Raw genomic sequence first — 63,485 nt, forward strand, 5'->3', positions numbered from 1 at the left:
GAGATAGGGAAGTAGAGCGAGGGAGGAAAGAAGTAAAAACCAACACTGCCCTCTTCTGGTCTTTTGGACTGATTGTTTAAAAAAAAAAAAGAGAGACCAAATTCCACCAGCGTCAACAAATATTTAAAGAGAGAAAAAATATAAAATAATCTCCCTATTTGTAAAGTCTTTGAATAAAAATGTGAGCCTGATTTAGTTATTTATGCAATAGTTTAGATCAATGTGTTTCCTTCAGTATTTTTATTTGATTGCATTGCTGTATTTATTCACCAGTCAGATAGTATTTCCTTTGAGTATCATTGTATTACACTAGAAGTTCTCTTTCACCAGCAGAGGGCGCTATATGGATAAAAACAAGCATCATCACCCTCCAGAGTGTGATGCAAGTATATTCTCAGCTACTTTCCAGTTGAGTGACAATCTTGTCCTCATTATCTTTTCCACAAGAGTTTGATAACTTCATTTGAGGCATCAACACAATAAATGTGTATATCTATCTCTAAAGTTCCAAGATAGATCTAAGAAAGGTATGCCGATTTTTCGTTGTTTTTTTTTCTCTTCCTAATAACAATAACGGTCAGGCTCTAATAACAAGCTTAAAGACATGTCAGATTAGAACTTCACACAAAAAATACAATAGATCAATACATCATGTATGCTGACAGCAGCAGCAGAGCATGACAACCATCAGGTTGATGCTTCCACTTTATTACCAAAATTGTATGGCATGACATTGATCATTCATAATCCAAACACAAATCATTATGACAGGCCTAACTTCACAAAACCTCTGCCATGAAACAGCGTCCCAACAGTCAGTATGTGTCATTTACTCTGTTATCACTGAGCAGTTTAACAAGAGTTAAATCTCCTCTCAACCAACTACAACATCAAATCACTGTTAATGCATCAACAATATTAACGCAACACAGGCAACAACATACTCAAAATAACGAGCAGTCCAGTAAAGTCAAACTAAAGCACATTTAGAAACAGCAGCAGCTGACCAAAGTGCTTTTCGATGCATGATGGAATCAATACATGAGAAACCACAGAAAACCCAGAATACAGGAGGCAAGCCGCCTATGAAGGACCAGAGGACTCAAACACCTACATGTAAGAGTATAATAAGGAGGGACTTGAACTTCACTGAGCAAGAGGGGGTGAGGGGCTGTTCCACATATAAGGGGCTTTAACCTCCAAGTTGAAGTCTTGAGTGAGGGATCAGACATCTCAGGTTCAGGTTACTTTATTTGTGCCAGTAGGTAGATTTATTTTGCAGCCAAAAGGTCTAAGGGATGGTCCATTTTTAGAGGGTGGGCAAGTCCATCAAGGCTTTGAAAACAAACAATGCAACCTTCAAGTGAACCCTGAAACGCCTTTTACGAGCCAGTGAATGGATGCTAGGAGGACCAGACTGATATTAATCCCCTTCCTGGAACCAGTCTGAAGCTTTTTGGACCAGTTTGCAAGCAAGGACAGGAACAGAAACACCATCGTGAGATCAGCGACAGGTTAGGCAGGGTGGGTTTTATTGTTAACAGCTATGGTTGCGTTATGAAAGCCATGAACTAATGTAATGTTTCTCATAAAACTGGAGTTAATGATCTTAAAAGGTAAGCCAGGGACATGAGGAACAAGAATCCATTGAAAGTTTCTTGTCACCTGTCGACGATTTTTCAAAATAAATGATAAGTATAAGTGTAACTTAAATATCAGTGTCTCTAGGCAATTTGAGAAGAATTAAACTAAGATTTTCTCAAAAACTTTTCATTAAAACCATCTTAAAACTTAGAGGACTATTACAATTTTTGTAATGCATTTTTTATTGTTTTTTACATTTCATAACAAGTTATCAAAATATGCTGCTTTTTGGGCGCTTCAGGCACCCGTACCGTGTAGACACGCATTATTTTTCAAGCAGCGGCTGGCTTGACCGCAGTGTCAAGGTAAAGGTTGTGCGTCTACCACTTAACCAGCTGCTGTGTTAGTAAAAAAAAAAAAAAATGTAATTCATAACACCCCTTGTTTATACTCACCTGGTTTTGAAAAGCACATTTTAATCACAATTGAAACTCAATATCTAAAGCTTATCATTTGGCACAAGATGCACTTACAACACCAGCACAAAATACTGAATGGCAAACTTTCCCAGCAGAATTTAATATTGTACAAGAGACAGTGTGGTACAGCGACCGATTGTGAGGAAGAAGAACACAATCAAACTACACAATTCAGCCTGTAGATTGGGGCTTTTAAAAATCCATCCATCCATGTTTCCTCACACGTGTTACAGCACAAAGCTCGCCCATAAAGACCTCCAGGTTACTTTGGTTTTCAGCGTTGTCCGACTTTGTACATGTGATGATGACTTTGGGTTGCAGGATTCAGCTTTCCTCCTCGTAATGGCTCGTGAACTGAACACCTGCAGGAGTCGGCTATGCTACCTGTCGCTGACTGTTAGCATAGCCAAACAAATAGCATAGCCTCTCTTCTCTTCTACCAGTCCGTTTGAAAACTGTGCAGAGACTTTTCGGTCTCTTGTAGTTTGGTTAACTCTGGGGTAGTCCGCCCTCTTGATGTGTTCCCCCTCTTCCTCTGAAAATCCAACTTTTCTTGATAGGTTTTAAGTGAGTGTCTGCAGCCGTCGCCATGGTATTGATAACTACAATGAAACAGGCTAGCTAATGTTAATGTAGCCTAGTGCCAACCAGTGCCATTCAAATCCAATTGCTTATGCTGTCATGACATGTTGGTAGAAAGGTAGAAAGGAATAAAAGATCCCTGATTTACGACGGTAATGTTGTAGAAGAGAATGCAGAATGGGGAGTGCGCAAAACATTCCGCTTGCATTCACATCGAACGGGAAGTCAGGCTCATTTTCCCGATTACTGAATTCATGCCTCATGATGACTGTTTCATGTGTCATCCTAAAGCCTAGTCTGTTTTCATTATACACCCATGAAAGATAATCAAATGAATATATGAATTATATAAATAACTGTTTCATTTTTAGGAGATATAGGCTATTAGAAGGTTTAAAGTTTTATGAACAGCCCCTGGGATTCAGCCTAAGGGCTCCTCACTGCAAATCCAAGGCCAGTTTTAGCCCTTCTAATAAGGGTGGGCTGATAAAATTGGCAACTTGGGGGGTATAGCTAGCCCAGAGGTTATTTTGAGTGTTGTTGGGTATTATCCCCCTTGTTCAGCCATAGAGCAAAACCCATTGAAAGTTTGTGTGATTGTCATATTTCCTTTTAGTTTTACATGGGACTTGGTTTAACAAAAGCATTTTCAACCCTCTAAACTTGGGCTTGAATGTCATCATCTTGTTCTTGCCTAAAACTCTACACAGGTTGAATGGAGTCATCTCTTACCTTGGTTTGTCTGTGTTGACAGTAAGCAGAATGAAAAATCAGACAGAATAAACTCTGTCTCAATCCACTTCATCATTAAAGCACTGCATATGTATTAAAACATCAATAACATATATCCAACGCAGACAGGGACTAATCTCCTGTCTGCTGTGCATTAAGCTCATTCAGATGCTAATGTTTGTGTACGTTTTAGGGATTTAATGACTTTCTCTTGTAATGGAGCTTGTGAGCGCAGCACTTTTATATCAGTATTATATAAGCTAAATACATGTATGTATTTTCTCCTTCACTATGCTGCCAATCAGTGAGACTGCTCTCATAACTAGGATATCATTTTAAAAATGTTAATTCGTTTGAATTATTTAATCTAATTTCTTATAGTAACAGTTCCAATTAGCTTATTGTACAATTAGCTTGTATAGCGCTTTTCTAGTCTTCTGACTACTCCAAGTTCTATTACACTGCAGGTCACACCTACAAAATCACACCCATTTGGAAGAGGTTGCTATGTAAAGGGATGTAACTAATCCCATTCATACACGCCGACGATGCATTGGGAGCAACCTGGGGTTAAGTGTCTTGCCCAAGGACACATCAGACATGTTGCTGCAGGAGCTGGGGATTGAAGCCCACACTTTTCCGTTGTGAGACAACCAACTCTACCAACTTAGCCAAAGCTGCCCCAAAAGTTTATCATTGTAACTCAATGCTTCCACCATTGCTGTCTTTGTGTGTCACCCTCCTAAAACACTGGTGTATATTTCATGATTAAGCCTCCAACCCTTAGGTTTTATTTTTGTTATTTATTAATTGTAAAAACCTTGAAACTAATTGTGATGGCATCAAACTGTAAAAGTGAAACTAAAAGATCACAAATTATGAGTTAAAATTAGAATTGAAGGATATATTCAAAAGTATTAACACTAAAAAGCGAAGTGCATCATGTTTGTTACAAATGTTTTTCTGACCTCTACATCCTAGTGAGAGCTTTTTATCCCCCTTGATCAAATGTAGGCTATACAGCCAGAGACGTGCAGTACACAGATAGTCCACTAGGGGGCAGATGGCATGCACACGAGAACATGTGTATGACGCATCAAAAATGGTGGATGCTGTGGTCAATCAGTGACACAATGTGGTTTACCATAAAAATGTACGACAATTTTGAAGAGACAAGGCAAGAAAACATTTAGATTATTACTTATACTTCAAAATGTCTATTAACTGGATTAAAGGAAAATATAATCACCCTTTAGTTCATGGATTATTGTTTTACAGTTGATGTTGAAAATAAATTTAAACAGTCAAAAAAAAGAAAAAAAGACATATATATTTGATAGGGGGAAATGTGAACTCTAAGTGGCAAAATAATAATAAACCTGGTGTTTTGTATTAAACATATTTAATCAAAAATAATTCTGGATGTCTCTTAGGGATTCATAGTCTAAGTTAGGTAAACAGGTTGCTGTTTATACCTGCAGAGCAGTTCGGCTTGTTGCCCCCCCGCCGGTGCCTATGGGTGAAAAATATATGACGATTTAGGGCTTACAGGGTTGACATTGTCAGAGTAGCCGCTATATTTTAAATAACCCACTGGTTGATAGAGAGAGCTGGAAATTTGTCAGAGGGATACAGCCATGATGTTTGAACTTATCTTTTAGTAATATTTCTCACAAAAATGTTACTATGATAAAGTTAAGAGTCTGTTTGACATTGTTCATTTAGTCAATGTCTGTTGCCAATAAAAGTTGATGATTACACTGTTTGCCTCTGGAGTTAATCACATCTGTCTTATATATATATATATATATATATATATATATATATATTTTTTTTTTTTTTTTTTTTTTTTTTTTTTTTTTTTTAAATGCCACCGCTTACACCAAAATAATAAAATCTGTCTGCACCAATCAAGCCCCAAAAAGTGAAGTGATTCATCTTTTTAGAAGGCTTTTATCAAACTACCAACAGAGGGAGACAAAGACTGCAGCTTCGTATTCTGGTTCACAGATTGTGAACATGTGCGACGTGTACAACCACAAGACAACAAAAGGCCTCAACTCTCTTAATATGTTGGATTTGATGGTTCTTAGAAACAGCATCATCATCAAATAGTGATTTATTATCTCCCATGATGGGCATCTACTTCAAATGACTTTGTAGGTTTGAATCGAAATGAGAAAAACAATTAGTCTTTCCTAATTTTCTCCAGCAGGGGGCAACATAAACAATCCTTCACATTACATAATCCACTAGAGCTGTATGAAGGTTCAACAACAAACTAGTGTCATTATTCCAGAAATTAGTATCGAAAACATTTGAGTTGAAGCACCCATGTTCTCACCTCACTTTTAGAAGTATGTGTCATGTACTTTTTATTTGGAGTCTGTGATGTTGCATAACTGGACATGTGTTCTGGTGCAACATTTGAAAGCCATAAAGGACAAACCTTCAAATGTTTTACAGAAATATTGTGTTCCCTACTGTACACATAATAACACATTTGCCGTTTTAGCTGCTTTTCTCTACTTGGTGCTACCTGCTGCTGGAATCTGAAGTTACCAGAGGGAACCTTCCCAAGGGATTAATAAAGTTGATTTCTATCCTTCCATCACAACAGAACTATACAAATCAAAATGTAAAGGAGACATTCTCAATAGAGTGTGTTTACAGGTTTTTTTATTTGTTTTAGTACAACAGTTCAAGTCAACTAGCCACTGTATCTATTGAGATGCCAAAGTGTATTGCTCGTTTGCATTCCATGTGTAGACCCCTGTTCACTGATTTTCCAGATGGCAACCATTTACATGTCCAACATGTTTTTAATTCACAGCTATACAGCAAGATGTCATGTGCTTTAAAGACAACTCCATATTTTTACAAAAGCCCAAAAAAAAAAAAGAGAAAAAAAAAAAAAAAGCAGCGGCACAAAACATGTGCAGGAGCAAAACAGCAGAATCTGGGTAGCAAAGCCGCACTTCACACCTGCATGTATAACAGCCGACGCCTTGATCGAATCTTGTGCTACTTTCCTTGTTTTTCTAATAAACAGTAAGTGCCAGGAACAGTTGCGGTTCACAGGAACACGATTCAAAAACGCACTATGAAATAGGCAAGGATAAAAGACCTATGCATAGAAACATGCTTCCTCAAAAAAAGATGAGTACACGGCTAATTTCCAAAAAGGGCAGAAGCTGCACTGACAAGCTACATGGATTAGACTCAACAAGTGGGGGGGGGGGGGAAACTATGCACATGTAAAACCAGCGCAAGTACACTTATAGCAGGAGAATTGAAACATTCACAAAGTGGAACTTGTATTTATTTTAAAAAGGTGGGTAGTGAACACAACAAAAATACTTGCCAAAACAAAAAATAAATCAATCTTTGGATACGTAAAAAACCCTGTACAATCCCCCGCTTGAAACTTTCAGTCTTCCGAAGTGCCCTCTTTGGTTTCCTTGTTCTTTCGTACCTCTTCCAACTTCTTGTCCTATAAAAAAGAACAGGAAAATAAAATTTTAGGTTTAAACATTGTGGTGAAAAAAAACAAAAAACATTTAAGCTCATAATTTTAGCCCCATCTTCCCAACTGACCTTCTCCTTGAACTTCTCGTTCATGGCTGCCATTAGTGCTGTGCGGTTCTCTTTGTTGGCCTCCAACTTCTGATTGAGCTTCTCCTCAGCCATCTTGCTGAAGTTGTTGTTCTCCTCCATTGCTTTCTTCAGCACTTCCTTTTCATGCTCACGCTTCTCAGCTAAGTGCTTCAGAACCTCAGCTTCATGGTTCTGTAAAAAGGATGGTTAAAATAATAATAATAATGTTAGCGCCAGATTGTTGCAAAATTTGGAATCTGTACAAATCAGTCTTTAAGTCATCATTTTACTATACACATTTCTACCTTGCGCCTCTCCTCTGCGGCATCCAGTTTCCTCTGGATTTCCTCCAGTGATACATCCTTCGCCTTTGGAGGAGACAGGGGGAAGTTGGCATCTGGGGCAGGAGAGGCCAGGATGACCTCAAAGGCCTGGCCTGAGGCCCGCTTGTCAAGCTCCTTGACCTGGATATCTAAAACACACAAAAAAGAGGTATTTAGACACACTGAACCATCAAGCAGAAAGTCACATTTGAATAACTTAAGGGTGTACTCACCTTCAGCGGATGCCATTGCAAGAGTGAGCTGCAGGTCAAATAACCTGCAGGGAAAATACAAGGCAAGGTCAGATTTCTCTCACTATGATCAATACAGCAGATGGCTCTAAAAATCAGTGACCTCTAGTGGATGTTTTATCCTGTTTTAATCTAAATAAGCACACTGCTAACACCTTGTGGCCATTTTTGGTACTGCAAGCAACCACCGCCCATCAAGCCAAACAAAAAAGGCTCTGGTTTCAATGGCATGCCATTGTTTATCATTCAACTTGTGGCTCTAATGATATTCACCTCAATCATAGCACCTGGACTGCTTCATTAAGAAACAGGGGAGAGAGAGAGAGAGGGGAGGGGGGGAGGCTTTTCAAATGCCCACCAACGGCCTCGTTCATTGTTATTCAACGATACAAAGCCACATTCGGTTGAGACAAAAGGCTGTGATCAGGGTGGGTACGACTGGCAGTGCCAGGTGCAGGGATAAGTCTACAACTCTGCGCCTTTAATACAATAAAATAAAAAAACTGAAAAGCAACGTTTCAGATGAGATTAGTAAGATAATAAACATGTCCATGGGAAAATTCACACCAAGGAGCACCTGTTCCTTGCAGCAAGTGTTTGAGCCGCAGGAATTAGAGGGGGGGGGGGGGGGGGGTGAAGAGGAGGGGGACACAACTGTAACACAACAGCAGACTTGAGACGCAAAGCGAGCTCGATTAATTGGAATCCTTTGCTCAATTTCTGATGCAAAAATGGTAAAATGTTGAATACAACATAAGAATCGATGGAGCAATTCACATCAGTTGTCATGTCATTTTGGTCAAGAGGTTAATGTGAGTCGCCAAAAACCAGACGGTTGGCACGTGAAAAGACCCCTCCCCGATTATTTAATGAAGGCTACCAACTTCAAAAAAAAAAAAAGAAAAAAAAAGTGACATCATTCGTCGGGTGTTTGCTCTCAACATAAAGCCTAATTTTGGAAAAAAAAAAAAAAAAAGAAGAAAGGGTTTGGCATGTGCCCACGCCTTGCCCTGCCAAATTCACACCCAGGATTGGCATATAGTGAGCAGCCTTCGCCTTGACAATGTCCTCGTTGACAAAAGCAACACATCGCCTTCATTGAAATTCAAGGTTTTCAAAGAGCGTTTTCTTGTGTCGTTAGCCCAAGCCGCGTCAAACAAAGGCGCTTTTGACAGCAACGTGTCGGGCAGCTGCAAACAAAGACGAGCTCCCTGCAACGTTCCCCCCCCCCCTTCCCAGTGAATGTCGAGTAGAAAAGCTTCTCTTTGCCACTTTTGGGGTCGTTAAGGGATCAATATGAAAATGTGTCTAGCACGCACAAATTTGCAGACATGCAAGAATCCTCGTCTGTCTGTCGGTGCCAACTGTGCCAATGTCTCCCACAATACAATGGACTAACGGCGCGCCAGCCTACATGCACAAACCGTCGTTTTCAACCTACTTTCACCGGAAAAATAAGAAACAACCTGTCCGCAAACAGAAGCAACTAAAAACATTCACTTTTTTTTTTTTTGGAATTAACAGTCCAAAAAAAATACAAGTTCAATTAAATGTTAAACTTCCACTCGCCTATATCTCTTTTAACGTTGTTAGTTTAGCAGTTTTAGCAATCGGAATCTAAAAGTGAACCATTCCTGGTGACTTTCTTTTCGCCTTCAAAAGATGATGTCTGTCACACCCACCTTAAACAAGCTGTGGATGCTGCGCTCCTCTCACAGAATCAGCCGCGAGCCCTCTGTGCACGAGCGCTCCAATCGCACATATAAATGGACCAGAAAGAGCAACGTCACTCCAATTTGCTGCCAATCATTGGCTGGTATGTCGCGCCCAGCTGCATCTGGGAATTGTAGTTTTTTTCTCTCTCTTCCTGTAATGTAACGTTTAAACAATGATTTGTAAGGCGTTCCACCCGTTAAGACATTTTTAAATAATGTTGATTATTACAACATCGAATACAATGCTGTTAATGGACAATCTTCATGTTGAGTGGATCGGCCCAGTAGGTTGGTTTTGAAATGCCAATTGTCACATAGGCCTACAAAAATACTTATGCATTTAAGTTTTTCAGGGATCACAAACATCCCACATTTTTTTGTGAAATCTCGAGGCTATAGGTTCATCTTGCTCATGGATGGAGTGAAGTATGGAGACAGATTTGAACTATAGGCGATGTGTCTGTAGGCTATAGTCCAATGCAAAAGTTGTGGATGCTCCTTTAAATAATCCGTTATTTGTGAGGCTATAGTTCACCTGGAACTTGAACTCTCAGAAATGCATCTACTTTTCGTGTAACTAATTCATGTCATCAGGTCATTGACTGTATTTCCACTGCAGATGTTACAGATGTTACAGATGTTACAGATGTTACAAAAGAGATTTCTGATGAATGATTTTTGCTGGTTTAATAATTTGTATTTGTGACTACTCAACAATTCAATTATTCTCATGCGCCATAGCTAATATTCCCTAATGTTGGAAAATACCAATCCTTACCAGGGACTTTTTTTGGGAGGGAATTTATGTCTCATAAACTTAATTTAGACTCTAATCTCAGTGATGGAAACAAAGATTTGTCTTGTCTTTTTGGGAAAGCACCTGAAGTGGATATATATTTCGGTGTGTTTTAGACCTTTTACCCAGTTATTAATGGAATTGAATTTGGATGTTAGCAGGCATTTAAATGAGATTGCAAGACTGGGAAAGACTACACAAGAGTAGACCATGCATGTTCAAGCCCCCATATTAACAAGCATCCAAGGTGGTAGGGGTCTTTGACCTCAGAAACCTTTGAGGAGGATAGGGACAAGTATAAAGATAGTAAACCATTTCCACACACTAGATCAATATTATCTTAAACAATTTTTATATTTGACCATGTGACTAAAACTAATGATGACACACTGCTGTGTACTCACTGCTGAAGTCTCCACTCCTGAGACAATATGTGACTGAGACATGCAGACAGCAAGCAGGCCTGCGAGCAAACAGTCTTACAGGAATCAATTTGAAACAGTCTGCTGCAGCCCACAGTGGACTTTCTGCTGATACATGTTGTATCAGCACACAGCCTTTAATGTTTACAGTAACAAAGCTGAGCAATAACAAATGGTGTAGTCTTAGCCTTACTGCTGCTTTTGGAGACACAATGTGCTGAAGCAAGACAAGAACAGTGTTAGAAAGTACAACCCAGTCCATCATGGGCATAGTGGTGAAATGGTCAGAACAAAATCACGTCAAGGGGCTTAAAGACCAAATAAGTAAAACATTGTATCTTTTCTTTGATTCTACCTTTCTGAAAAGCCTCGGAAATTTGGCTTAAAATGGTAAAATGACCATTTAAAATCCATGTTCAGAGTCCTATTATGAATGCACTGAAGTTATAATGAACAATATAAAGCTATTTGAAACCATAGATCAAAAGCAGTTAATTTGACTGTTTGGATCATTTCTCAACATGTGTTTGTTTTGTGCCGATCATGTTGGTTTGATGTATTCCTCCCTGCACATAGAGTCTGCACATAGAGTCAGTAGCTTTCTCCTAAAAATAAATAAATATGGACTCATACATAATGCTGCTCAATCATCACTTATGAGCCTCAATACATTGACTGTGTCTGCAGAGACCCTGTCCTCTGCCTGGATTTCGATGTTTTGCTTGGATGTTTCTGGGTGGGGGAGTGGTTGTTTTTTTCTTCCAGTCAATGACAGCGCTCAGGTGAGTTTTGGGAGTGGATGAAATTCAGCGACGGGATGCGATTCCACATTCGGTTTACTTTCACCCGCTTCCAGGTTAATTAAATAATGGCATCAGATTGGTATTCACTGATACCAACCCCCAATAAAAGGCGTCGTTGCAGGTGTTACGGATTCTGGCATCAGTATTGCACTTCTGCATAACCACACCCAATTATTATATAAGGCAAGTTTGCAGAAACTGAAATGACACCATTCTATAAATAGAGCAAAACTAGATGTTTTAGATTTGTATTCATATAACAGAAGACCCTAAATTACATTAGCTTGCTTTTCAGCGGCTGACAGTACAGACTGATGGGGTGAGGCTTTTGATAGGTCTGTAAGGGACTTTTTTTTCCCCAAGTTTCTTTTTCAAGTACTGTACTTTGTTTACAGGATATGAGAATCTTTACCATATGAACAGTCTTACAACTAATGTGAGCATAAATGGTCTGAATAAAAAGCACGTTTTGAAACCGGCAATGCTCATTTAAATGTATATTTTTGATTTTTAAATAACTATTTACGATGTGTTGTTTCTTCACACAGAAAGAGCAAGAACATCTAGATCAGCTGTTTTTTCCAGCCAAAGAATCTAAATATAAACGTCTCAGATATTCCAGATGACAGCTCACAGAAACAGTCAAAAAAAAAAAAAAAAAGCAGCAAACACAATTCCTTGATTAAAGTAGGGCTTGGCTCTCTTTAGTTTAGTCCTTCTGTTGTTCATATTTGGACATTTATTATTATTTATTTGGTCATTAAAGTAGATTTGATAGACTGTTCCATCCCTTTAAATCAGATTAATTGCCCAAAGATGTTCATCCTTGTTTCTCCAAGGTTAAAGAACCTCATGTGCTGCTCCAGCACTCTTCCTAATTTATTGATGTGAAGATCCAATTGCGCGTTAAAGTGCAGATTTGAAGTGATATCTTTTGCTCTAAAAACTCGTGCAGCTCTCCACTTAAACTGCCAGGCGTTATGTAAATGCCAATGCTTGGACTGAATTCAGCTTCAATCGACCTAACTCAGACTCTTTGATTCCAGACTATTTTTAGCCTGACGTTATCCTGGCGACAGGAGGAGCAGATCAGAGTTTGTTCACTCACAATGATGCTGTGCTGAAAATATTTGTAACCACGGGGCCTTTCACTTAGATCTATTTTTATTGTTGCCGTGTGGATCTCATTTCATCTCGTGATTTAGGCCACTGAGTTATTATTTTGTTGAAGGGGCTTTCAGCGGGGGTGTTTCGGTGCAAAGAAAGAGAGAACAGAAGCTTCTGCTAGCATCCTCTCCTCTGTCAGGTCACTGAGTTGAGCTCTGGCTGGACTGATCAGATGGTTTCAGACGGCCTGATTCAGCCTCACACTTTGCAGCAGCAGAGTAGATAACAGGGCTGTGCATGGTTTCACAGTCTGAGTGGAAACATAGTTACTCACATCAACACTCAGAGATGATTTTTCATCCACAAAAGGTCACTGGTGTAAATCTCCGAGGGTCAGGGTGGGAGAAGGGAAAGAAAAACGTGCTCATATAGATAAGGGGGAACAGCACAGAAGTAAATCAACAGCAGAATGGCTTCAACAGAAGAAAATACGCCTTCTGGAGTGGCCCAGTCAGAGTCCTGACCTCAACCCAATAGAGATGCTACAGGCATGACCTCAAGAGAGCGATTCACACCAGACATCCCAAGAATATTGCTGAACTGAAAAAGTTTTGTAAAGAGGAATGGTCCAAAATTCCTCCTGACCGTTGTGCAGGTCTGATCTGCAACTACAGGAAACGTTTGGTTGAGGTTATTGCCGCCAAAGGAGGGTCAACCAGTTATTAAATCCAAGGGTTCACATACTTTTTCCACCCTGCACTGTGATTGTTTACATGTTGTGTTCAATAAAAACATGAAAACATATCATTGTTTGTGTGGTATTAGTTTAAGCAGACTGTGTTTGTCTATTGTTGAGACTTACATGAAGATCAGAACACATTTTATGAGCAATTTAATCAGAAAACTAAGAAATTCCGAAGGGTTCACATACTTTTTCCTGCAACTGTACATATATTTAAGGCATGGTCTTAAATCTATCTGATGTTTTTGTTGTGCTTATTTATGAACAATTCATAGAACTCTTTCATAGTAGCAGAAACTGTTGCAACTGTTGATTCTGCACCGGAGGAACTATGATTTTTTTTTAGTTCCTAGAACTCCATTAAGAGAAACCTTTTGAGCTCCTGCTTCAGTACTCTCCCAGCAAAAAACGGGACTTTGAGTGACGTAAGTGCTACGTGATTGGTCCATACGTCAGTGTACGTTAATTAGTCGAACAAAAGAGCCAATCCAGTACCACCAACGGCCATTTTGAAATCCCACTGTACACAAACATTAGCAAATAACATTAAACAAACACAAGTACAAGTACAACAACAGACAAATTGTATCCACCACACAGCAAAGCAGTACCCTGAGAAGATGAAGAAACGGAATAAGACTAAAACAAAATGAATCACTGTCAGCAATGGTGTGAAGTTCTCAGGGAAGTTCCTCCTCAAAAAGTCCCCAGAACTGTTTGGACCAAAACCACCTTATGTTGCTTGCTAGCATCTTCTGTTTAACCTAACATACCTAGATCTTAGTGTCAGACAAATGTAAATACAATCTTCCGCCCTCCATGTACTGATCTGTAATACTTTTGATCCGCAGACACTGATTATGGTGTTTTCACACATGCACACAAACATGGAGAATAAACATCTTAAAGTTTCCGGGGTAAGTTGAATGTGTACATGCAAACAGCTGAATTTTTAACTCTTTTTTTTTTTGCCCCTTTCCCCAAATGTTCCCTGTCTATCCACAAGTGAAATCTCTGCATGAAGTCGAGGTGAATAGGGGAAAGAAACATTCTTGAAGAGAGTGGGCAACAGTGACGATGTTTAGAATTACATGACGGCTGCGCCAATGTGAGCCACCAGAGCGATCTTGTTGCGTGAAATGAAGCCGTCTCATATTCTTCACTGCTCACCAGAATGTTTTTTTTTCCACTTGTTTGTTGAAACTGTGAATACGTCCAATTAAAGTATTGGTATAAAGGCAAACAACTGTCATGACAGGTGGTGCAGTCTGTTGCTTTGTCCGCCATCTTCGATGATTCTGCAGAATCTTACTTATGTCATGTGTCTCACCTCCTGAGAGCCCCTTCCTCTCTCGTCTGACAGGGAAAACTTCACTCTATGAGGGACAAATGGGAATATCAGTGGCAGGTTGTCCTTAAAACAATTTTAACACAGCTAGTGTCTCTTTTTCAACTAAATACCGCTTTACATTTTTTTTAAGCATCAGCTGAATTCAGCGCTGTCTCTGACCACATTTGTTCTCTGCAGATATAAATCTGAAAACCTTACCTTTATACAATATGTATTACTTTGCATTCCCATACACTAGATTTAATAATTTTCCCTTTTGCTCCTTCGTGTTTGTTTTAAGCCATGAACCTGCATGTCTACACCTGATTCAGGGGCTCTCTATCTGGAAATTATTCTGATTATTTCTATAGTGATCAAAGCAGCTGAACTTTGCACTATAGCAGATGAAGTTGTTTACTTCTGCTTTAAAGCTTGAAATGTCTGTGGGGATTGACTCACTTATTGAGCCAGTTTCAAGTGGCCATCTGAGGAAGTGCAGTCTTACAGTTGGCCTAATTTTTTAGTTCAGGAGGGTACCGCTTCCTGTTAATCCAATTTTTTATTTGATCATTATCACTAACATGTGATAGTGTCGTGTAGAGTTTTCCTTGGACATCATGGTATTTCTATCACTGGGAACCAGCAATGTGCTGTGTGTTCAGTCACTGTTGAGTGTGACCACGCTGCTCCGTCTTAGTTAAGAGGAGCAGATGGTGTTCTCGGCCTGCCAGCATCAGTCTTTCTTACTCACTGGATCTGTGGGGCTTCACAGGACAAAGACGGGCATATTAGAGAAAGATTCACAGAGATTGGGGAGGGGGTGGGGCCACAGGCCGGCTGTCTGTCCGCATAGCCCTGTGGCAAACCCCAGCCAAGATCTGCAGATGTGTGTGTGGGCGAGGATTAGGCTCTTGGGGGCATATCGTCTGCGTCTCGGGGATCGAGGTTTTAGAGTTTGTTTGTGTGTGTGTGTGTGTGTGTGTGTGTGTGTGTGTGTGTGTGTGTGTGTGTGTGTGTGTGTGTGTGTGTGTGTTTGAGTTGCAGATTATCTTATCATACATTCAGCCTTGTGGCCAAGATAAAAGAAAAAAAGTAAGTTTCAGTATTCAGGTCATTTCTCTGATTTCGGAGATTTGGATTCTGGGTATTTTTCAAAGAGTTTTCCCACAAAGAAAGCAAAGCACTTCAGCAAAATCAGCCTGGCAGAGATGATTCACCCTCTAATTTGACCGTCAGGGGCAGAAATCTGCTTGCTCGTTGATTTTTTTTTCACAATGAAACGGGGTTTTCAAAAAGTTCAGCATTGATTATTTTAGTCTGCTGGGCTGTACATTTTTGAAAAATCATGCCGTTGGATGTTGTCCGACAGACTGCGTGCGGGGGTTAACTGCAGGCAGGTTTCAAAGCTTTGTGATGTGGGGGACTAAGTGATGGCATGATGGGAAACACGGGGGGGGGGGGGGGGGTTATTATTCCTCTCTGCACCTCCAACAGGGCTGCCACTGAGTCGCACACACGTCAGCAGCTGATCCACTGGAAGCATTCCTCCTTACACGGGCGGAGGAGCGGGACCCTCCTTTCAGAAGCACTCAGCCATGCTGCTGTGTGCTGTGGCTGGAGCTGACCCATTTTCAGTCCACACAAACATGGAGCGGGCCACCTCCCCGCTTCCCCCATCACCAACATGGAGGCAGTGGGAAACAGTGATCAGATCAGGGACTGTGTGTGTGTGTGTGTGTGTGTGTGTGTGTGTGTGTGGGTACCCCTCCATAATTTGTCATTTTGTGCAATATTTGTGCGGAAAGGAAGCCTGGCAGTGGTGATATTTGTCCCAAGGGCATCTTACATGTGTGTGCAGGCGGCCAGAACACAGTAATTACACAGATCAAAATGAGATTCAGGTATCAGAAGCGTCGATTAAGAAAAACATTGACATTTGCAGCTGCTAACGAACACTGATATGGTACAGCTGAGAATTAAGCCCTTAGAGTAATGGAACAATGATTCACATTGCTGCAATACTGCACGCAGGGTGATCTAGTAACTGTCCTCGGTTAGCATAATGCTAAATCCATAGGGCAGTCACGTTCAAGTGTGGCGATAACTTTTATGTAACTCTGCGTTACATAATCACCAACTCAGCTGCGGGCTGTCTAGAAGTGGCATCAGCATCCCTACCCCCATTTGTTCTGCATGTGCGTGCCTAAGTGATGAGTGTGTCTTTGTGGCGTAGCCGCAGAGCATACAGGAGACATATGTTCAGCAATACTGAAGATATGATATGAGAAACATTTGTTTACCTTTCAATCATATTCTACTTCCACATAACCATGAGTTGGTAATTAGGCAACCTACATTTCCGACCGACCTGAGGCATCCTGTTATATTTATGCCCGAAAGCATGCAACAACTGAAGTGTTCTATTCAGCGTCCTACAACCCACCAAGAAAGCAGTTCTAAACTACATTAATGTCACACACATTTAAACCAGACAGAATCAGAATAGATAACAGCATTAAGCCTACCAGTTATTGTTGTACTCTCACCATCCCATGCCTCACTCCACCTGCCTGAGAAAGCATCCACACCTGACTTCCCCCTGTGGGGAGCACGTATCTGTAAACACCTCTAATTGTTGAACCTCCTCTTTTGTAACTGGACCACCTGCCTCTGAGCCACTCCATGATAAACACCACGGCTCTTTAGCTGCTAAATGATCCACTTTAGTTTTTCTACAACTGAATGCCGGGCTGGTTGGATAGGATGGGTTTTTTTTTATCAAAGACTTTTTTTTACCACCTCTGTCTGCAGCTGGAAGCTTTCTTTAGATGGCAAAGCTTGTGGGGAGGATGACAACAATGAATGTACACAATTTGGAGGGGAACGGTGGAGTTGAGGGATAATATTCTGTGTATGACATTATTTTATATTACACATTTCATTTTGACATTTGAAACATTGTGTTTATTTGCTCAGTGCTTCTACGGAGTCCCATAGGCTGTAGCGCAAATTAAAGGAAAAGTATTAAGGGCTATTCTGGTGCTTTTGTCCTGGGGGTGGGGGGGGGACATTTTTGGTTCTGAAAGATTGATAAAAACAAAAAGGTTTAGATTGATCTAGCCTGCAGCCAGTAGACAGACTGTTATGGCTTCTATGATATCAATGAGTTCACATGATGCGCTCGTCAAAATACACCCACAAAATATACTTCCACCAACAGACTCACAAACAGAGCATTAGCTCTCAGTCACAAACACAGGCACTTCAGGTGCTTCACTTTTGGTTAATTTACACCAAAGGATGACAGTGCAGACGTAACAGTCCCTCTCAAATGTAAATTCAAAGCAATCTACTAAAATGAACGCCACCTTTCAAACTATTATTCATGTTAAATCCACTAAATACATGAAACAAGTCCCAGGTTTTAAAATGCTGAAGTTCTCCTTCAATGCAAGTTGACCTAATAAAGCAGAATGTGAGACCTTAAAGGGAGGCTTCACCTGCAGATATAAAAGGTCAAAGCGGTTACCCTTCCTTCAGTGGCTTGCATAAAGCGGCCCCATTAGCTAGTCCTTCGGTTTCTCTATTGCAACTTTTGCATCACCCCTCCAGCGCCCCCCCCCCGACCTTCTTCTCCACCTCCCTCCGTCCTGTCAGCTCAGCCTGCACACAGCGGTCCTGTCCGGCTGTTTCTCCTTAATGTGGACAGACAGTCGGAGCTCATGCGGACAGGGACAGAGATGAGGGTGATAAACCTTTCTAACGCACAGTCCCTCAGAGAACAGCGTTTGGTGCCCCTGTACTGTAGCTTGCACAGCAACATAAGAGAAACATCAACCAGGGACAAAGCAACCGGCAAGGGTGATATGATCATCAAATGACTGGATAAATAATGCATAACAGAAATGTGGAGCATAATGGCTCTGTGTTGGCTCTGCCTCATCAGCAATTTTTGAAAGTAGACATGCAGGACTCTTAATAAGAACTTAAAGACAGCTATTGATTGTTTACCCTCCAATCTGACCAAAATGGGAAGTCAAATGTTTCACTGTTTGACAGTAAAGTCAGGAAGCAAGGGTTTTCACACATAGGATGATATACACACACACATATGCACAAACCAGATCCTATTCGGTCATGAAATGATGTGGAGATGTCAGAGTGTGGGGGGCTGCACACAAAAAAGCGCCCAAAAAACTTTGGGTTCAGTGTCCTCAATCCCCAAGGTCCTGTCAGCAGTGCTCAGAGAAGTGAACTGGTACCTCTTCAGCAACCAGACCAAATACCAGACATGGTCCTCACTGGTTGCCATCCCAAGTTCCTATGAGCTGAGTTACTGCCGACACCAGAGATGTACTCATCTGCCTAAAGGTCGGGCTAAAAAGTCATAAGTGGAGGAGCTTAAAGGCGCTATACTGTCGCTTGTACAAACTTGAATTAAGGATGATTGATTGTTGAATCGCCCGTTGCAATACAAATTTCACAAGCCATTTCCACACTATTCTGTCAGAGTCTAAAGAATTGATAATTTAGCAGGAAGTGTAAAACATTGTAAAAGGAAATGGTTAACATCTTGGGCTTCCCTTAACTTCATTTTTGGTTTTGGTATTTTGCATCACATGGTGTTTTAAAGGACTCAACTTGATATTTGCTATGTTAAAGCCTTTTTTTGCCATTTCCATTTTATTTCCATTTAAGCTCTGCACTGTTTTAAAAGAATTCCAGTCAAGCCACCAGCCCTCTTAGTTTCCAGTTTTTCCCTTTGGTTGACATGTCTCTGCTGCAAGAGAGACACGAATACTTGAAAATGGGAAGCAATGTAGCAATGTAGCAATCTACATACTTCGAAATGTAGAAGGTAATACTTTGATGTCCTCTTCCATATTTATGCTTTGTATAAATATTTAATTTCGGCGTTGCCCTGATGTTTCCCTGTAGAGTACAGTATCTGTCCCAGACACAGCCTCTAGTGAAAAAAGAAAAAGAAAAAGCGTGCCCCTTTGGGAGAGCTTGTTTTCAACTCAGTGAAAGCAGTCTCAACCTGCCTCAGGCCGGAGGGGGCCCGGGTGGTTGTAGGGAGGAGGGTAAGGAGGATGAAAAGAAATATGAAGACAGGGATGCAGTAAAGATGAGGAGTGATGCAGGGTGGAGACTTAGATGGGACTACTTGGTGCTGATTCAGGGTTTGTTACCATCACATGGCTCCTCTGGGACGGTGATGTCAGCCCCGGGACAGAAAGGAGGAGTGGACGAAAACAAAGAGATGAGAGGGACAGTGAGAAGGCAGATTAGAGGAGGGAAAATCACTGGGGAATTGAAAAAAAAGAAAGACAGAGATGATCCACAGATGGCAGCAGAAGGCAACGATGTTAAAGAAAAGCTATAACCGTGACTCTTCCCCTTGATGAAATTAACTTTATGTTAAGTATGCTACTCCTTATTGATTTCTTGTCATTAACACAATTAGCTTTGTGGTGTATTGCTAAGACATTGATTTACACGAGTGTGTGGCTCTAACTTGGACCGCCTCATTCGTGGAACATATGTTTATTCAAACTGACATTTACTCTGTTTGTGCGCTGGTGAGAGATAATCATAATCCCAATCTGAGCGCTTAGTGTTATCATAATATTATCGTACCAACATCCTCTCATTTGAGCCAGATGTCTGCATGTGCAGCTCAGCTCAGTTTTTTTTTTTTTTTTTTTGCATTATCGTCTCACTCTGAGTGTTGTAGTTGCTGATAGCTTTAAGTTTTAAGACGTGGCACATATTCTTAAAATGTTAATTTCAATAAGTGGACGAGTTGTCTGAAAGTGATGTAACTCTCAACATAAAGGTCTGTCAGGATGAACTATGGTTGCTTTTGTTTTCAAAATCTCAAAAGCAAACGTTGCTGCTCAACAGCTGCTTTTAGGAAAAAGCATTTGCAGTTAATTCAACAAGAAGAGTTTCAGACATCAGAATCAGAATCAGAAATACTTTATTAATCCCAGGGGGAAATTCAGGGGGAAAATTCGGAGGAATAAACAAAATTTCAAAATAATGAAATCAACCAACATGAAATAGGGTGTTTGTCCTTCAGAGGTTCATGATCACATCTTTGCCCAATTTGCCATGAAATAAAATCCAAGTGTTTGGTTTCGGTTTAGCAGAGACATGTGCAGGTTGGTATGTATATAAAAAAAACAGTTTATTGAACAAAAATAAACAGAAGAGCAGGCATTGGAGGCAGGAAGCTGGCTCGTAGGATCATCACCGGTGAGGAGGTACAGATTCCCCGGACATGACATGAGTCTGAGAACATAGCGACATCAGTGCTTCCACTTTTCTGTCTGTGATGGACTGAGGTGACGTCTTTTACAAGCACACCTCTTCTCGTGCTCTCACAATTGTGAATTCTCTCACTCATCACTGTTTGTTGTACGCGCATGTTTGATTTGTCTTCTTAGTCCATTCACAAATGTAAACACTGCTGTATTCGTATCTACAAGGCCATCAACAATGTTGTCTTTCAGCAGTGTACAGTATCTAAGTTATGCAAGTTCATCACAACTTTATGTTACTCAAGTTATGTATGTATTATTTAAAAGGATCACTTCGATGACTCGTGCACAGAAGATGCACATGGGAACCCTGGATGGAGAGCGTTGGGTCGTCCACTTCTTCCCTCGTCTTGTTATGTACCTGGGTAAAAACATTGAAACACTGAATCACTCATGATACCAACTGTAAGACTCTGTGATAATGTGACGGATGATTTACTGCAAAACAGCAAAAAGAAGGCCCACACTTGAACAAATTATAAAATTGCAGGTGCACAACCGCAGAAAGGACGATAAAGAAAACAGAGAAGTAAATGTCCTTTAAAACAATGGTTCTCAACTGGTGGATCAGGACCCAAATTGGGTCACGGAGTTGGGTTTTCAGTGGGTCATAAAATTGTACCTGGAAAAAAAGTGTCAAAGTAAATCAAGCTCTTTTAAACCATGTTTGGTTTTGTTCCATCTGAGGTCCAAACTGTACAATTTTTTAATTAAATAAATCTCACCGGTTGAAAAAATATCAGAAGTTTGAGTCGCAGTTTCTCGTTAAGGAGTTTGTGGTGGGTCGTGAGGCTAGACCAGTTGAGACCCACTGCTTTAATATCCGGGTATGAGCAGCAGCGTACAGATGAACAACGAACGCGCTTTCAGCACAAGGCCTTCATCAGCACTGTCTGATCATGACTAAACAGCTATGTGTGTTAAATAGCATACATGACATCCACTGTCTGTATTTCAAAGACTATAGAGATAACCTGTCAGTATCTCTCCCTGCTCCTCCAAAAGGAGAGACCGAGGTCTGAAGTTTAGGGAGTTGGCTCCTTTTCCTCTTCTCTGAGGCCTTCCTCAGAACTCCTCCTGAGCCTCCTCTTCGTCTGCCTCATCTTCCTGGAGGTGATGAGGCCAGACATGGGTGGAGCTGGATCTTCAAGGATGACGTCTCATAACTGGAATCCCCAGGACTCCTGTAAGGTCTCTTCAGCATCATCTTCATCAGCCTCTCCACTGCCATCCCCGTCATCGTCCTCTTCCTCTGGAGATGACAGGGTGCCGTTACCAGACTCCTCACATACTCCAGTCGAGCTACACGTCAGACCAGACATCTGCCTCCTCCTCTTCATCCTCCTCGTCAACCTCCTCCTCTTCTCCCTCCACTCCGCTCTTCCTCCTCATCTGAGGGTTGCAGACAGGACAGTCCTCACCAGTACCAACTTGTCCCTCCAAGGGACTAATTCTCCATCGGGGGGCCCTGGGTGGTCAGTCCCCATTTCCCCCCACTACGACGCCCATGCTTTCAAGATGGCCACCTTTTGTTTTTAGATCTTAAAATCTGTGTCTGCTTTGATTTCTGGTCCTGTTTTCTTAACGGCCTTGTAAGCCTGTTTTAGGCTTGGAATATTGTTTATTAATGACACAAAAATTAAATAAAATCAATTACACAGTAAATTCTCAAAGCTGGCGGTGCTCTGTCCACTGATACAGCTAACAGTGAACACTCTGACTTGTGAGTGTGCAAAGAGAATATTGATGAGATGGAGCATAGATGGGGAGGCCGTCCTCCCACAGATACTGCCTCAAAAGATAAGACCGATTGGGAGCAGACGGAGGAGAGAGTTCTGGATTTGGGGGTGGGGAATGTCTGTTCTTTTCTTCTCAGTTTTTTCTTCATCACAAACATTCTTGAAGAAGAGGAGGTGAGGATGAGCTTTTTTTTTTAGAAAAGGCCAGACATGTCAGACCGCACAGAAAGCACCACACACTGTTTGTGCGGAGTGACTTGGTCTCCGTGTGAACGAGGTCAGGCTAATGCTCATCTCGTCGTGTTGGGAGAAAGTGATGCCAGGCTGAGCTGTCTGACAGAGAGCTTATGGAGGAAGAGGAGCTGCGCTACCCCGCTGTGTTTGTGTGTGATGCCAGGCTTACGCTGCCAGTCTCCGCCCCGCCACTGATGGGTGATGTCATATGTCTGTGTTAGTGTGTGTGTGTGTGTGTGTGTAGGCCTACGTGTGTTTGTGTGCGTGTGAGCATGAGTGTGTTAACAGCCTTGTGATACATCACCGGACAAAGAATGAAGCCGCTGCCAAGCTTTGATGCAGCAGAAGAGAGGAAGAGAAAAAGAAAAATGGAGAGAGAAAGGTCTAATGGGCAAATTATGAAATTGGCCTAATTTTTTTTTTTTTGCCCAATAGATTTGCTCAGTTTCAACAACCCCTCATTTCCTGACACGTTTGGTATGCTCCATAAATTGAGGACAGATTAGAGCCATGTTTTGGTTTCGCTCACTTAACTCGGTTGATGCTTGGCTTCTGCTCAGCAGCCTGTTCATAAATAACACAACAAGAAAGGTCAAATCATTGTCACTCTGGTAAAAGGCTTTAAGTTCAATATGTTACACCTGACAGTCAGTTTTGTTCCTGAAAATATAAGTCTCAAATGTTTTATGTTTGGCTTACTGTTGTGAAATCCATCGCTGCGATCAAAGCAGATCAGACCCTGAGACCACTGGTACACACTTTCAGATTCAAATACACACTGCGAGAAGGACTATAGCCTTTGTACATGGGGCGAGCAACATAACCACTAGGCTGGTACACACTAAAGACTTAAATCTTGAAACACTAGACATCAATATAACGTTCCTTAGCTGAAAAAAAGTCTGCTAGACTTTGAAACATCTTGGCACTGCAGTTTTTTAATGACTTCTCTGTGGATCGATACACACTTGGTGCTTGAGTATTTGGGGCAGCGAGATGATATATGGGGGTTTAAGGGAAATGTACTGCAATGTGTGTGTGCATTGATAATGCAAACACAGGCTCATTTGATTGGTTTTTAGAAATCAATAGAGCCTGATGGCACGGGGGAATTAAATATATTATGGTTTTCGCCTCATGGACAACTTGATTATAAGACACTTTCAGTTTGCTAATGCTCAGACATTCACATTCTCACAGCGGCAGTTCTTTCCCTACAGCTAAGGATGGGAAGCTGACATAATAATATCCATTAACAAGTAAATATTCAGAATGTTACATGTTATAACTTTCAATGTTGTCAGGATTTGAAGAGTTAAAGAAAAGAGGAGGACCCTCATGCAGAACAATTAAATATGATACAGAGTTCGAAATGCAACTTCAAACAAAAGTCTTCACAAAATCCACAATGGGCAAAAATCGAAAGAAGCCACAGAGAATCGCTTTAGGAATAAGACATATGACTGACAAGGGAGGGAGAGCACAAAGACACTAAATATACTCGGGGTGACTGGACACAGGTGTGACAAACAGGACACAGGTGACACAGTTGAGGGCAATCAAAGTGGAGGGAAACACACGGGCAGGAAGCAATACTCGACATGAAACACCAGGGACAAGAACTACAAAAACAAATTAATTGGGAATGTTACAATAGCGATTCTCACAAGGGATAAAGGAACACGGGGAGAGTGAAACAACAAAATAAAAACTGGAAATCAAGTCTGAACATGAACAAAGAATTGATACAAAGCATAGCAAGAACAACTCGTAAAAATTATGATTATTCAATCACCTTTAACATTTCCTAACTTTCATTTCCATTTGATAGTGTTACACAAGACACAAATTAAAAGGCTTATCTAGGTCACATACTGTTAGCTTACAGTAGGCTACTATAAGATGAGAAGTGGCAAACATTTGCTGCTGCCTAACAGGTTACCAAAAGTTTGCCTCAATGTCCCTTTGATTTTTCCTGTCAAGGTTTTGTTGTATCTTAACCAAAGCATTTAAAAAGGCAGTAAATATTTAATAGATTCCCTACATTTTTACGACATACTGTACAACCTGAAACCGGGGATGAACGGATGAAACTCAGAATTGGCGGATTATCTGCCCTGTTGACAACATCGGCCCATCAGTTAATAATGTGGCATGAAGAGAAAGTCAACTGTGGGACAAACATAGGGTGCGTCCGAATTGTCTTTTTTGCTTAGGGAGGTTCTTAACTGAGTGAAATGACCCAGAAGCATTTAAGTGGCGGCCATGATAAGAGCCGTTGGAATTCTCTTAAAGCTAAAGAAAGGTGCGTCAATACTGCCTTTATAACCTCCTTTAACATTGGATACACTGGACCATCCTTTACCACAGGAGATGAGATTTTGCCGCCCCACAATTCCTTGCGACCGCAACATTTAAAGCGACTTGGGCAACCGACTGTTCACGAAAATGAACGATGATCGTGAAGGGGCTCAGATCATGTAAGGGATGAAGGGATAAGAGACATTTTTAGCGGCATGATGTTTTATTTAACATGTTTCATTCACTTCAGAAATCTTTGTGCAGTTGTACATTTGTATGCCTAAAAAAATATGTATATCTTGCATATAATGTAACAATTAATTTCATACAATCATACTTATTTTGTATTAATGTTGATTTCTGAGTGGACAGGAAGGTGAGCGCCAGCAACCATTCTCAATGTGACAACCATTTGGTTTCACTTTTCTTGCTCGTAGCCTGGTAGTCTATATGTCTTTTATTTCAGTTCCTCGTGGTAATTAGGATTATTTCACCGATAACAAGGCACAGGGGAAAGTTTTTTAAATGCGCTTTTAGTAGTCCATGTTCGAATCATTCTAGTTTCACCACGGCAGATCCACGTCATTCACCTCCGCCGTCACATTTAATTACGTGGCCTAGTGGAAATGTGGTCGGATTGTCAGAGCAACGCGATCGTCCTTTATGAATTCTCCTAACATCTTTCCTTGACCTCATGACGTTTTCCCTGGGGGTTAAGGTTAAGTGGATCGTGAAAGGGGATAGGAGCGGCAACTCGGATGTATCCATGGTCAAGCATGAAAGACAATGTTCAAAGTGTGGGAATCTCACATCGGCCATACCCTATCTCTACAGTCATTGGCTGTGGTCTCTTTATGCCCTCTAAACACAGCAGACAGTGGGATAAATAAATGCATTAAAAATATATATATATGACATGACATCGGTAGTCTAATGGTAAATGCGCATGCCCCATCTGCAGTGGATGTGGTCGTCCAAAGCAGACGGCCCTGGTTTGAATCCAACCTGTGGTTCTTTTCCTGCATGTCATTCCTCTCTCTCTCTCTCCCTGATTTCTGACTCTATCCACTCGCCTATCTATAAATAAAGGCCCCAAAATAAATCGTAAAAAAAAAGACAGTTGAGTCTGAGACAGATCCTGATTTGTCGGTCTGAAAATGTAACTTAAGTATTTCAATGTTCAGAAAATATGTGTTTCTTTATAAAACTGGTCCAATATGTACAACGGAGGGCAACTTAATATGTAATAATCATTGTTCATATTTCTCACATTTCAGGGATAGACTGAGGACCTGCAGCCAGTCTCCTAAAGCTGCAGGGCAGGTGATGGAGGGGAAACCACATGACACAGATACAAGAAATTACTCTCAGCGCTCTGTCTCCTTTCTCAACTGTCTCTGATTTAAATATGAGAAGCCTCAAGGCTATTCAATCCCTCTGCTATTCCATGTGACCTTAACAGAAGCAGACATTCATTCATGACAACCAGCCATGCATTTTCATTCAATGGAACCTGTTTGTTTTGTACAACTTCATTTATATTTGTTTCGATATTGTGTTCTTCTGCACACATTCAGATGCCAGCTGGAGCTGCTTTTCAGATCATCATAGTGCTTCAGTGACAAACATATCTGTGCAATACTGAAACTTAAGTCAGGATATAATGTCTGTTAGCTCTAATCCCATCTATCTCTCGCAGTTTACATGTAACAACAAGGTGCAACGCAGGGAATATAAGGATTTTGTCTGAGCTGATGCAAGGTCTATTTGCCCGTTGAGTCCAGACGCTGGTGGTGGAGGTGTTAGCTGATGATGTCATCTGAGACTGATGGGATGAAGAAGCTGATCCAACTGAGGAATGTGGTTGACCCAAGCTGCAACCTCCCATGTCAAAAAAATGTAGCCAATGTGGAAGTGCAAAATCCTGCAGTTCGCCGAATGTCCACTTGAGGTTGTCTGCAGAAGTCACGCACCAGAAGTCACATACACACCCATTCAGAAATGCCTGAAGAAATGAACATGTTTAATCCCGCCCCAGCTCCATCACTTAGCCTGTCGTTAGGTTGACTGAAAGTTAGGGTGAGACAGCATTTCCAGGATGGCAACAGCCACAGATGGGACTCAAAGCCCCCCCTGCAGTTACAGATGGGTGACATCACTCAGGCTTCGCCCATTAATATTTACAGTCTATGGGTCGACCGGATGATGGCGGATGATGTGATCTGAGGCTGACGTGATGAAGAAGGGGATGAAAAGCCAACAGCAGCAATGTGGCTAACAATGAGGAAGTGGAGCGGTGCTATTAGACAGATGTGAGCAGCTGATGAGGAGCGCATGCAACATATAAGAATGAACAATAACCCCAGCATAAGAGTATTTCTGACTGAGCTTTCACTAGAGCTACATTCAAAGCTGCATGCAGTCAGAGATAATCATGCAAATTGTCGTCATCTGCAGCTAAAACTAGTCCAAAAGTATTTCTAGGGTTTGTTTTAACTACATTCAGGAGCTCATTTTCAGCGAAAAGTGAGCGTTTTCCAAATCCAACTTTATATTTTTGAACTCGTTTTAGAATCATTACAAGAAATAATCGATGGGATAAAGGATGAGTGCTGCAGACCAGGTGCCAAAATCAAAAAGCAGTAAGACATGTGCTGTTTGATTTGATGGCACCCTGTTCCTCTGAAACAGTCAGGTGAGGGTATTCAGGTGGAGAATGATAATTACTTTGCAAAACCAGGAGGCTTGGTAGTTTTGTTGAATAGCATGCTCCTGTACTATACTTCAGTTTTTATTGTTCTCCTGCTTTCTTTCTCCATCACTTGCTCTCTCTCATGTCTTACGTCTCCTTTTCCTCTCTCCATCTTTCCTCCTGAGGCTCCTGTGTGTCGGAAATGGCACGTTGACTTCCACGTGAAGGCTTTTCTTTCCACTGGGCCGCCTGCCTGCCTGCCCGCCTGCCTGCCTGCCTGCCTGGCATCCTCTCTGTGACCCACGTCTGCATGGCCTCAGCGGCAGTCTTATCATCTGCCCTGCCCTCTATCTTTTAAAAAAATCTCTCTCTCTCTCTCTCTCTGTCTATACGTCTACATCCTATGACACCCACTTCTTTAGCAGCTGGATTTCTCTCTCACTTGCTTGGTCAAATAGGAGGTGAGAGACGAAGAGAGATGGAAAAGGAAAGAGTAGTGGGATACCTAAACACCCTTGATGCCTTTCATTCACTTAGCTTCGATTGGTAACAGAGCATTTTGCTTTAACCTGACTGTAAAGAGGAACCACCGTGCATTTCTTCGAGGCAATTACACAACAATTTCCTTTAGGAAAGCCGTGTAGCTAACCGCTCGAACCATGCTATTCAATTATGTAAGGAGACAGAGAGCTTTCCTCTCTGCTGCCTCTCTGCTCTGTGGAATTAGATACGCCCTGTGTTGTTACTTTAGATTTATTAATGTGTGAACTTTCATTTTCACTGTGTAAAATAATTATGTTAGCATTCATGCCCATCATGAGATACACATTTCTTGTACTGTGGCTTCTTCTGCTATCTTTAATTAAAGTCACAATTATTGCTATGACTTCAAAGCTTTTCTTTCTCACACTGTATAAAATGCAGTTTCACAATAATGACTTAAAGGAGCAATATGTAAGATATCTACTGAATTGAATCATAAAAAAAAGGAAACATGTTGTGTTGAAGTTTTGGCTTCTCTGACATCCTGTCCTCATTCTGAGTTTAGATTCTGGTCCTAAATGGTCTGTATTTGTTTTAACCAGAGAAGGTAAGATGTTTTAAGGCACTCCCATAAGGCCGTTTTGGACGCCCCTTGGTTGCCAGATATGAGACCAGTTATCAGGTGTTGAAGCGATTGAAGCGGGCAAGAGAACTGGTTCAGATATAACTGATTCTACCTGACCTAAAAAGCCTGTTTCTAATAAGCTCCACAAGCAGAAACTTGGTCAAAACTAGGATAAACACACGTGAGATGCTTTAAAAAATGGACAGAGGTTAGAACACAGAAAGGTTTCAAGACCGATGCAGAGCTGGCTAAACACTGAAGCTTCGGTGTCTGCAACATGGCAACCCGCATGAGCATCGGCCCTAGGGAGGAGGGGGAGGAGGGAGACAGCTCTCTACAATGTTTTGAATTTAGACTGCAGTACCCATTTTAAACACAAGGTGTCAGAGTTACATTTGGCTCCTTCGCAGGAAGAATGAGCGGCATTTTACAGAAATCAAGTATATCCTGTGTAAATGTCTTTCTGAGTCATGACTGTCTACAATGAGTGAGATAGTAAGTCCGACCAGCTGTATTGTTGTCGCAGCTGTGTTTACATCATGTTTACATGGACAGGACGGCCTTGTGTATAATGCTGTTTTAGTCAAGGACTAGAGAAAATAAGAATAACATAGTCACTGCGTATCTGGATGTCACATTAAGTGTTTTTAGATCACGGTCATTCTATGTCAATTTACATGCAATGTGAAGCTACGAGCTAACTAAAGTGTGCTAACATTAGCCTGCTAACACAACAATGCAGGCCACAGGCAATTGCAGCTCAAGCAACATAAACACACCGTTTTATCAAATACTGACCACCCACCATGAACCTTAAAAAAGACTATCTCTCTTAGAGCCTCATACACACATTGTTTCACTGTGTGGAGAATTATACAGCCTGACTGCCATGTTGGATCTAGTTAAAGTTGTTAATGTTTTTGATTTGACACTGTTGTTGGTGGGAGAGGTGTAGCGTAGTGTAAACGATAAACTACATCTTAAATTTGCACCTGCTTGAGGATGATGAGGCTTTGCACACTTTGCTGTAACCACCTGACATCGCGCACATGCCTCCTGTCCTCATTGCAGCCCAAGCCTTCAGATCAACTCTTCACTTCCCCTCATGCTCTGAAAGAAAATCTGACTGCATACAATGAAACAAGGCCCGAGCTTCTCTCAAGGCAAGGTTACCCTAGCAACAAGCTACGTAGCAACAGTCTGGGCAGAGGAGCTACACCAGGGAAGAGGAGGATGCTTGAGAGGTGGAGATATTTTAGCAAAAACAAAATGTCTCGAATGGATTATACATGTCTGTTTTGCTTGAGTAAATGACCAATAGTAAGAGGACATAAATGTAATGCAGCAAAGGCACTGCTATGCATTTAATAAATAATGTTCCTGTTACATAATCTAAGGGAAAAAGAAACATAGGGCATCACATGCAAGTGCTTTACTTGTGCTTGTGTCTGTGAGAGACAAAGAGCCCATGGGTGTATGGATGGTCTCATCTCCCGTCAGCAGGGATGCTGGGACGCAGCCAAAAAACACAGTCTGCATGACCACAAAGGTTCACTCTGTGTACACGCCCTTCATTTTTAACCTCCATCTCCACAGGTTACAGGATCAGAACACTGTTAGAGTGAATTAAACCATAACTAATTCAATTTTCGTCAAATAACCTACTTCTGCTGAGCATCGAGAGACACCACTGGGTGTGTCCCAGTCAAACTCCAAACCTTGATTTAAAACTGTAAGATGTGAGCAGGAATGAGGAGCAATAACCCCAATGAATGAATTTAGTCGGCACATGTGTGTTATTGAAGGAATTCATCCAAATAGTGTTGTATTTGAGGCGTTGTCTTTGTACCAGACATAACAAAGAAATTCCCTTGTTGGTGTTTGAACATGACGTGGTGTGAATGATAATTTAGGTAATGTCGCCATCTGCTGGACAAGCACTGGAACTGCAGTGTTATGTAACTAGTGTGCCAACTTGACTTGTTCTAGAAAGGGGCAGACAGAGAGTGCATGTCTTGCTTTGTGCTGCCTTCAAGTGCTCTTTGTATGCTCTTACTCAAGAGAAAGACAGATTACCACAGCACCAAGTGCCCTCAATCAGAGTTTTGGGCTGTAATTAAATGAAGTAAAGCTTTGTTGTGCTTAGCAGAAAGTGAAGATCTGTACTCTTATGTTTTTTAATCAATTTGTTACAGATTAATGAAGCACCTACAGCCACCAAAATAAACTCCCAGTATTTCATTTTAAACCAGACATCTCTCTCTTTAAAATTAGGTTGTTACAACACATGATGAATCATTTATGTGCTTAAATAAAACATGAAAGATATATAAAAGGCAACAGTGACCTCTATAGTTTGCCAAAACAGTGAGCGCTTATGTGTGACTTGTGGCTTCAAATCTCATCGTTAGCTGATTTATTTAGTCTTCAACATTTAAACCAGCATTAAAACCGGTCATCACTTTAAACCAAAGTCATGTGTTGACCTCTGCCTTTTTTCAGAGCAGTCAATTATGTTGATTGAACAGTGTCACGCTGCAAGTTATTTACCAACTGTTTGATTATGATTCTAATTCATGCTAACATGTTATGGATGAACTCATTTTAAACATAAATGTAGACTGTTAAGGAACAGTGTTAGTAGGATTTTTAAGAATTCATTCATCTTGGTAATTTTGTGGATATATTATTTTAAATCTGTCTCCCATGTCAGGGTAATTCTTCTTGTACAGCCCTGTATACATGTTACAGTATGTGTAAGACATTTAATTTGTATAGGAGCCAGGTGTAGTGAGCTGAAAAGGAAATATGATTCACTGACGTTGAAGAAATGAACCGTATACAGTATATCTGACCTTTACAAGTAAAGGTAATGTCTTCTTTCAAGCCTTTTAGAAGTCTATCCAAATGGAAAGGAATTTGCAGGTTGTAGCTGCTAACAGAATATAATCAAAGACTGTTAACATGAAAACTTTGTCAGCCATTTGTGTTCTGTTGCTTTCGTCTGACCTTAACCGAATACATTCTAAAATAATCCACAATCTGTCGCGTTTCCATCGTGAAACATTTACAACAGGAACACCCTCAACCTAACCTCTCTTTTTTCTGTGGAATCACCCATTTTGCTGGGGATTCTGAAAAAAACATTTGGTTACTCAAAATTCCATTTTTGATTTCACATATTTATCATGCCTTCATTCACAGGTTCCCATTGCCCTTTGAGCCCCCCCCCCCCCCCCCCCCCACACACACACACACACACACACACACACACACACACACACACACACACACACACACCAGCCACATGAGAAAATGTGAAACATACATTAAAAATTAGCGTATCATTTCCATTGATAAAATTAGAATTGGAATATGCATCACACTTTTCCTTACCAAAAGACTTTGTATACATTTCCCAGTAATGTTTTAACATGATTTTATTTGATATGTGAAATTTTGACAACCTCAGAGCAGACAGAGCCTCGCAACCCCCCTAAGATCCTAGGCACCCCCCCTTGCAGGACCTGGACCCCTGGTTGGGAACCAATGCCTTGATTAGTAAAAACATTTATTTTTAACCTAATATTCAAGATAATGGATGAAATTATCCCAAGCACTTACTTTAACTCCTTATAGCCTTATAAATATTTTTGGGGGGCTTTTTGTGCCATTATGAGAGAGATAGGACAGTAGACACAGTCGGAAATCAAGGAGAGAGCGGGGAATGACATGCGGGGAAGGAGCTACAGGTCGGATTTGAACCTAGGCTTCCCGCTTGGAGGACTATAGCCTCAGTACATTGGGCATGAACACTAACCATTGCGCCACCAGTGTCCCAAATCTCACTTTTTTTAACAGAGGCCTTTATCCTCTGCTGGGTGGGCCACTTAAAAAAACATTTTGGGACACATGTAAGAGTATTTCCACTTCTTTACACCACTGCCTGTAAAATACTATTTTATTTGATAGACACAAGGGTTGTCAGGTTTTTTTTTTATTTCTCACAAAAAACTTGTGTAAATACAGGTCCCTGTGATCACATGTTCAAATCCCTTCTAAACGTAAAGCCCAGATGGACTCCAGTAAGAATTCATGATAAAAAAAAATGTACCAAATTAAAAGAAATGCAGCTTCAAAACCAGGCGGTACAAGCTGGGCCTCCATTCACTTCCGTGTTACTCTATGGTGGGTAACGAGCCTTCATTTATAGAAATGACACTATACAAGACACAGACGTAAATGTAAAGCTTGTGGGTTTAATACGGCAATTTTCACCACCAGATGGACTCAACATGAGGGATTCAGTCCAGCTACGTAAAACATACACACCACTAAGAGATCCAGGACACTACGAAATACACCTGTGATTCATCGACCCCCACATGAAAGTGTTGCTTATCCAGCTCCAGATAAACCGTGAAGACTTTCTCATCAGCGTTAGCAAAAGTACTGAATCAGAAACAAGAGGCTGGGCAGCGGCACACCAGGCTTCCATGGTTGCCTCTGATAAACACATCCACATACAGACACAACTACCGGGAACACATCTTCAAATAGAGACAATCACAGAACATTTCTCTGCGGGTACGGTTTGTGATTAAATCTGAGTAAAGGCAGCATGTATGACACATATGGATTTGACAACAATTCATATATTTACAGTCGCAGTGAGTGGATGTCTGACATGTGTGGACTCTCGATGTGTTCTTCGCTCCCCGTCTTGCATCCTATTCACACCTCTGCGGTATGTGTTGATGAGTGTGAACAGACTTTTTTCCTCTTTTGCAGAGAGCGTGTCGTCACTCGAAACACATTGTGTGTAGTGATGGTGTTGTTTGATGAGTCCTCCTATGCCCCAGTCAGCGACATATGCTGCAGTTGCTATAAGAAGCGTGAAGCCTTGAGCTGTAAAAAAAAAAAAAAGCCCTGCTGAAGCTTGCACAGAACTGAATGCTTTTCCTGATAGAGTGTAGGGTCTGCAGCTGCAGGTCTGAAAGAATGATTTAAAATCATCATTTACAGTGAAGCAGGTATGAGGTGGTGTGATACCTCCTTTAAAAACTGAGGAAACATCAATAGCCCAAAATGGTCAATAACAGTACATCAGAGAAAGAACACAACACTGGTTTTTGGTTGTGAACTGCCATGAGGCACATTTTTTTTCAAAGGTTTGGAAAATAAAAAAGACTTGGACTCAGCCATGAGCCAAAATCCAAAAAGAAATCTATCACTATCTCAGTGTTTAATAGCGCAGTGTCTACTGCTGGCAGTGCGTCACATTTGTCTTAAGGAATGTTACGAGATCCAGACAGCGCTCTCATGTCAATATGGGACACCTGGAAAAAATGGAATAAATCCCTAGAAATTGTTTGCTTGGATCAAAACAGTCTAAAGATGAGGGGTAAAAACTGTACATTTACGATGTAGATTAAATGTACAAGCGCCTCAGATTTGAAATCATACAGCAGATCATACACATTGAGTGTCAAAGTATAAGTGAGCAGACAACAAAGACTTTCCAGAGTCTTACATCTAATGTTTTCTTATGTTACAGGAGCCATTTAGAAGGCTTCAAACCGCTACAGGCTGCTATCAAAGTGAAATAGCACACATCACTTTTCAAACAAAAGTCAGCATGAAATGGTACTGTTTGATTTGTAAGTTCATGTTTTCTTCCATTTTTTTTTAATAAATCATACAAAAATAGTAGTTTACAGTGTGCAATCTGTCATTGTCCCTTTGATTGTCAGTGTAGTGTCTGCAGCGAGTCTTTAACTCACTTATACACACACACACACACTCACTGCCTCATAACTAAATGGCGTCTGACTGGATTCAGATAGCGCTGAGTGCCAAACAGTCCTAAGCTCCTGGCTCCAGTCCTTGGGGAGTGGGTCCGTCACCCTCCCCTCTGTGGCTCAGCTGCTTTCGCAAACAGACTGACTCTCCACAGATAATCACTCTCTCTCTCTCTCTCTCTCTCCCACAGGGTGCCCTCTGTGTCCTTGCTCATCTCGTCTCTCAGGTTATCTTTGCAGGTCTCCGGGGGAGGAAAATAAACGAGTCCCTACGATCCCTCACTCCCCTCTGAACTCTGCGGCGGGGCTGGAGGCTCCTCCGATGTAGGGGACTGGGCTGCTCCTGGACCATCTGCAAAAAAAAAATGTACGAGGGTGTAAGTAAATACTGGTACACTTATGTAATGCTATAACATGTTAGCAATACTGCAACAGGGATTCTCTTAAACAATGTATCAGCACGTTTGAATAATAGTTCATATGCAAAGTGTTGCAGCAGGGGTTATATTTTGTGTTGTTTGACTCCCAACAACTAGAGGGCAGTGTTGTAGAATACCTTCAACTATAAAGCCTTCCTTTCCTTAATAACATAAAACTGGATCATAAAATGTAATCTCAGAGAGCACAGGACTATACAACAGGCATTGGCTTTTTTCTTTGCTTACTATTTGACTCAGTTACTGTTTATCACAAAAACAGCAAAGTCAGCTTAAAAACAACCAATGGCAGCGTAGCCCTGAAAGCGTTAAAAATCCAGATTGTGTTCAAATTATCTGGGAGTCATTTGGGGCTAAAGGGGGAACATTTAAGTTGGCTAAGATCATGGAAATTAAACAAGTTGTTGCATAATTGTTAGTTTGCAACAGTCTACACATAACATCATTTCCAAAAACAGAACATCAAAACCCTGTAAATTATTTTTTTATAATGCAGATACAAAGCAGATTGGGTCGGCTAACAGATCACAAAGATAGTTTTGTATCAGAGTGCTAAAAGCCAGAATTAAACTGATGTACTATTAGGAGCATTCATGACATATTTTTTACATTGAAGGTGCAAAATGCAACTCTCAGAGTAGAAGGCAAGTAGATGTTACACGTGGTATCACCCTCTCTCACCAAAACAAAGCTGTCCCTCAGTGCACTGCTTCCCCTCCTCCCCAACCCCTTCCACAAAGTTTGGACCGATCGCACTAGTTTGTAGGACTGATCTCCGTTCAGATATGCAGCCCAAAGTAGATTTGGTCCTTATTACTTTGAAGTATTTTAGACCGAAGTCCGATGGTTCTCCTTCAGTCATACTCTTTCCGGTATGTGCCTGTACATACAGCAACCCTGAGTGGGAGGGGGCGTATCTCTTTCCCCACGTGGGATAGGGAGGGAACATAACCAAGCTGAAAGAAGCGCAGAAAGCTGAGAACAAAAAAACCCAGAGGGAGTTTGACTTCACTGTCATTTCATTACTCCATCCATCTAATCTCCTGCTTATCCAGGGCCGGGTCCCGGAGGCAGCAGGCTAAACAATTTGCCACAAACGTCACACTTCACAGCAACGTTTTTTAACTCCTCCTGGGGGATCTCAAGGCATACCCAGACCATAAGGGATATATAATCCCTCCATCATGTTTTGGCGCTTTGCGCCCTGTTGGATGTTCCCAGAAGACCTGTCAATCTAGGGGACCAGGAGGCATCCTTATTGCCCAATTTCGATGCGAAGGAGCAGCACTGATTCACCTGTTGTTTCTTTGGGTTCAACTCAAAAGACATTTAACAATATTGAACTCCATGTTGTATCTGGAGCCTCCAACCTGTTGGCCCACCACCTGCTAGGATGGGCATGGGGGTCAAGTGCATAGTAGACCAAATAGCAGGTAAAGATGGTGGTCTTTCCATGCTGATCCTCGGCAGCATAGACTGCTTATGTCATTACTCAACAATATATTTAGTCAGGATATTAAATCTCCTTTATTCATGTTTCAAATATGTTGCACATTATTTGATTCAGCAGCGTGCACTTTTGCCTGCTACCTATGTAGCCAAAAATACTCATCCTAGCTGTGGTGCACGTTTGGTGAGCCTGATAGACACACTCACTCATGTCAGAGTCGTGATGAATGACTCAGGATATCCTTGCATGGAAAAAGTCAGTTAAACCCAATTCCCAAGAAGCACCCCTAACCTAAATCTGGCTCTGATGCCTCTAACCAGAGCTATTTCTGAACCTTAAATCTGCAACGCCAAATCTGACAGCCATGGACTAAATGTCAGCTGCCTTGGCAACTAGTAGTGTCAGGCCTGAGTTGAGTTAGAATTAGAAGGGATGAGTCATCACGAGCTCCCAGTGTGTCCCATCAAATCATCTGTTTTCTATGTAAAAGCCTTAAAATATTTCCATTTAAACATTCTGATGTCAGTTCAAATGAATCACAGTGTGCTCCACATTGTACCAAAATAAAAGAAAACATGGGACCTTTGAGAGACAGCTCAGCCAGCTTCAGTGGCAGGTCACCTGGGTTTACACCTGCCGGAGAGCCCAGGATGTCAGGGAGGGCGTTTCTCCTCCCAGAGCGTCCCGAGGAGGCAAAGTCCAACACTGGCTCTACTTCCGTCATCTCAGGACCCCTCTATAGTAAAAAAACATAAGACAGAGTAGGTTGTTACATGCTTGCCTTCACAGAAGATAGTACTCGACAACAAGAAAGGATAATGCTAGGGAGCAGGTTTAGCTCGATGGTTAGAGGACCAGGGTGAGACTCCGCCCCCCAGCCCTTAGCTGCACGCCATCCCCAATCTAACAGTCGCTGTCACTCTTCTCTGTCCTATTGAATCAAGGCATGAATATGTTCATATTGTTTTGCTAATCAGACCTGTAGCAAAACTAAAATACATTTAATTCAATATGAAAGTTTGTGAGTTACAGCAGATGGATTCTTCACAATAAAGTCAGCAGATTCCAATCCATAAAATGTTGTTTAGGTAAAAAAAAAAAAAAAAAAACACTGCAAGGTACAGTTTAGTAATACAAATAAATTGAATTACAGAAAAAAGAGACCATACTCCACATCAAATATTTCAAAGATCAACCAAGTTTCAGAATTAATATTATATTTCATTGAAATGTAGCCAGATGTCTAATAAATCAGGATTTTCTCCAAACCTAAAATCAATTCTCTGAAATGATATGGATAATATTGTACCTAAGTTGTTACTTGATGTTACATAAAATATCACCTGCAAGGCTCATCTAGAATGACAGAATGTGCTAAAATCTTCCTGAGCCACATGGCATTTGTGACTTTCCCTAGCTTAAAAGACAACAACAACATTTACCAGAATACAGCTTTGAAAGTGCTGTCCACTGCAGTGACTTGTATGCTTGAAACATTTAAATGATATATATATAATGACTCTTCATTTTTGAAATAATTGACATGATACATTTTAGTCCAGAAGGAGACGTCAGTGTCCCTTTATCTTGACACATCTCCAAATGAAGCTCATCGGTGCAGTGATTTGAGCGTCAGGAGAAAATATTTATCATTGAAGCGGAGGATGTGTCTGTCTGGTTTCATGGCAACCAGCAGCTGGGGAGCCGGCTCTAGGCTACACTGGTGACAGGCAGAATTACATCCCTTGTCTCACATACACACACAAGTACAGCGAGTCGCTGTTGCTATGGCAACAATGCAGAAAAGGCTCTACTGGCAGGTAAACATATGACACAAATCCATTCTCTCACTATCTCCCTTTCCCTCCCCAGTCTCCCTCTTTTGTTGTGTTAACTTGCTTTAAATAACCGTACCATTCTGTGCAGCAAAATCCTTTTCCCCATCGCTCGCTCTCAACAAAGGATTGACTTGTGAGGTAATGTGTACTTGTGCAGCTATAACACACACACACACAAACACAATCTAGATCTCCAGAAAAAAAGAGGCCACAGGTTGGCCATCTGTTAGCCTCAAGTGCTATTGTAGTGAAGCCATTGTGCTCGCATAGCCACAGCAGTGCATTGTGGCCTATTTTTTGAAAATAAATCAATGAGCATGAACATGACTCTGCACGTTGTGGAAAAATGAGCAACACGAGATAAAAAATACAATGCTATAGCTTCTGCATGGCTCTGTCTTATTTAAGGGGACACATAGGTTTGTCTAACCTGTATATATATATAATTGTCAAAAAACTAAACCAAAATTAACATGACTGATCAATTCAAGCAGAAAAAAATGGTTTACATTTCAAAATCTATGCCCAGATCACCCACAGTCCAGATGATGAAATTCAACAAAAAGTCAAAATCAAAAGAATCAAGGTTTCTTGCTACTAGAGTGGAAATCAATAACTTGTCATACCATGCCATGCATTCCATTCCAAGCCATACCATGCCAAACTATACCATACCATACCATACCATGCAAAGCCATGCCATTAATTCCATCAAATACCACCCCATGCCATTCATTCCACCCCATGCCCTACCAAACTCACTGTGCAATTCCATACCACACCATGCCATTTTAGACCATTTCATGCAATCCCATCAATTCCATACCATACCATACCATACCATGCCATACCATACCATCCCACAAGATTTTTTGCTACTAGGGTGGAAATCAATAACTCGTCATACCATGCCATACATTCCATTCCAAGCCATACCATACCATACTATACCATACCATCCCAAGCCATGCCATACCATCCCAAGCCATGCCATTCTATACCATACCATCCCAAGCCATGCCATTCTATACCAAACCATTCCAAGCCATGCCATTCATTCCACCTCATGCCCTACCAAACTCACCGTGCCATTCCATACCACACCATGCCATTCTAGACCATTTCATGCAATGCCATGCCAAGCCACGCCATCAATTCCATATCATACCATACCATACCATCCCACTACAAAGGTTAAGTGCACGAGTAATTTCACTGCAATGCGTGTCATTTTCACCTCCTATCAAGCTTTATACTTTAAGAGAGATTGTTGTTTCATATGGGTGAAAAGTGAGTCTTCTTTGGCCTGTTCATTTCACATTACTGTAATTTGTCATGAACACCACTGTGATTAGTCATGATGTGGTGAGTTTATTTATGCCACATGAGTGGGTTCCATCCATATGTTTTCAAGCCCAAACTCATTTTTTTCCGCAAACAAAGCTTACATATCTAAATATCTCAAATAAAGGCTTTAACACTTGGCTGTAGTGAAAGAGTCGACGTGATTCAAAAGAAGAAAAACGTGAAGGAAAATCATGACCTCAGAGAAATATGGGATTTTAAGATGAAAACAGCAGATCTGTACTGTGTATTCCTTTTATTATTACATTAAATAAACGTAAATTACATAACTAAATTACACTTCTGGCTGTTTTTCAAATGTCTGAGGTGTGATTGGAGCTCATCCAATTAGATAATGTTGTTGCATCCTCTGTTTTAAAATAGTTTAATGACATCAACTTTAAATCTTTTTGCCTAACAGTAGTTGCATGATCAGCAGGTCGTTCAGGTCAGATGGATTTTGGGAATCTTCCACAGTCTGTACTGTACATATAAACAGATTATTATGGATTAAATATAGATTTGTTTTTGTTTTTCCATTTTGAATGGTTGCCTTGAACAGTGACAACCTCATTCCACCTCTAGTGTTTCCTTGTAGAGCATACACTCCAACCAAGCTAAGCACTATGAATTCATATAAAACACAGAAGACGAGGCCTCAGTGGGCTTTACTTCCACTCAACCTTCTGCCTTCAGGTCTCTGAATTGAATTGCTCTCTTGTGAACGATTCTGTATCTGCAGTATTTCACTTGTTACTGTAGGCGTCCCACAAGACAAAGCTGTCCATAGTTCAAGTTCAAGTCCAACAATAGGAGTGTAATCAGGGCTTAGCCGGGGGAAGGCCTCGCACAGCACCTCTCCTTCCTGCCCCAGAGCATCTAACAGGCTTGTAAAGTGATTATCAATGGAAACCCCAGATTTGTCTGTTGATCTGTTGAATTAAAACTACTACAGACTTTGGCTGGAATAAATCCAGGTATATGTTTAACCTACATTAAATAACGGATATCTGCCACCTGCCTGCTGATGGGAACATCTACCATCTACTCTCTCTGAGCATTTTCTTCTGCAGCTTGAGGAGTATCATGATGTTAAATCTGCAGCCCTTAGAGGAAAAGGTAGGCAGCGTAAAACAAGATGATCATTTATTTATAATAATCACGATCATTACTGTTATTTTTGCTTAGCTATTAAATTACATTTGAGTGATTAAATTAAGGCTAAAGACACATTAAACATAAAAACCAAAATGTAAAACTGTTTTGGGCAGCTGCAGAAAATATCCAAAGACGCTGCTTTTTGATTATAGACCACCATTATGTCATGTGTTGGAGATGCAGAAGGAAAGATATGCCACTGAAGTTAACCCTGGGAAGTTATTAGGTCTGAAAAAACATGATTGTTGATGCTTATGTAAGATAAACTCTAATGCTGGAAATGTCCCACCAGGGATTATAAAAGTATTTCGGATGAGTCATGCTCGGACAAAGCAACGGAGTTACGACGCTATGATGAGACTTTCATATTTGAGTAAACATGTTGTTCCACATATTCACAGTTTCAACAAAAGAGCGGAGAAGAATATACTGGCAAACAGAAAACATAATGAAGCTGTTTCATCACGTGCATGGAGAGCGCATCGGACGTGCAAATACAGTCTATGGTCATGCGTTGGTCACAGGATAGAAACGCCATAACCACCTCGGACTCGCTCGCCTTAAGTTTTCTGTGATATTATAGCCCAAAACTCAGGAAGCGGACAGGTGGGTGGGAGATGATCTCTTTAGGAGCTGTTTCCCAGTTTAAAATAATTGATTTTTATTTGAGTATATGCAACATTGCCTTTGAGTTGAAAAGGTTTTGCTTCAATGTACTCGTTTCAGCTGCTCCCCTCAGGCAGCCGATTCAGAGTACCATAAGCAAAAAAGAAAACTTACAGAAACTCTTTTATCGCCACTGCAATATGCATTTTAAATTAGACTAGATAAGCATTACTTTTTACCTATTTATGGAACTTTTTGTTATGACTTAATGTGAGTCGTCGTGAGTGTTTGTATGTTTTTATGTTAATAAGCCTCAACAAAAGGTAATTTTCTGTCACTAGGTGATAGACAACAAGGTTTTTTAAATCTTAAATCTTGATTAAAGTCTCACTAAGTCACTATCGATGTCAACATCAAGATCCACTATGACTCCAAACTTAATTGCAACGTCTGTTTATCAACGTTGATTAAGACGTCCGAATTAAACGTGGAAAAGTCAATGACCCCTCATCTGAACAGGTTTATTTTGGCTGATAATCCACCCACAGTTAACATGGGATTAGCTTGTCAAGACAATTGACCTAGATACTCTGATGTCCGCCTTGGCTCAGTGCAGACACAGGAACAAGCCGCAGGTATGTTACGCAACAAGGTAGCTGTTATGAAAGCCTTCTTGATTAAAGAAATGTCAGATACAGACACGGTTGATGGGTGAAGGAAGAGGACATGTTGAGCTGCAGCCCTGTGACAGATCTGCAGTTAAACAAAAGCTCATGGAGGCTGCAAATTGCTACCTGGGCATTTTCTAAACGCAGAAACCTCTATAATTATACTCGAACCATCGTCTATTTTCTAGGCCGCTGTGTAAATAATAACGGTGCTAAAATGATCCTCTCACATCTGGACATGAGGGAAAAAAATAGATAAAAAGAAGCCCTTTCACTCAAGTCTCCTTCAGGTCTGATGTATCCCTGCACCCTAACATCCCATCACATTCAATGTTGAAGGGTAATCTTTTCCACAGCAGCGCAGGGTTATTGTCTCTGACCCAACCTCTCAGTGCTCTCAGCGCTGGTGAGAGCGACTCTATTCAGAAGGAGCCTTGCTGTGGTAAATGGAAATACAAGTCCAAGAACGCTCGTCTCCACAGACATTTTCATTGACAGTGAATGGAAGCTTTCAGCACCACAGACAGCGACACACACGCACACACACAGAGAGCTGCTGAGAGCTCCATAACCTGAGATCGGTGCATCTATTGCAAACAACAAAGACATACTGCCCCATCTGTTGTGTGGAGGAAATGGCAAAAGCCAAGCTCTATTCAAGAGCTTGGCAGGTAACTAGTTCATTGATGTTGGCCTACATTACATAACTCGCAGACCTTTCACTGGACACCATTCAGAAACAGCAACAAAGACAGTAACGTTTCAAGGTTTGGGGCTTGTTTATCCACGAAACATCTTCTGCTAAAACTTCAGCACTTCTCCATTATTTAGAAAGGAGCACATTTGTCAAATATGAAAGAAAACAACAGGGGCTTCCTGATAAAAGAGGAAGAATTAAAGAACACACGTTTGAATCTTGCAAAAGATTCTGGGGTTTTACTAAATCTGGCTTTAAGATATAGACTTGACATCGATGCTCAGGTTGTGAACCGGCACCTCTCGCCTCTCAAGCTTAGATTGTGGCATCAGACAAAACATTTAATTGAACTAAAACCCACAGAATTTCCCTCCTTTCAGCATAAAGCAGGAGAGCAATTTGAGGCTACACAAATTACACTGATCAACCTCAAACAACAGCTCTTATGATGTGTTACATTAAGCATTAAGTTGTGTGTAATCCTACAAATGAGGCACTCATTCCCAGCTCAACACTGTCACAGCTCCATTTGTGACACACACTCTTATGCATGTTCACAGTCATATCTGCACTAACAGTTTGCGACGCTAGACTTGATCCCAGAGTATATGGCTGCATGAACATGGGAATATCAGCGAGAGATTCTTTTTCATCTGCACTGTAAACAGCTTCCTTTTTAAGAAGGACCATTTTGTCCATATAAAATTAGTCAGTTACACTATTGATTGACACTGACAGGCACTGTTGTGCACTGATTTAAAGACTGTCCAGTTAAGAGAACATTTAAATGAAGGTATCAGGCCGCCCCCCTAATATAATGGTAGGGGAAACACTGGGTATTATTTTGTTACCATCTCCTTAATACCTGCAATTTCTTCAGATCCTAGATTTTAAAGAGATCGGTGTCAAAGTTTTCTTCTTTCAAACAACAGACAGTGATGGATATCAGTTCTCCGAGCCAAGCAGCCTGGCCCGCCTGCTCCCTGTGGCTGACCTCTATTCTGCTGTTCATCAGGCTAACACTCACAGCTCGACAGACCGTCACTGCACACACACACTGTCACTGACTGCACACACACACTGTCACTGCACACACTGGCCCTCACTTATCAAACGTACGTACGGCAGAAAAACGGGTGTACGGTCATTTCCACGCAAAGTTCGACACTTATCAATTTGGACGTGAGCGGAGGGTACGCTCAAATCCCACACCAGGTCTCAGCTCGTGTACACACGTTTTCAACTCAGTGTGGACTTGCAGTGCAGCGAATCTGTCTGTGTCGGAGAATAATTAGATCTACTATAACAGTACTTGTTAAGATGGATAGATAGAGGTTCACAGATTTACTGTTAGATAAGATATGGCCTCTAAAATGTATTTTATATTACGCTTCACCTCAAACAATCTCTGTAGGCTACATTGCTTTTTAAATAATGTTGAGCAGCGCGAGCTGTCAGGTGATTTCTTTAGTTGTGTGTTATATTTGATGAATTTATGTTTGTTTAATCGATTCAATTATTTCGATCCACACCAACACTGTTGAGATTTCCATGCAGGCGCATTTCTTCTGAAGCTCTTTAATCCTACATTTCAAGCTGCCAAACAACACAATGTTATTCCTCTTTACTTCTCTCTGTTATGGTGTCACTCAGGACATATCTAATTTCTCTTATTTGCCGTATTACCTATCTCCATGCCGTAAACTCTGGGGGCAAGGACAGCTGAGCCGTGAATAAATAGGGGCGTGGTATTAAAATGACGATCGTTTCCAGCCACCACACTTATCAACACCCGGTCTTGCGTACGCTGTGATCAGCCAGATACGCATGTTTCATACTGTAGGTCCCATGATTTCTACACCTAAATCTGTGCTGGTTTCTACACCAGATTGATAAGTGAGGACCACTGTCACTACACACACACACACACACTGTCCCTGCACACACACACTGTCCCTACACACACTGTCACTGTCCCTGCACACACTGTCACTATACGCATGCACGCACACAGTCCCTGCACACACACTGTAACTGCACACACACTGTAACTGCACACACACACAGTCACAGCCAAACACAGTCATCACACAAACTGTCACTGCACACATTACAGCATCCTTACAGTCCATTCATGACAATTAAGTGCATGAAATACCTGAACTGTCTATGACACATTTTCACATTTATCATGACTTATAGGGACATTAATTGACAACATGAGAGGTTTTTAAGATATTTTTTCCCAAAAAATGTTTGAGTCATGTTCAAGCTTTTGTGGTTTGTATGTGTGTTCATTTCAAACAACATAAACAACAATCTCCACCTGCAAGTTTGCAGCAGCACCCTGTTGTCTGCATGTTTTAACCACATTTTACACCTCAAATAATGTCATCTATGCACAGCCAATGTGATGGCATGAAAGACCCAATCCTGGACTTTATTTTGCAAAACAATAAAGTCTCTAGCCATTATAGTTTTAGATCAACATAAACAACAACATGAAAAAAAAACAGACTCCCACAGCCAGCCGTAGGAGGTCAGGTTTTTTAAAGGCTTGATAGAAAAGCCAAGTTAAAAGAAGTAAGACGATTCATTGCAATAATCCAGAAGGAGTCATCCTATCTCAACAAATCCAACTCCTATATATCAAGCATATATATATATGTGTTGTATTCGTGCTGCAACTCCTGTGGTCATAGGATTAGACCGAAGGGGTTAAGGTCAGAAAAAGCGTTGAGGCACTGCAGAAGGAATGATGTTTACACAGCCAGCGCAGACACAAGAAGTTTTAGATGAATAAATAATGCCTGGGATTAAGTCCCCTGCTATTTTTAGTCCCTCGTACCCTGTCATTATTCCCTGTCCTTTTCCCCCACTTTTTTCACTGTTATCCTAAAGCTTAACATGCTCTAGCTGCCATGGAAACGACACCATTGTTATAAAGGCAGCTATACAGTGGAGGAGGGGAGACAAGGAGGAAGAGGCAGAATATCTTTATACTGCATCCCCCCCCCCTGCTCACTGAGGTGTCTTTTGTTATGTTCACATCATAATTGATGTTAACTTTAAATTTGGGGGAGCTGTCGGTACAAAGACAATTAATGCAGAAACAATACATATACTGCTGAGAACGTGGTTTGTACTGTAGGTACATGAATGACTCTGTAAACAGGTTCAATATGAAAGGTTTAAAGAGTAGCAAAACAAAATACAAGATCAGACGTGTGCAATGCAAAAGTATCAAGTATACCGAAAACACAGTGACTGAGGAAAAAATGCAAAGAATAGAGGCAGGCATTGCTCATCATTCTCACATGTGCAGGTGCAAACAAGGTCAAATATATGCACGAAGGCTGGAAGGTGAAGCACGATTCTGCAGTCGGAGGTTGATTTTTTTTTTTCCTGAGCAGCAGCACTAGAGAGAGAGAGAGAGAGAAAGAGGCAGAGAGCAGCAGAGACATGAGACTGATCTAATGAGACAGCGTGATCACAGCCTCCCTTCAGATCTCACAAACATCCCGGGCACATCTTTCCGTCTTTTCCGCTGATCCACACGGCCCCTTTTTCTCACTATGGCTGCCTGCTTTCATGTTTCAGAAGCCAAAAATGGATGAGCAGAGGCTTTTACTCTGTAGATAATATGCTCAGGCTGCAGAGCTTACAGAAATCTCCAAGGCCTTGTGCTACAGGTCTGTACAGTATAATTCAGCGGATTCTCTTGATGGGTGAAATATCTGCACATGGAAGGTATTTTATTAGAAACCAACTTCTCATTCACCTTATTTGAAGGATCTGGCATTTCTGTCATTATTACAATCAATAGAGTTCTATTATTTTCAGTGTCCTGTCGTTGATCTATCGAGATGTGTATTGAACTCTGTGAAAATCCCTCTCTTACTCATTTAATAAAGACCTTTTGCTATTAGCAATTAACACATCTTAGCAACAAGACTAGGAATGACAGTTGTTTGGCAAATTATTTTTCAGTCGTGCGTAAGTTTACCTTTAAAAAAAAAAAGAACACAACAGGTTGTAAGAAATTTCTTCCCTCCCAGGGTGGTCTCAAATGTTAGCATGCTAGGCTAATTCTTAATACCTTATAGAGTGCCACAGGAATGAGTCCTAAAACCCGGACGTGAGTTAGGATTTGAGCGCCATGGGGTCTATCATCTAAAAGTCAGTGGGGATTTTCTTTTATGTCGTAAATCTGGTGATGTTATCATTGCTAAATGGAAGTATTTTTGTCTTTTTCATTCTCAGAAATAAGAAAATACAATTAATATCAGCACCGTAGAGAACTACAAGCAGTTTAAGAAATCAACCGTTGTACTAAAAGGACTTAACAAAATCTCACTGATTCTCCTCAGCTGTTCCATCCAACTGCCCTCCCTGTAATTGACCGTGTTTAATGTGCAGTAACAACAACAGGCCATTATATGAAATGAGGCTGACAAAGCGCGTTCCATGTTGCCAAATATGAGACAGATTGAACAGCTTTTCACGAGGGTCAATCACCAAACAAGAGCGCCCATCTATTTACAGCAATTAAAGTAAAGAAAGGCTGGCAGGCGGAGCTGGCAGAGGCCTCGACAACCATCTGAAGAACAGAACGTGTCGAAAAAAAGAACATGCTGGTTTTGAAGAATGCGAGACTTCTCTATGTGTCGTTTTCTTCTTCAAATCTGACCAGCTAATCCGGAAACACGGTCGAATGACTCTCCAACCTGCTCCATTAAAAAGGCAAAAACATGAAGGACACCACATCGTCTTCACCACACAGGATGTGATTATTGTTGCTACACACAGGACGAGGATGAGACTCTGCAAAGGTGAGCATGGATTGGTTTCCATTTGACCACGTTTGGTTCAGGTTCCTTATTTCTCCTGTTTTAATGCATTAAAGCCAATTCACTTGTCTTAAGAGTAGGAGTGCAGTAGCAGAATGTAAACACAGAAAAGAGAAAGCTACCCCCTATGGCATGCAGGCGTGTGGAATATACTTAAAAAGACAATTTAATTTAAACGATATAAAAGCAAAAATGAATGTTAAAGTTTTGGTTTGCATATTTTCAGTGAAAAAGTTGTTGGCTGAGTTAAATTAAAAATAGACTTATATAAAAGTAATGTCGCTCAGTCATTACTTTTGGGCCTCCATACATGTGTGGAGGTGACTGTGTCTGCAGAGACGCTGTCTGTCCTCTGCCTGGACTTTGATGTTTTGGTTGACTCTGGACATTTCTTGGCTCGGAGCTGTTGTCTTTCTCCAGGCCAATTACAGCAAGCAGTTGAGATTAGGAGTGGATACAAATCAGGGATTGGACGCGATTCAAACCAGCGCGTATGATGGACGTGCATGTGGCCTGCTTTCTGTTGGACAGACAGATGCCAAACATCATCGGTTAGCTTATGCTAGCTTGCAGTGTTGGTAGCAGTAAACGTCCACACTGAGTCCTGCAGTGAGGGTGCGCTTCTAGGGGCGTTGAGCCCGGGGTGGGGGGGCGGGGCCTAGTTTGAATACTGTGTTGACAAGCTGCAACGCAAAATGATACTGACTCTACCTTTTAGAATTAAGGAAGGTAATGCACATTTTTGTATTCATTTCCGCATCTCTTATTACACGGCAATATGGCAGACACGGTCACAAAGGGGCCATTACACAGTGACTGCCAGAGAGTCTGCAGTGCAGATTGAAGCCAAGTGAAAATGAAGGAATTTTGTTTTATTTGCATTGAATTTAATTCTTTACAACTGATCTCATCGTGCTCCCAACTGGACATAAAACGGACCATTTCAGATTATTTCACAAGTGAATCTAGCAGCTGCTGTAACATGGAGTAAATGAAGGCTAAAAATACAAAACATACAAAACATACAGGGCTTTAAGCGTAAAAGTTCAAAATCCATACAAGATAATCAGTCAGAACACGTAATGCCAGAAATAAATTAACCAAGCAGTGCAGAGAGAAAGAGAGAGAGAGAGAGAGAGAGAGAGAGAGAGAGAGAGTGGATTGGCCAAAGAATTTTCCAGACTTTTCTGTCGTGTCAGTCGAGGTCTATACAAGGAAAGATTAACGACTTTAGGCAGTGATGTAATGTGACTATGTGTCTTTAGCTCTTGGCAGTTGGGTACAATGTTAAAAAAATATATAGTGGTGACAGAAATAAAATGAAGGAATCAATGAGAAGATGTTTCAGTGACCCATACCCCTCAAGATGAAAAATAAATAAAAAAACTGCTCAGATTGTGATGATTCACACAGAACACCCAAACATTCAATGAAAAGAGAGTTGTTGTCATCCATGACGGTATACGGGGCAGCCTGTGAAAACAGTTACATAACGTCCTCCTGTGCTCTGCAGGAGCTCCTTTGAAGGGTGAGCTAAACCTTGGCCCTGTTTTTGACCTGTTTTATTGTCGGGACTGTTAGATTCAAACCAATGTTGTGGATTAAATCCACCAGTGGCCTTGGCACGGGCAAGAGTGTTGATCAAAGTACATCCAATAAAAGTGTTTATTTAGCTTCTGACAGGTGCAGATTGTAATTCTTAGTGTGTGACAGCATTTCAGAGAGGATCACTTAGAGATCAAGATCACAACACAAACAGCTGCTACTTTTTTTTTTTTTTTTTAAATCTTTGAGACGCTATAGACTAATAGATGAAGCCTGAGTGTTGTCACCCATCTGTTACTGCAGGGAGCTTTGTAGTCCTATCGATGGCGGTCTCCATGCTGCAAATGCTGTCTCACGCTATCTTAACAGTGAACCTAACGACAGCCTGAGAGCTGGAGCTGAGGCGGGTTTTAAGCCTCTTGACAAAGCGTCATTGCACCTGCCTAAGGCTTACACACCCATAAAATCAAAGAAAACCCATACAGCTTGTGCCAATTGACATGAGCCAATAAAATCTATTTAATTCTTCTTGCACCAGGCAGTAATCATGTTAATTTCTGCTGTAAAAAACAAGCTTTTTTATTTTTTTTAAATGGAGTGTGTATTACTTCAAGTGCTTCTGTAACTAGCTTCAAGTGGACACTCAACACTTGGGTGTTGGATTTTGCACTTCCGCATTGGCTTAATATTTCAACATTAGAGGTCGTCGCTTGGGAGACACAGGAGTCGCTGGTCTATCACACCGCCTCCATCTTTTAGGTTTCTGTTGTTAGAGGAGTTATGTTCAGGTCAAAAGAGGATTTACGGTAATCAAACGAAAACATAACAGATTAAGGCAGCGGAAGACCAGCAACTTCCCTATTCCCCAAAAATCTATACATCCATATTAAAAAAACAAAAACATAACATGCGTCTCTATCGGTGGATAACTTTGGCTCAATCTTAATACAAGAAAAGAGGCAAGTTCTGAAAGCAGAGGCAGCTTTTAAGAGTCCATATATCAGTGTAACCTCTTGCATCAAGACTGAAGGCCAGGAGGATAAATCTTCTTTATGTATCACACATGTCTGATACATGTGTGATACGGGGAGGACAATGTGTGCTGGCGTCACATCAATATTTCAGCACAAAGCCTGTTGTTTTGAGAGTGAGACCGGGCAGTCCTCCACCCCGGGCGCTCTCAGAACTAGACCATCATGTCACCGCGAAGAGGCCTGGGTTGCTGCGGCTGCGCGTGCTGCTCCCGCATGTCGGCTACCACCCATAGGCTCCTGGCAGTCTCCGACAGCTGAGACACACACACACACACACACACACACACACAAACACAACAAATGCTATAAATCCAACACACACACTGCCACCATGCATCAGCAGAAGTGTCAAGCTCTGGTGTTGTGTTTGTGATTAAAGCTGCACCCGGCGCGGGGGATGAAAGAGGAGCTGCAGCAGACGAGGATTTCATCTCCACCAGGAGAATCCACTCATCTATTCATCCATCCATTTTCAAACATTTATACCGATCCAAAATTAACAGAAGAGGGCTGATGCATTTCAACTTGTCGTCTTCCAGGAGAATCCTGAGATCCCGAACCAGACAGGACATACAGCCAGCTACAATATTTAAAAATGAAAACATTATCTGTCCAAATGAGCGCCATTTTAGAGCTAATAATCCAGTAATCCATAAAGACTGTGCACTGGCTACTCCAGGATAGGCCCTGGTTCTCTCATCCAAACAGCAGCAGTTGTAGAGCCGAGGAGGTTTGACACAAAAATTGCCTGTGTAAAAGCTTTCCACCTCCAAACGTAGACAGAAGTGACCAGATTTGGTAAAAGTGTTTGGGGCTAAAGAGGAGAGTGGGGCTTAGCTGTCAAAATGTGACGTTGGATGCACAACGCTTATTCATTAGCTCGCTAATTAGCTACTAAACAACAGTGCAGCTGTCAGATGGAGATTCTGTTCATGGTGGTAACTGACTAGAGTTGTTTGCACTAAAAAGCTAAAAGAGCTTGTGACATGTTATCCCGCCACGAACTGAAACACATCTCAGGTGGGAGAGTACGCAAGGGTGAACAAATAGCGATGGGTTAGGGCATGCATGCACAGTTTGATTGTATAAATATTATGATGGCATGGCAACTCACACGTACACATGCAACATGCACAACCAACGTTCACACCCTGTATGTGTAAAATCAGGATGGAGCACTGGCAAAGTTGAAGACAGATGCAGGTGTATGTCAGTTGCACGGCTCAAATAAATCCACTGTTAAAAAAAAACGCTCTCCCTGTCTTACCCGCGCACACACACACACTCAGCAGCATCACCCACATACAAAAGCTAACTAGCAAGCTAAATCATAACAAATAGACCATGGCAGCTGCAGGTCTACAGCTATTTCCTGCCAATGTTTTCGTTCATGTCTTTCTTGACAGGAGGCCGGAGTCACATCAAACAGGCATGCCTGCTGTTGCACTTGTGCTTTCAGATGCTGTCTGCCATTCTGCACAAACAAAAATGCCAGGAATTCATCCAACCTGCACCCTTCTGCCCCCCCCCCCAGACACTATATGGAAAACCTTGCATTATTGTGACGCAATTTGGCCCCGGCTTCAAAGTCAGTATTGCAAAATGTGGTCACAGTGTAAACAGTGTACGCCCGGTCTTACTCAAAGAACCAGTATTCTCATCAAGACAGTACGCCGTCTTCTCTGGAAAGGAAAGTCACCAACCAACCTGTCTCCTATGCAGCCTCCATAGAACAATTAACCGCTAAGAAAGACCAAATATGTGTTCATATTTGTATGAAAAAATAAACCTCCGAAAGGCAGCAACATCATAAGACAGATAACAAGTGCAGTGACTGAATCAGCTGTGGTGAAACCGAGCAGACAGCATGTAGCCCCCACCTGTTACTCATACTGGCCACACCCTAATATGCAGAAGTTTAAGCCTTTATAGAACTCATATGGTTGAGTTATATATCAGTTCATCCACTCAATATCCTGTCATGAAGGGTGAAATGAGTTATGGAAACCAAGACTATTTGTTTGTACCATGATCCTGTAAACTTGTGTAACACTGCAGAGTTGACCACTATACCATAGTGTACATGGAGGTTGCTGCTTGGCAGTAAAGTCCATCAGCTTCTTTGCTAACTTTGTGTTTCTGACATGGTGCTTCTGCTCTTTTTGGCTGTGATTTGATTAGTGAAAATAGCTGCTTGCTGCTGCTGGAAATCAGGCAACAAAAGCCGAGCGACAGGCCACAACACCAAAAACAATTTGCTAAAAAGGCTTTAAAATCTAGTTTAAAAAATATTTTTGGTAACAAGTTGTTAGTGGATTCCTCGTAATTAGGAATGCATTCAACACATAACAGTCATTTGATACTTAGTTTATCTAAAAATGACTGATTAGCGCACCTTTAAGATTTGTTGTAGTATATAAGCAGAAGTGTTGAAGCCATCAGAGCGCTCCTCTATTCCCTCCAGAGTGAACTAATTTTACAGAACATCTGAATTTCATATCCATCAGTAGCTGATGATACTCAAATACTCAAACATGTCCCTTTTGCTGCCTTTCGAAGATGCAAATGTGCTAAGCTTTCAGGTGCAGCTGGCTGTGAAGAGGCATCTTCATTTTATAAAACCATGTTTGATGGTCCCATTGAAACACAATTCAAACAGCAGTTGCACCTCTCATACTCTTACCGCCTCTCCATTTGCCAATCAACAGAATAAGCTCTTCAGATCGTCGATGTCTGACGGAGCGTTTGGAGATGCCGTGCCGGTTTCTGGGGCAGACGGGATTCCACGCTGTAATTACGGGGAAGGGAAACAGAGCAGCTGATTCTATTGTTTGGTCTGATACAGTGAAAAAGGTCACTGATCTGTGGAGTGATTGCATGCCATAGGAATAACAATAAAGCCTTTGTTTGCATCGAAGAACAAGCCCATCTCACCTACTGTTCCCTTTTCCATCTAATCAGTATGGAGAAGCTGGCAGCAGGAGAGATGACATTGACGAACCACAGTCCTTTCCTAAAGAGCCGGGCAGAAGCATGCTGGGGGAAGTCTATTAAGTTACATTGCTACCCCCCAAGCCTTTGGTTTGGCCTGGTTGCTGGGGAAAAAAAAGGCACAGGGGCTCGAGTTCAGAACAGTCTAACACAGAAAAACATGCCCTCTCTGTTCCTATCATCCTCTCTCCTCGACATCTCTGTAAAAACATGTCCACCATCATATACATCCTCCAGAGACAGGTGGAGAGAGAGAACTGACTGATGTGTTTTATGGGCAGAAAGATAAAAGTAGCATATAGGTCACAGTAAAGGGCAACAGGATTGACAGAGGCACCAGCCAGGGATAAACTCTTTAGGTCACTGGTCAATACAGAGGAATAATGAATGACTGGAATTTTGCTCAGGAAATTTCTGTTTCCATCTTCAAAGTGGCCAGGCCCAGTAATCAATGGGGATTGGATTTGGCGCCGGGTGGTGAAATTGTAAGTGACAGGCGACAGTTGGCAGCCGTTTATCTTGCTTCAAAAAATAAAAGTAAAATCTTAAAAAAAGGGAGGAGAACTTTTCTTTCTTTTCACAGAACTTGTCTGGACGACAGCTGATGTGGAAAGAGGCCTAAAACAGCATGGGTTCCTCCAGTTTAAAAAAACACTGAACAAGTCTGCACCAGGGATGAGTAAAGCTTGGTACCGTTTGAATTTTTTTTTGATGCCAGTGCCAACACAAAATGCCACGCCAGTTTTTGAAACCCTTCAACTCGGACTTGGCTTTGAAACCCGGTGACACCTGATGCTAGTTTGTACATACTTAGATTGTTTTTTAGCTTTGCTGTTCATGGTTGAGGATGTTTTTTTTTTACCATAGACATAGACAAATGGATGTAGTCTCATAGTTATCACCCATCGGTTTCTGTAGAGGTGTTACGAAGCCCAACGATGGAGGTCGCCATGTTGGAAATGCTACCTCAACCTCACTTTTGTTCAATCTAGAAACAACTTCTAACAAAGAGGTGGAGCCGAGGCGAGCTATAAGCTTACTAGTGAACAGCTACAACACGTCCATCTGTCAGTCAACTCAACCCCGCACCTAATATGTGAATAACAAATAGGATAATAAAATTAAAATGGATGTAAAAAAATATGGGAATATCCAGAACAGCTTGTTCTACTGAAGGAATAAGCATCTGATACTAAATAATTATTTGACTGAGGCTGTAAACATGTTTATTTCTGCTAGCCTGTAAAAATGGCATTTTAATATGGGTTTCCTAACAGGGATTCTTGTCTTTTGCATAGAAGCTTAAGTGGACTGCAGTTTGATGTACTTCCTCATTAGCTACATTTTTCAACTCCCATGTTGCTGCTTGGGTCTCAGCCAAAGCAGAAGTATCAGCAAAGGTCGCCACCTGTCCAGAACCTGTAAGTCTACACGACCATGCCATGAAAATAAAAGCATTTAAATTGTTTGAAAAAGAATGCCTTCAAGGTTTTATAGTTTTTTTTTATGACTCCATGTATCTAAAAAAAAAACAAGCACCTCAAACGTGTAATTTGTAGAGTCCCGGAAGCGCTCCATTCTGTAGTTTTTATATGGACACGTTAATAAAAACAAACTAATCTTTGGCTCATCGCTTGATTAAAACAAATTCACGAGGTTGAAAGATGTTAAAAGGAAGAAAGTTAAAGGAAAGTGAAGTGACTCTTAAAACAAAAATCAGTAACAAACAGCACTAACACCTCAGAGAGTTAAATCAGTAACTATCAGGCGTTTTTTTGCTGGACAAAAGTTGTGATTGTTTTTCAGCTCTTCTCTGCTTCCTGCATTTAAAATAGTTTAAGCAAAAATATCTGTATCACATCTTCTTAAATATTGTTCAAACGTGAAGAAATAGTGAATGTGTGTGTCATAAATCTTACCGTTTAACAGGTGTTCGGTTTAGCCGCTCAGCAGTGCCCGGTTCACTGCGGAATAAACCGATTTTAATAGCTAAGCAGACACCTGTTTACTGATCACAGTGGCGGCCTTTGTTCCCTCATAAAAGATAAAGATAAGGCTGTTCAGCAGGGAAGTGATAAAGGAATCGAGCAGCAGGTAGCGTCAGACACCTCTGGCACCTCGGGGTCAGTACGGGTGGGTAGAGGGCACCCGGTGCCATGTCATCATCTGTCTGCCATCGCCGGTGATGTTAACTCACAGCGACATGACGCCTGATGTCAAAGACAGAGCAGGAGGAGGAAGGAGAACAGATGATGGGAAGTCAGATGATTCAGCCAGCGGTAACAGAGCAGAGGCTGACTGCTCCCACGGTGTGAGCAGAGCCCCTTCACTTCCCATAAAAATATATTAACTAAAGCTTTTTTTTTTTTTTTTTTTACGATTACAGCTAACTGGGTATTCCCATAAGTATAAAGTTGCGTCCTCCTTCACCATCAATACATTTAAACAGCATCACTTGGATTAGGCTAGTTTATTTCCCCAATTGGGAGCTATTTGGGTCAGTGTCTTACACTTATTTAGAGTACACTTAAAGTTAAAGCTGCACCAATCATTATTTATCCGTAGTGTAATGTTAAAGGTTTCTCACAGGCAAAGTTGTAAAAGCATTATATATCAAAAAGGACAATGTTTAGAAAGGAAATTCAATTTGAACTTTGTGTTAAAGGAAGAGTGGGCAAACAAACTGCTGTTTGGCGACCCCCTCCGCTATTCTGAAGCCTCCGCTCTCCTCCAGCGACACACCTCCAACCCCTCTCCACTCGCCCTCTCCTCTGCATTGACAGAGGGTAGACTTGATTTGTGTGGAAAATGTTGCACATTCTGACCAATTCCCTGAGTAGGTAGCTAAACACATGAGGTCTCAAGAGACGCAGCTTAAAGTAAGCATAGGTGCAGGATCTTGTAAAACGGAATAGTTTATTTCTTCTAAAAGTTATTCTGGAATTGGTTTGGTTTTCCTGCTGCCAAGATGAAACAAACAACTTTATAAAAATTTGTCCAAATAATGTTGCAACTAAAAAAACAGCCTAACAACTTTCCTTCTCTCTGCAGCTACAACAGTAATGGGAAACAAACGTTTTAAATATGTTTGTTTGTGGAAGCAAATAGCTACTAAATATTATTGGAAACAAATACATTTAAATCTTAAATTGGGTGAGATGCAACCTCAGAAATCATCGCCTTTGATCAGCTGATGACTTGGGCCTCTGGGATACGGATTTCTCTGTACTTACGGTGTTTCCAGCATTGTCAACTTTTGACTGGAGGTTGGAGCGATCATTTACTGATTCTCTTTACGTCGAATGGGAATCGATCTAAACGCTGATTGGCTTTAGCGAGACAGCGTCAAGCAGATTTGTCGCTCCAGTTGAACTCTTTGACCTGCAATAGATTCTTTGCCGCACTTCTGTGAAGAGCTCTGTTTAAGAAGATCAATGAATTATCATAAGAATACTGCAAATTTGGTATCATTACATGGATTGCATTCTGCCTGCTTTTTGCTGTCCACACAGACACACGTTTGGTCAACACAGCTCAGACTAAAAATGAACTACAAACAGAAACCAGAACACTTCTCATGCTGAAAGTGTCGAGTACATATTCTACATTTTTGTCAAATCTGCAAAACAAACTATTAGAGCATCAATACCAAGTTTATATTTATTGGAGACCAAATAGAAAATGATCACCCAACGCCACAGTTCCTTTCAGCTTTTCAAAGCCTTTAAGCCTCTTTTAGCTTATTGTTTTGGGTTTCCTCCTAATTTAAAAATGAGCCTCTAATCCAGCCTCTTTAAGCTGTTTATAAAAAAACAACAACTCTGAACTCACCTGCTGTTTGTCCAGCACCAAATAAACAGCGAGAGCTCAGCTGCGTAAGAGACCGATAGATTTCTCGGGGGTTGAAGGAGGCCAAAAGTAAATCAAACACTTGACCTTTCCTTTTTTCAGTTAGCCATGATGAGGACTTCAGATGAATACTAATGTTGCTCTAGGTCTCACTGATGTCTAAACGGAAACTGTTTGAAAAACAAAGTGACTATTTAAGGTGATACATTTATAAATGGCTACAGCTTGTTCTGCTGCCCTCCAGAAAAGACAAAATAAATATTGCAGCTAAAAAAATCCAACTTTCTCCCATTAGGTCAAATTTTAGCACGGTGTATCTAACTGAAAACAAAAATATTACTGAACCTAAGGCTAGTTTTTGGATATTCAAAAGACAAATTCAGGATGCAGCATGTGCCGTGTGAGGCTTAATGGACTAAACCAAAAGGCCGCCAAGACATGTACATTTCTGTCCCACAGAAGTGGTCAAAGTCAAATGAAGTCCTCGTATATCGCACGCTGTTTGAGTGACAGACGATCACTGCATCGCACAGCAGAAACATCACAGCAGCAGCCAGCCAACGAGCAGAAGCCAAGAAATGAGGAGTGTCTCCTCAAATGACCTCATGGATGTGTAATTAACACAGGGTGAAATCACAAAATTAAAAAGGGAGAGCCTTGGAGCTAAAATGAATATTATAAATATTGAAGAGCTGCTGGTAGCCCGGCGGAGCCAGGCTTCATTTTCCATATCTGACAATGTGATGAAAAACCCGGATCATAATAGCAACCATCTACAAAGGTGTTACTCGATGCGTGGCTCTTAACTGACCCTTTGTCAAGCCCCAACCTCAACAGGAAGTAACCCTCTGTCAAGCCGCCCCTCCATAGTTACTGTTACAAGGTTAGACAAAATCTCCTTCCCATTTGAAACACTTGAAAATGCCCCACGATTTGAAAGACTTCTATTTATATTTAATTGATTTGAGTCTTTCTAAACGTGGCCTCATTAAAAGAATAAAGACACAGATACAGTAGGATTCATGAGGGAAATCTGTAAAAACTTCATCGAAAATCATTTAAAATATGATCAAATCTGATGCTAGTGATGTGGGCTGTCTTGACATTAGCTGTCTCACCTCCACTGACTTACCTCTGGACTCCAGCAGTGAACATCTCTGGAGCCAGGAGTCTGTAATATCCTCTAAACTTTGGCAACAGAGCCTTCAATAAGCAGTTGAAAGTTAGTGCACAATTTTACAATCACAGCAACATCAGTTAGTGCTAAATGTTACTGGGGGGGGGGGGATATCCCAGATTACAATGTGGATATCTTTTTCTGTCACTTTTGCAGAAACCTTTTTGCATGTAAAAAAAAAAAAAAGAAAAAGGCTTTTAACCATGATGTAGTAACAAAAATGAAGGTCACAATATCAAAGCAACGGACTGAAAAGACTTGGCCCAGGCAAAAGTTTGTCTAACCTGGCAGTAGCCCAGCAACGGTTGCTATGAGAGGGGGGGGGGCTCTTAGATTGGTGAGTCAGTGAACCAATCAGAGAGCCAACAAAGGGTCAATTGGTGGCTCACATGGTTGCTTATAAATCATATGCTAGCCAATGCATATTTAAACAATACACTACACTATAAGAATTCAAATGTTCACATACATACATTTCGGTATCACTATAATTTATTTAAATTTTCCAAAAACCAACCTGGAAACACTGCACACGTGCGTAGGAATGTTAGCTCGGCTTGCTAGCGTGATGTGCACAGGCAATAAAAGTGAATCCATTCCACATGTAGGCCAAAGCTTAAGTATAAGGTCACAATATAACCTACTAAGGTTTGTGAAGCAGCAGAGCGACTGGACTTTGGTTTATATAGTGCACATTCACCATCTCGCTGCATTAACAATTTCTGCTTTGGCGTCCACTTTCTCCTCTTTTCCTAATAGGCTAATTCAGGCTTGATATATAAAGTGATCAAGACTCTCACAACTGTCACAATCTGACAATCTTTGGAGACTAATACACACACAAAAAAAGTGGAAGTAGGCTTATACTCCATACTTTGATAAACAGCATAAGAGCTGTGAGCAGAACTTTGAACTTGACGCTCTCTTTGTGGCGGCAACAATCAAGGAAGTTAAACATTGTTCACTGGCAACCCATTAAAATGATAACGAGCTGGTTGAAAACTTTCCTTTGAAAGTAAAGCAAATTGAAGGGTTTGCTAATCATAACATATCAGACAAATAGGGTTAATATGTTACATCATTTTGAGTTCAAACTTTAGTTTTCAGGATCTTATTGTGACTCTTTTGCCTGATTTTAGGACTCAAGTTGTCACATTTAAATACTGAATACTGGCAGAAAATACTGCCTTAAGTTTAGGCATTCAAACACCAATCTTCACTAAACCAACTAATTAAGTAGTAGTAGTCCTGTCTTATTAAACAATACAGAACTTTAAGAGTGAAATGATAATAATAATATATTGTTATTATATTATAATGTTATAACAGATGTTTTCATTTATAGTTTTAACATTTGCATTGTTCAATATTTAAACTGGACTGATTTAATGGTTTCACTCCAGTTCACCACATGATGATCACCATCAGAAGGTCACTGTTTACCTCTTAATAAACCAAAGCAGATAATCCAGCTGCCATAGAGCTCTCTGCAGGGGGTCGATGACATTTTCATGTGAACAGCTGATGCACACAATGCTGTGAGCCCATATGGAGGTGACAGGTAGACTGCTGGAGAGGCCTGTTTTTTTTTTGTTTCCATTATGGTGTCTTTAAATGTGAAGCTTTGTGACTGTTGACTGATAGGTGAGCCTTTTTTTTTAAGCTTCTGTTAATTCTTTTTTTTTTTTCCTCCAGATAATGGCTCCAGCATGCTTCAGTGAATCTATCCTAACCAGCATATTCTTCTTCTGCAGCCACTCTGTCGTCCTACCTGTGGAGCCGAACAGGTGACAGTGTAGCCCTTTTGAACGCAACGACGGACACTCACCAACTGATTTCTGTGCGTTTCGCCGTGGGGAGAAAAAAAAAGACACCAGGTAGTCCAAAGTTGGAACTAGCCGCCTGCGACCATCTTCAGCAGGGAAGAAGAAGAAGAAGAAGAAGAAGAAGATGAAGAAGTGGTGAGGGAGCGGAGTGTCAGCGGGCCCGTCCGGTTCCACACATCACACCGCCTCATTACAGCTCACACCGCGGGACCCGCGGCTAACAGGAGGACTACACCATAGACACTCACCGCACGGACAGCCGAGCGCTTTACAGTGCGCGCACTCACAGCAACAGGGAGGAGCGTCAAGACGCACGGGCGCAGCCAGGAAGATACGGGTGAAGAAGGATAATGCCTTCAAAGTAAAAGCTGCTGCGTTAGATGAGAGAAAGAAAGAAAAACTCTTAAGAAAAAAAAAAAATAGTTTGGATTTGTACAAACAGAACACACCATTTAAATGAATTAAAACTTTAAGGTAGAATGCGTAAATATGCCACTTCACACTTTACAGTTAGTCCTATGTGTGAAATGATAACACATGAGAATCCTTTAAAAAAAAAAAAAAAAAACATAAGCCTGGTGCTATTTATATGTTTTATTAAAGGCTCGGTTGTTTTTTGTATATTGCTTTTCTCTTTGATTCACATCTCTATCTTTTTTTTTTAACATATAGGCTAACCAGTCCGGCACAGTAGCCTATTTCAAAACTTGCACGTTTTTAGCTGTTGTTTCACAGCTGTAAAAAGTAGTGTTTCAAGAACATTATTGTGCTTGTGGACTTTATACAAAATGTATGATTATTCAGCATTTTGTGTTGGCGTGAGATAGTACCTTTGCAGTGACCGTGAAGAAAGTTGTTTTGAATGTTACTTTTATTTTGAAGTCAGTGTGCTTTAGTTTCCTGCGTAAATGTTCTAACCTGCCGCTGCTTGTTAAAGGTTTGTACCATTGTCTTTTCAGTGAGGGGGTGCACCCTTAACTTTACTCCACAAACGGGAGCTTCTTGGTGTGCGGATCTTGTTTGTTTTTCTTTTTCATATTCGTGTTTTTGGATCCAGAACCCACTGAGGGATGTGCGTGTCTTTTTTTGATTTTTCATTGTGCACCATTAACTAAACATTCAAATATTGAGAAATGGTATCGCCTTTTCACCTGGTATTTAATGGAATCTCATAAAGCAATAATTAGTTCTCACTCCTAATCTATACGGATAATTTATTGTATCATTATTTTGTTACACGGTTAGTTAAACTAGACACAAGATTCTACCACCTTCAGAAACAGAAAACATTAATAAAGAAAATGCAATTGTGTTCACTCAACAGGTTTTTTTTTTTAACAACCACTGTATGAATATCTATTTTTGCATAGCTGTTTAATCAATTAAGGAAACTTTAACATGTAGCATGCCTGTTGAACTCTGGAGTCTCTGCCACCATCACTCTGAGCTCAAAGAGCAAACATACCTGTGCATGCTGCAGTAATCAGAGACAGGTGGATCCACTCTCAGCTCTTAAAGGGCACTTTAATGTAGGTATAACATTAGTTGTTCTGTTTCCTTAATTGTATTAGACTGCTGAAGAGAGACGGGGGTCGGCACAGGGCAGAGGTCGGATTTGAACCCACGGCCGCTGCAACAAGGACTACAGCCTCTGTACAGTGGGCGCACGACATAACCGCTATAGGCTATCATTGCTCCCCAACTTTAATTCTAAATCAAACCAGCAATAAGAAAGATAGACAAATACCCTGTCATTTAATTAAGTATTTTGTTCTCAGCTTTGACTTTTCATTCAAAGCTTGTAGTGACATAACAAAAATACAATTTAAACATTGGCGGTAATCTATTGAAAGACAAAATATTGTTGCGTTTTGATATTTAGGGCCACCACAACAAAATCTACTTTATGTTGTTGTGTTGGTGCAACACTGAGCTAACTGATTTGACTGGTGTATCCATGGTTTAATGGCATAGGAGATTATAGACATCAATAATAGACATCAGCATCACAATAAAGGGCAGTGAATTTGCACAGGAAGGATTTTTATTCAGACAAAAAAACACCTTAATCTTGTCAAGTGGTGCTTCTGTATTATTTGCACTAATAGAGAAAGGGCTTATAACATAATTGGTTGCTTGTCTTTTTCAAAATAATGCTAAATTCTACACATTTTTAGGAAAATTATCTTCACATAGTTAAGAAAACTTTAAATGCAAGAAAACACAACACATAAACCCCAATGGTTCACTTGTGACGCATTTGACAGGGAAAGGTGACGCAGGTCTTGTTATTGAGAACAAACTGGTAATGGACTCTCCTCTTTAAGGAGTCCTATTAATGATTCATAAAACCTCAAATCCCCTTTTAATATCAACTGTATGATATTCATTGAACATACGTGTGGTGTATTTAATAAGGTTGTATAAGGCATTATGTAGTTCTGTCCATTGTTTAGTGGTCTGAGTGCTGATCCAGGAAGAGATGCTTCTTCACCATTGAGACAGTGCAGAGTGCTGATGTGTTTCCCTCACACAGTAGGCTATATCACCATCCTTGCCATTTTGTCTAGTGCTCAAACTTTTATTTCAAATTTGGTCTGGGTTTGCTCAGTGACACTTTTGGCCATGTTCCTTTGTCTGTCATATCAATCTGAAGGGTGCATGGAAAACACAGAAGCATGAACCTGCAGAAATCAAATACACAGGACAAAGCCCAATGGCATCCTTAAAAGGGTAAGATTAAAAGTCATGGTTAAGTCGACCTACACAGTCTATGATTTGCACTCATTACAAAGTGCGACAGACCTGGTTTCACGGTGGTAATGAGCTTGCTTAAGAAGTGCAGTTTTATCTTTGCACTGATTATTCACAGGTGTGTTCACTGCATTTCAGAAGGTCAGACCCAAACAGATGGAGGTTTGCTACCCTGTGGCTTTAAGCTCACTGTTGACCTTCACTGTCACACCTGTTTACTCTCCGTGTGCTTCCTCTGGTCAAACTAAATCAAGATCATCTCTATTTCTTCGCAGGATGAACTTTCTTCATACCTGCGAAAAAGCACACTCTTTTTGTTACCATGGTACATATCTTACCACCAGTAATGGGTTATATAAAAACAGCAAGGCAGACTCATTTAATAATTTCACATTATGACGTAAACAATTTACTCCAAAATTTACAGAACATTTTCACATTTCTACTCTGACATTAAAAGACTTGCATCAGCTATAATCACTTTCCAACCATGATGAACACTTCTGTTTCCAAGACTAGAAAAGGGTTTTGAGAGCCTGCATTTACTGTAAACTTTAAAATGTTTAAATCTGTACATCACTCAATATTTATCTTAGT

General features: G+C 41.0%; 2 protein-coding genes across 3 annotated transcripts; both read right to left on the minus strand.

The window, feature by feature from the left end:
- Positions 1 to 6,039: 6,039 nt before the first annotated feature.
- Positions 6,040 to 9,326, minus strand: LOC109987074 (stathmin). The gene is made up of 5 exons (XM_020638038.2): positions 9,231 to 9,326; positions 7,531 to 7,574; positions 7,280 to 7,446; positions 6,975 to 7,166; positions 6,040 to 6,870 (listed from the first exon to the last, which is right to left on the minus strand). Exons 2-5 carry the CDS (start codon positions 7,544 to 7,546, stop codon positions 6,808 to 6,810), a joined length of 438 nt encoding a protein of 145 aa, XP_020493694.1. The 5' UTR covers positions 7,547 to 7,574; positions 9,231 to 9,326; the 3' UTR covers positions 6,040 to 6,807.
- A 23,776-nt stretch (positions 9,327 to 33,102) lies between these two features.
- Positions 33,103 to 60,412, minus strand: pkib (protein kinase (cAMP-dependent, catalytic) inhibitor beta). Of its 2 annotated transcripts, none has more exons than XM_020638028.3 (3): positions 60,137 to 60,412; positions 37,134 to 37,287; positions 33,103 to 35,016 (listed from the first exon to the last, which is right to left on the minus strand). In XM_020638028.3, exons 2-3 carry the CDS (start codon positions 37,273 to 37,275, stop codon positions 34,934 to 34,936), a joined length of 225 nt encoding a protein of 74 aa, XP_020493684.1. In that variant the 5' UTR covers positions 37,276 to 37,287; positions 60,137 to 60,412; the 3' UTR covers positions 33,103 to 34,933. The 2 variants fall into 2 exon arrangements, with proteins under 2 accessions (XP_020493684.1, XP_020493685.1); XM_020638029.3 differs by lacking the exon at positions 60,137 to 60,412 and adding an exon at positions 55,202 to 55,353.
- Between the last annotated feature and the right edge of the window lie 3,073 nt (positions 60,413 to 63,485).

Source organism: Labrus bergylta, chromosome 19 (genome assembly GCF_963930695.1).
Source record: "Labrus bergylta chromosome 19, fLabBer1.1, whole genome shotgun sequence".
NCBI lineage: Eukaryota > Metazoa > Chordata > Actinopteri > Labriformes > Labridae > Labrus > Labrus bergylta.

Coding starts and splice junctions, on each gene's coding strand:
- pkib (XM_020638028.3), bottom strand. CDS start 37,275: ATGACGGAAGTAGAGCCAGTGTTGGACTTTGCCTCCTCGGGACGCTCT. Junction 35,017..37,133: donor GGCTGAGCTGTCTCTCAAAG/GTCCCATGTTTT, acceptor TTTTTTTTGCAG/ATGGTCCAGGAGCAGCCCAG.
- LOC109987074 (XM_020638038.2), bottom strand. Junction 7,167..7,279: donor CCGCAGAGGAGAGGCGCAAG/GTAGAAATGTGT, acceptor TCCTTTTTACAG/AACCATGAAGCTGAGGTTCT. Junction 6,871..6,974: donor ACGAGAAGTTCAAGGAGAAG/GTCAGTTGGGAA, acceptor TCTTTTTTATAG/GACAAGAAGTTGGAAGAGGT.